The 72,089-nt window shown below is 37.9% G+C and overlaps 1 protein-coding gene across 1 annotated transcript; it reads right to left on the reverse strand.

Moving 5' to 3' along the window:
• Nucleotides 1-31,155: 31,155 nt before the first annotated feature.
• On the reverse strand, nt 31,156-53,820 carry LOC127091437 (ATP-dependent DNA helicase SRS2-like protein At4g25120). Its single transcript, XM_051030074.1, has 29 exons — nt 53,584-53,820; nt 52,380-53,400; nt 52,242-52,283; nt 51,923-52,086; nt 48,720-48,918; nt 46,154-46,210; nt 45,947-46,052; nt 45,713-45,846; nt 45,517-45,591; nt 45,269-45,394; nt 45,042-45,173; nt 44,864-44,947; nt 43,659-43,772; nt 43,428-43,528; nt 42,347-42,413; nt 40,154-40,204; nt 39,686-39,763; nt 38,502-38,708; nt 38,352-38,390; nt 36,518-36,589; nt 36,330-36,416; nt 36,205-36,261; nt 35,188-35,399; nt 34,986-35,079; nt 34,191-34,241; nt 32,711-32,773; nt 32,546-32,605; nt 31,468-31,530; nt 31,156-31,370 (listed from the first exon to the last, which is right to left on the reverse strand). The coding sequence occupies exons 1-29, from the start codon at nt 53,685-53,687 to the stop codon at nt 31,281-31,283; spliced, it is 3,750 nt and encodes a 1,249-aa protein (XP_050886031.1). The 5' UTR covers nt 53,688-53,820; the 3' UTR covers nt 31,156-31,280.
• Nucleotides 53,821-72,089: the final 18,269 nt, after the last annotated feature.

The raw sequence follows: 72,089 nt of genomic DNA on the forward strand, positions 1-72,089 counted from the left end.
GCTGTAGAGACATCTTCCCGAGGCCAGCGAAGAAATGAGCGCCGACCCGCCACCATGGAAGACATCTACGCTGAGATGTTGCGACACAACCAGAGGATGGAGGAACGCCAGACAGAAATGATGCAAACGATCCAGCAGATATAGAGGGATCAACATGACTATGCGAACTGGCACGACCAGGGGATGGCGTAACTTTCCGAAGAGATGAGTGTCTTGACGCATCGTGTTGATGCCATCCAGGAGTACACTCAGCATGTGGGGTTGGATCCTACCCAGCGTGGTAGAAGTGAGTGTGCACGAGCAAGAGTTAGAGCGTGCAGAGCCCAACGTCGTGACGAGGAGTAGTGATCTTCATGTTTCTTCCCTTTTCATTCTTTATATTGTCGCATTGAGGACAATGCTTTGTTTAATTGTGGGAGGAAATCCTTGTCTTTCCTTTACTTTTTTCTATTTTTAGCCATAACAAAAAATTTTGTCTTTATCTAATCGTTCATTCATTTATATCTAATTTTCCATAACAATTTTTTTTTAAAGTTAAATGCATACCCTACGAGTATATAGGTTGTCTTACAGAAGTTCTGTCAGGAAACTGAGACAAATCTAACAAGATTGATATCGTCCTGACACCTTAGGTCTCTCACTTTTGCGAGATCAGTTTGAATACCCATTATGTCGATACCTTAAGTCTCCGTTCTAAATTAACCCCTAGTAGTTTATACTAGCAGTCAGCACCGTCTTAAACACAAACCATGTGAAGAGCCGATGAATATAAGTGATTGACGCCTACGAACTAAGAAGATCCTTCATACTTTTGCTATCGAGAAATTGAAAAATGCACCATACAAACGGTTGCAAGATGTACAAAAGGAAGGAACAGAAAAACCCAGCTGGTTGGTTCAGAGGTACCTGGTACTGGACTCGGTAGGGCGAACTAAGATTCGATCCCTCACAACCTTCAAATGGGATATATAAAGGGTTACCCCACTAGTGTACCAGACCCCGTGTTAAAAAAGGATCAAAGTCACTAACCGGTTACTTCACTAAGTGCGTGTAAAGGCAAAGGGCTTAATGTGATTGTGCTAGAATGAAATCGGGTGAAATAGGAATGAGAAGCATTAGGTTGAGCTATAATAGCATGATTCGAACTGGTTTGTACAAAGGAGAGTCTACGTTAATGCTTATTACTTGTGTCGTCACTATATCTTTAGTGTTTTACTTGAGTATTTGTCATCTTAACGAAGTACCTAACAACCACGTATGAATTGGAAATGTTTTATGTATTCGCGTTTAGCTAGTGTTTTCAAATTTTATTTTCTTGAGAACAAGCAAAGATTCAAGTTCAGGGGAGTTTGATAACGTGAAAATACATCGTATATTTGCCTTGATTTACACTCAAAAATCATACCACTTTCAATTATATTCCGATTATTCCGCAAGTGTTCGAGTTATTTTTGTCGGTATTTCAATTCCCATGCTTAAATGAGCAAAGTATAGAAAAGGAAGGAAAAGAAGAAGAAACAGAAGAGAAAACAGCAGAAAAGCAGAGAATACAAATCATGTGCATGTGATGACCGTCACAAAGTTTGTCACGACCGTCACGCCCTGTGTGTCATGACCGTCACAAGCCCATCACGACCGTCACAAGGCCAAAATTAGTGCATTGAATCTGTCAATAGAAGTGATCCACACGCCCTTATTTCTCATTCCTCGGCCACTTTCCCGTGGATTTCTCACTCAACCAAGTCACCCTTATTTCTCTCAACTGCCAAGACCAAATGGAGAATATAAAAGGATGGAAGTTGGAAACCTACGGGCACGCTTAATTTTCCTCTATGAAGCCAGCTTTCAAGACCTTTCTCTGCATTTTATTTTTCCACAGCAATTCTGTTTTTATTTTATTTTTCTTCAGCAACATTGTTTTCTTTTACCGTAATTTGTTTATCGTTCCGTTCAGAGCTTTGATTTTCCCTTTCCCTTTCTGTTTTCATTTAGCCAAAGTAGTAGTTTCCTACACTGGGGAACTACTGCAATTTATTTAATTTAGTTTAAGCAATTATTTTGAACAAGCAGAATCCTACCGACCTGTGGAGGACTGCTCAAGTACTTCAAGATTCGGCATATTCTATTAATCCAATTTCCAGGTTTCTATTCAATTATTATTGTTATTGCTTTATTATTATTATAATCATGTTTGCTTTAGTGTTGATCTGTTTATGTTCGTCTATGTTTGCGTTATTTAACATGTCTGGTTAAACTACCGGTATCGGTATGTAAACAATTTAATTAGATGGGATTTAATAATAATCGGTGTAAAACTTCTTTTCTTAAATAATCTTTTTGGCTGTGATTTTTAATTTAAATTTAATTAACTTTGTCACAAGAGTGAGAAGCTATTTAATACGATTTTGCCACGAGAGTGGGAAATTAACTAAGGTGAGAATCGAAAATCGCAAGAGCATGAGGGTCGAACTGGATAGTAAAAACTAGGCATTGATTTTAAAAACAGCGAGAGCACTTTAAAAGCAACTAGAACTTATTTATTTTCAAAAAAGTATTTTTAACTTCAAATGGGACAGCGAGAGCGTACATTCTGACTTAAAGGTATAGTCCGAATCAACAATCACGAGAGTGTGAGATAAAGCCTTTTAAATAAGTATTTTCTACTGAAAGATATTTGGTACTTAAAATATACACCGGTGACTTATGACGCGTTAATGAGTGTCACCCTAGAGTAAACCAAAATTTTATTTGGGAGATGCATCTCCGGCTATTTTCAACAAATATATTGATATTTTAGCAACCAAGTGGATATTCCGAAGATGCGTCTTTGGAGGTTTGGGGCGGGATTTTGAAATATTTGTCACCTTTGCATATCAGGTATTTATAAAGATGCATATCCGAAATAATGAAACTTGATTTTGATAAAATAGTCACCTGCTTGATCACAGACTCATACTTCTTTTTCACTCCAAACCCTTTCCAAAAACCCTTCCATTCTCAATCAACATTTTCACTCAAAATTTTCATTCTTGTGTTTCATCACATCAAAAGATGCAAAAGAAGTTAGAATTCTAGGTAAAGATCATTCATTTCAAACCACATTGATCACATTAAGTTTTTTTTTAGTCTGAAAAAATGTGCGTTGAATCCGGAGATGCATCTGTGTAGCCTGTCTTTTCTCATTTTTCCAGCTTTGTTTACAATTTTAGCAGTTTTTGAGTTTTTTATTGTAATTATTTTCATTAGATATGGTTCACCCTGATGTTTTCCCCAAACATGTTGTGTCTTTGGATGCTAGAGGTGTTGTTGTGAATGAGGTAGATGTTGGCAACCAATTTAAAAATAAGCAAGAGTTTGAATTTCATGATCACATGCTTCAATGGCTCCAAACTGGGATTTGGTGTGGTAATCGGAAGATCGAATAATGGTTCAGATAGAAGAGGTGTATTTGTGACAATAACATGTGAAAGAAATGGGAAATATATATCTCCTCTCCAAAATGTTAAACGAGATGACATCGGTTTAGCAAAATGTGAGTTTCCCTTTAAGTTGTGTGGTTATAAGTTGGCAAATAAGAAACGGATATTTAATGTCATATGTAGTTTACATATCCATGACTTGTGTGAAAAGTTAGTCAGTCATCTAATTGCGTGTCGCCTCATGTCTGAAGAGAAGGAATGCATTTTAGACATGACATTGAATTTGGTTCAACTGAAAAACATACTTGCAACTTTGAAACGTAAAAGACCCAAAAATATCTCAAATATCAAGCAAGTGTATAATATTTGGTACCAATGTAGCTAGGCGCTAAAGGGGGATAGAAGTGAAATGCAACAACTATTGAAACTTTTGGATGATAATAGGTCATAGCATATCATGGTCCACTGCATAGCATTGCATTGTCCCTGTTGCCTCAAGTGCAAGCCAATCAAGAAATTAGGTCAAACTGATCAGGAGATCAGTCAACCAAGCAAGCAAGGGTGTTTCTCAAGGAGCCAAGGCCCTAGGGTTGGTCCATCATGTTCACATGACTTGGAGGTCCATTTGAAGTGTTCAAGTCAAGGGTTGGATGTTCAGAAGTCATCAGTTCATGCACAATCAGTCAGAAACCCTAGAAAAGTCAAACTTGGTCAACTGTGTTTGATTTTATGGTTTTGATGGATGGATTTGGTTTGAGAGAGTTTGTTCATGTCCCAATAGGCCTCATATATCATGGCAATCAATATCATTGAAGAATTTGAAGCCAATCAGAAAATTTCCCAAAATAGAAACTGGACCTGTAATTTTAATTGCCAAAAATGGAAACTTCTTGATCCCAAACTTACATCATGATACAAGCTTCAAATGAATTTTTGCCCAACATGAAAGTTGAATATCTTGTTCTCCCATTTCCAAAAAGTCCAAGAACTCTCAATTCCCATGCATGGTTGTCAAGATATGATCAAATCATTTTCACAAAATCTTGAACTTCAAAAGGCCATATCTCATGAACCACTTGGCCAAATTTGATGGGGTTTTTTCCTACAAGTCCTATTTGTTCCCCTCTTTCCAAAAATGCATTCATCCTTTACCAAAACCTCACCATGCAAAATGCCATTTTTGGACTTGACTTTATTAATTTCAAGTGGTGCAAAAAGTTGACTTTTTGATTTAGCATTTTTTAACACTTGTGACCAATTGGGAATTGTTTGGAATGGTATTTGCAACTTGTCCAAGGCCCAAACTCGGCCAGACTTCACACCTCCATATGCATATGTTCAAAGTTAGCAAAATGGCAATTTCACTTCATTTGTGATAATCATGTTTAAGAATCCATTAGCTAATGCTAAACAGCAAATATAAGTCACATTTTCTGTCATTCTAAACCTAGCAGCAGCCTCTAACACGACAGAAATCCTCATTCTCTCTCAATTTGCATTTTCACCAAATTGCAATTTCTGTTCAAAACCTTCAAAGCACTCAAGCAAATCTTCATTGTTCCATCACTTGGCCAACATTTGAGAGCCTTTTGCAGCAGCAAACATCAACTGTATAGCAGCCTCGAGTTCTGTTCTCTCAAAGGACCATCCATGGCAGATTGGATTTCAAGCACGAGCAAGCATCCATGAATCAAGCTTTCTTCACCATTCAACTTGTGGAAGTATAATCTCCATCTGTTTCAAGCATTAAGGGCCAGAAAACACTTGAATCTTCATCTGCTCTTCAGAACTGGTAAGAAATCGACCTCTCAATTTCTCAAATCCATGCCATGCTTAGTGTAGGTCTTAGTACCCTGATCATTATGAGCTTTGCATCATGTAAAATGGTTGAGTATTTTGCAAGAAATCTGGAAATAAAGATTGTTGTTCATATGCTTTTTTTGCTCGATTCTCTCTCCATAGTTTGTTTCCATGAAAATGAAGCTTGGATTTGTCATGTGTGTGGTCTAATGGTCCTATTGGTATGCTCATTCATCATTTCTGGAATTTTTTATGCTTGAGCAAGTTTTGATGTTGAGGTTTCTTTGGCTCGATTCATGATATACGTGATGTTTCAATGGAAATCAATGCTGGATTCTTGTTGTTGGTTGTTAGATGAACATTTTTGTGTATTTGATTTTGGTTTCTGGAAATTTTCATGAAAACACGATTTGGAAGGGATGAATCTTCATGCTGCCCAGAAAACCCTAATTTCACATGTGCACTGCCCAGATTTCCTTGAATTCACACGTTGCGTGCTACTATTCACACATGCACCAATCACATTATTTCCTCGGCTGCCCCAAAACGCCACCGTTTGGTTAAGTGAAGGCCATATTTACGCTTTTGCCACTCGGTCCATTAATAATTCAAAACAATTCATTTTAATTTTAATAATTATTTCATTTTGATCATCAATCTTTGAAAATTCATAACTTGTTCATTTCAATTCCAAATCCAGTGGGAATTTTTGCATCATACTCATGTGAATGTCTAGTATTTTATCATGATTTTTAATGATTTTTTGGATGGCTGGATGTTAAATGGCCTTAGGGTTTGTATAATGTGACCAATTTTTACACCTTTTGCCAATTCTTTTGTGAAATGATGAGGATGTATCCAATGATTCTGAAAATTTTTGTGGTTATTCTACACTCATTCATGTTTATTTTGGTGTAAAGATCATGATTTTATCCTATGAGGTTTGAGAGTTGTGATTTTTTGAAGTAGGGTGTGACAACTTGTGTCACACCATGGATGTGCAATTTCATGAATTTTGATGACATGCTTCCTGACCTCCAATTGACCCCAATTTTTGCATGAACCTTCTCCCATATGTCTAGTTGACTTGTGATTTTTCTTGGAATTAATTGTGCTATTTTCCATTTGTTTGAGATTTTTCCTCCCTGTCTAGTCAAATGTTGACTTTTTGTGATGCACTTTGCCATTTGTTTTGTGAAATGCTCATATTGTACTAGATGGACATGAAATTTTGCATAAGATAACTAGACATCCTCATCTTTGCCATGGTTTTAGTCCCATTCATTTATCATACACCATCTCTGATTTATGATTTTTCTAAGTTGATGCTTGTTTGGTTGACTTCATTGAGCATGTTCAAATTTGCTTTGACTTTATGATTTTCATTGACTGCCTTCCACTTGTCCAAATGTGATGAAATTTTATATGCTTACCATGCTATGTGTTAGGATTGGTCTTGAATTATTTGATAATTTTGGAAATGTTTGAGTTGACTTTTGATGCAAGTCATTCTGTTGATTTCTTTGAGCTATCCCTTACCATGCTTTGACTTCCTTTGCTTGTGAATTGATGATGATGCATGATATGAATGTGAACCCAATTGGAATTGCTTCTTGATTGATTGAATTTGATTTTGATTGAATATGGTTTGCTGTTTTGACTTTTTCATTCTCTTTTGACCCTAGGTTTGCCCTAGTGGTCCTGGTACTCACTTTTGAGCTTGTGTTTTCAGGTTGAACACCAAATGACCAATGAGATCAATTTCTTTTGATTGAGCTTACTTGAATAGCATTGTTTAACCTTGTTTGTTTTGTAGGTGACTTGGCTCACATGCCTAAGTCTTGTGCCTTGCACATTCCTTTGCTTCTGATTACCTATTGATGTCTGTTTCTTTTTGTTTTGTTTGTGAACTGTGAACTGATTGGTTTGACTATTTCAGGTACCATTAGTTGCTTAAGTTCTTTGAACTTGCTTTGCTTTGCTATTTAGCAACTTGCTTGAGGTATAATTCCTTTTTCTTCATGTAGTCTGGAAGACCTGGCCTGTTACTTGGCCAGGCAACTGTCTGAAGTCCTCCTTAAGAGGCAATGTTTGTGTATGTTTAAATCTTGTCCTTGTACATAGTCAAAGACCTCCTAAGTGAAGAGGCAATTGGCAGAACCAAGGGATAAGCAACTTATCCCCTGCTATTCAGTGTGTCTTCTGTTTTGCTCACACCACTGTGTTGATGCATTACAGATAAAAACCCAAGATCTTGTGCAATTGCACAGTTGAGTCAGTATCAAATGTGTAGAAGGGTTCCCACTTTCTGACCCACACATTCTTGTCAGATGCTCTCCCTGGCCAGGGATAAGAGCAATGAGGCACACCCCTCATCTCCTTTCATCTGCTTCACCTTGGCTCTCAATGTCAAGGTTAAGAGCACCATCACCCATTTCCAGAGGTTTGTTTGTTGAGGTTGATATGACCCCTCGACTAAAACCTAACCCTTGTGTGAGCCCCTCGTGTGTATATAGTGTGTGCTACCTGTGCTTGTATGTTTGTTTGACTTGCTTCCTGTGCAAGTTAGGTTTAGTTTAGACTAATCCTTGTTTGCTTTCGCCCTCGTTGCGATCGAGCCTTATCCTTTCTCTCGCCCTCGTTGCGATCGAGCCTTATCCTTTCTCTCGCCCTCGTTGCGATCGAGCCTTTTCCTTTCTTTCGCCCTCGTTGCGATCCTTTCTCTCGCCCTCGTTGCGATCGAGCCTTTTCCTTTCTCTCGCCCTCGTTGCGATCGAGACTTTCCCTTTCTCTTGCCCTAGTTGCAATCGAGACCTTTGTCCCTCCCAGCCGAACTACGGCAACTCTGATTCTCATGTCCAGATGAGATACGTAGGCACGAGATGCGATGTCTTGTCGAGTTTGACTAACAACTAACACTAATTCTTTTCTCTCGCCCTCGTTGCGATTGAGACCTCCCCTTTCTCTTGCCCTAGTTGCAATCGAGACCCCTCTTGCTTCCTGTGCAAGTTAGGTTAGGTGTGGCTTGCTTCCTGTGCGAGTCATGTCTAGGATAGGTTGGCCCTTGTGCCATTTAGCTAGAAACCTTAACTTAGGGTTGACTTTGCATGACAACATCTAGGCTCGAGTCGTAGTCTCCCTAGAGTTGTGTCTCCCTCTGTTATCTGGTTAGGCTAGATCCTTTATCCCTGCGTAGGGGAACTACATCGCCCTGATCTTCATACCAGATGAAGTATGTAGGCAGGAGATTGAGCTGATCTCTCCGGGCGCCTTTTCTTTTCTTTTGTGTGTGTTGTTTGACAGTTATAGGCTCGAGTCCCCGACTCCCTATTAACTTGTTGTGTTGTTGTGTGCTTGGACGCTGATGTAAGTCCGTCGAGTGGCATTCGGGTTCCAGTGTGTGTGTGTTTTGGTTCGGATGCTGATGTAAGTCCAGTGATTGGCATTCAGGCTCCACGTTTGCCTTTGCCTGTGTTTGTTTGTGTGCGTGTCAGCCGAGCTACGAATGCTCTGATTCTTCTCTCGTCCGAGAAGATACGTATGCATAGGATGCGATATCCTAGCGAGCATGTGTCGCTTTCCCAGTCCGAACTACTTCGACTCTGATGTCTATGCCTGATAGACTAAGTAGGCCCAGGATGCGGTATCCTGCCGAGTCAGTTTCAGTCAGTCTCTTTTGTCTCTTTCAGCCAGTGTGTGTGTTTGAGCAGTGTTTTAGCAACCAATTTTCCTTTCTATTGTGCGTGGATCCCGTAGAGTACTACGGATGCGTAGGGGTGCTAATACCTTCCCTTCGCATAACCGACTCCCGAACCCATCCTCTTTGGTCGCGAGACCATGTTCTTTCCTAGGTTTACTTCGAGCGTTTCCTTTCCCTCTTTTTGGGATAAATAACGCACGGTGGCGGCTCTGTTGTTCTTTCTTTTCCCGCCGGTTTTTCGCGTGATGCGACAGCTGGCGACTCTGCTGGGGATGTAGAGAAGTTGACCTATGTTGGTCCATCTTCCCTGAGCGAGTCTCTCCTAGCGCTCTCTAGGTTAGGGTTTGGTTGCTTTGTGCTGCTTTATTTATTGCATTTATTTGTATATATTTGCATTTGCTGTTTGCATTTATTGTGTGCATTACTGTTTGCATTCATTCCTATTCATTTGCTGGCTGGCTGTGTTTCTCTGTTCGGGGTGGGAGTTACTCGAGGTAAAAGGCCCAATACCCAGGCTATGAGTGAAATCTAGGAAACCTAGGAATAGAGTGATTCATGGGAAGCGGGTGGTGTACGCCACTTAGCGGAACATTGATATCACGAGCAGTTCAGACCCTGGTAGGGTATTATCGGTGCATACATCGGGTGTGCACAGGATGATATTCTGCGAAAGGTTATTTATGCTGCGTTTCTCTCGACCTTACCCTGGCCTAGATAACACCCGTGAGTGGGGGGGATTGATCATTTTAACAGGTACAGTTGGTGACTCTCGGTACTGATGGTGACTGTGAATTGTGGACATTTATTTCTGGGACGCCGGAGTTCTGTCCGTGGTTTATCAGCGGGTTCCGTTTATTTCGGATCCCCGGGTTGAATTCGAGAGTACCTGTTCATAGGATCTGGCTGTCATCCATTCAATGGATGATCCTGTGATGATAGTAATGTAATCTCCAGTTCCGTTTATTTCGGAACTCCACAAGTCGGATTTATGGTGACTCGGTTCTCCAGATATGGGTTCAGATGCCAGTTGATCAGATTGATTTTGGGTTTCAGATGTTTGTGATCAGAATTCAAGCCGAAGCTTTGACCCTGTGCCTTGAGACGCACAGCCTGACCAGTCATGTTCACATCATTTGCATCATAGCATATTTATTTTCAAAAAAAAAAATAATAATAATGCATGAAAAAAGTTAACTCGCATACGCATATCCTTTTCAGGATCATTCATGATAAAATAGCATCCACATCCGCATCATGCATATCATGCACATCCTTGCATTGCGGACATGCTTGGGAGAGACTTGTCACTTTGGTTCCTGACTGAGACAGGATTGCTGATCGTCGTCCGCACCGCTACTCAACCAGACTCAATCATCAGAGGATTATGGATCAAGTACAAGCCGAGTTGGCTGAGATGAGGGCAAACATGGCCCAGTTCATGAACATGATGCAAGGGGTCGTTCAGGGACAAGAGGAGCTGCGTGCCTTAGCCCAGAGACTGGAAGCCATGATTCCACCAGTCCACCGTGCTCCGCCAGTGGGCATACCCGTTCATGAGAATGCTGCTGTCACTATTCTTGTCGATGATTATGCCGTGGGTGATGAATTGAAGGGGATCAGAATCAGTGAACAGCCTCTTGCTGCAGAGACTGTTAATATCAGAGCAACCCGCGCTCCGGTTCGCCATCCTGGTTCTTCAAGTTCTTCCAGTTCTAAGAAGACATACTCTGGGGCACCCAAAAGGGGAGAAAGTGAAACAAATGCTGTGCACCGTCGGAGGAGTGCAAACAGAGGACAGTATCGTCAGGCTGCTGTGACTATTCCAGCTACTCAACCTCAACAGCAACAGAGAAGACCAGCTCAACAGCATCAGCGTCCACAACGTCATCCTCAGCAGCAGGCTTACCAGCCTCCCATTGATAATCAAGCTGGTACAAGTAATGAGAGGAAGAAGATCATTTTTGATCCAATCCCCACGTCCTACGTCGAACTGTATCCCTCTCTGTTAGAGCGGAACTTGATTACTCCCAGAGACCCGCCGGCTATACCCGTCAACCCTCGGTGGTGGTATAGGCCTGAACAGCATTGTGTGTATCATTCGGGTGCTCCTGGTCATGACGTGGATAGTTGTTTCCAGCTGAAAGGTAAGGTGCAGGACCTTGTCAGATCAGGTATTCTGAGCTTTGAGGACTTGGGTCCCCGTGATAATCAAGCTTGAAGATAACAAGTCCCGGGTTGGCGTCGACTTGTCTTCTGAGATCTTCAACAAAGAGGGTTGTTTGCTGCTGATGCAAAGGATACTGACGGTTGTCATCCCCGGTGGGATCTATCACAATTGGGTCACTGTGGGCGTTCCTACAGTTGTTCATAAGTCTTTGTAATAATCACTTTGTTTAAAACCCCTTCTCCCATGCCAAAAGGAGAAGTGATGACATTGTTGGCAACATTTTGTGCAATGATATTTTCATTCAAATAAATTCATGTTAAACATTTGTTTTTCCATTTGTTTTCCTTTTGCTTTTTGCATGAAATTGGTGATCACAAAAAACCTTTAAAAACAAGAATAAAAGCAATCTTTTCATCTGCATAACGATTGTCTTGTTTGATTTTCAAAAAGTTTTTCATATCAAAATCATTATGCAGGTTGTTTCTTAAACCCATTGAACATAGTGATCGGACGTCATCTCCCAATTTTGAATTCCCTGTATTCGAAGCGGACGAAGATGATGTTGAAGGGATTCCTGACGAGATTTCCCGACTTCTTGAGCGAGAAAAGAAGATCACACTCAGCTGCATCTCGAGAATCAGCAGAACAGCCAACTGGGGCATTATCAAAAAAAAAAAAAAGAAAAAAAAAAGAAAAAAAAAAAAGAAAAAGAAAGAGGAGGGTGCAAAATCAAAAGAAATCAAAAGAAAGCAAAATCAAAAGCAAAATCAAAAGAAAAAAAAACAAAGGAAAAATAGCACCCTCAAAGTCCCAAGTTGACTAATGCTGAATTCGATCGAAAGGGAGAGATCAACTGCCATGTGTCATGGTCAGTCATATCAGCAGAGAGTAAAAAAGCATTCAACAAGAAGGTCAAGCCTCGTGTGTTCCGAGGGACCTTGTGCTCAGGAAAGTCTTGCCTTTCGTGCCCAATTCCAGGGGCAAGTGAACCCCCAAGCTATGAATGTCCATATGTTGTCAAGAGAGCCTTTTCAGGCAGTGTTCTGACACTTACAACAATGGATGGAGAAGTTCACTCGTCCTGTGAATTCTGATGCAGTCAAGAAATACTTCGCCTAAAAGAAAAAAAAAAGAGCAAAACAGCTCGCTAAGTCGAACACCCCAAAGGGCGACTTAGGCAAAAAGGAGCGTCTCGGTGGATTGAAAACCCGAAAGGGCGATCCAGGCAAAAGTTAGAGACATTGAAAAAAGAATTTGCATCCCGCTAGATTGATCACCTCACACTAGGGCAATCTAGGCAAATTAGGGATTTGGCAAGTAACTGCATCTTGACAAGACTGTGCTCTATATCTGTCATCCGTCAGGGATTCTCGATCCGTCGTCGACTGAAGCTTTGAATACATCGAAAATTCAGAATGGTAGAGGAAAGGTCATTATGTTCAATGTAGCCCTCTCCAATATATATCATCGATTTCAAACTTGTACAGATCCATGGAGTCTCGCCCTTTGCAGACTACCATTCCATTACATCTATTTGAGCTTTTACCCAATTATTTGCACTCTTATTTGTTTTCAACTCAACAAATGTTTTGCATGTTTTCATTGATAAGGTATCATTGTTTTCAAAATAAACAAATTTTTCAAAAAAATTGTTCTTAAACAAAGTGGACATTCACAATGATGGAAGGATACTTAGGAGATCTGCAGTGCTCTCCCAAGGGTGGTATGATTACCAACAGGTAAGACATTTGTTTGTATCTCGAGCATCGAGCATAATTGTATCTTTTCCCGTAGAACCTCTTACGTTTTCTCCTCAGTGAGGTCTCTCAGTGCAGTGTCGGTTGAAGTTGTTCATCTTCATGTCCCCGGCAGTACAACATTCTTCCTCCAGGTCCCTGTGAGCCCTATCGTGGGGCATCTCCAGTAGGTTTGTTTGAGCCCTACCGTGGGGCATTCCCAGCAAGGTTGCTGTTGAAATACTTTTGTGGGGCAGCTCCCCTAGCAGAGTGTTTACTGAAGACGTTAGTGTTCCTCTCTCCAGCAGAGCAGTCTTCTCCTCTCCCCACAGGATGGTGTTGTTCCCTGATATCCCGGTTTCCAGCAGATCGCGTTTTCTCTCTGGTGTTTTTGGCCTTCCCTATGGAAGAAGAGTAGTACCGGGTGGTTGATTCCTGGGCCTGCGTGTTGAGCATGTCTGTTTGTCAACATTCATCATACATTTTAGGTAGAATGCATACATGCATAATCATAGCATTTGGATACTAATGTTGCAGCTGTTGCCGTGTATCTGTTGATTGTTGTCTCTTGCTGTTTGGTGATAAGAATCTCTCCAGTAGATTTTCCCCTAGCAGATGTGGGTGTGTCTGATCTCTCCATGTAGAGCCAACCCTTAAGCAGAAAGTGTCTATCCTTTCCTGCCATTTCCCCACTGAGATACATCCTCGTGGATGACGGTTGCTTCCGTTCCCTCCCTACACGGGATGGGTTGTCCCTATTGAGTTCTTTCCTCATTAGTATGAGTCTTGTTTTCAGTCTGCCTTTTTGAATCGATCCTAAATTGGCTCCCCGTTGACTGTTTCTTGTGATTCCCTGGGGCATAAATGAATAGTTGCTTACTAACCGGCACTCATTCATCTTATCCTCAGCGGAATTTGTTGGCCTCTGCCTACAAACCGGTAGCTGTAAGTCCTATCTTTGTGGTTTTCTACCCACTAGCTGGTAGTTGTAAAATCCCACTTTCATCCCCTGGCGGATATGGTTTGTTGGCCTCTACCTACGAACCGGTAGTTGTAAGTCCTTTCTTTACGGTCTTCTACCCACTACCCGGTAGTTGTAAATCCTTTTTTCTCACTCTGTCTCTCAGCAGACCGTTTGTTGGCCTCTACCTACAAACCGGTAGCTGTAAGTCCTATCTTTGTGGTTTTCTACCTACTAGCTGGTAGTTGTAAAATCCCACTTTCATCCCCTTGTTGGAATTAACCCTTTGTGCTCATCCCGATGATGACTGGTTACTTTTCCGTGGTTTTCTGCCTACAAACCGGTAGATGTAATCCCCTCTTTATGGTATTAATGGTCTTGTCCCCTTTGGATACTTGCCTTGATCAAGCAGTATTGTCCCCATTGGGCCTTCCCTTTCCTTTTGGATATTTGCTCCGAGTTGGCAACTTCATCCTCTTTTGATTGGTCATCTTTGCATACCTAGTCCTGGTACCGATGCCTTTCTTTTCGGTCGTTTATCCATTTAACAACCTATAACCGGTTATGGATAATCTTCCATGCGAGGTTATTATCTACGTTTTGACGGCTATAGATAATATATCTCATGCACTCTTTGGTCAATCATTCGATTGTTATCTCCAGCAGAGTAAGATTCGTATTCCTTGTGGAATCGAATGTCCATCCTTTAACAAGACTGCTTTTCTAGCCCTCTTCAGGATGTTGAGTGTTTTGGAACACAAACCAATTCACGCTTTGGCACTCAAGCCATTTTTCCGGTTTTCAGACCGAAGAAGTTTCCGACGATCAGGTCGATGTACTTATGTTTTTTCCGGTATTCAGACCGAAGGAGTTTCCGACGATCAGGTCGATGTACTCATGGCACTCAGGCCAATTTTCCGGTATTCAGACCGAAGGAGTTTCCGACGATCAGGTCGATGTACTCATGGCACTCAGGCCAATTTTCCGGTATTCAGACCGAAGGAGTCTCCGACGATCAGGTCGATGTACTCATGGCACTCAGGCCAATTTTCCGGTATTCAGACCGAAGGAGTTTCCGACGATCAGGTCGATGTACTCATGGCACTCAGGCCAATTCTCCGGTATTCAGACCGAAGGAGTTTCCGACGATCAGGTCGATGTACTCATGGCACTCAGGCCAATTTTCCGGTATTCAGACCGAAGGAGTTTCCGACGATCAGGTCGATGTACTCATGGCACTCAGGCCAATTTTCCGGTTTTCAGACCGAAGGAGTTTCCGACGATCAGGTCGATGTACTCATGGCACTCAGGCCAATTTTCCGGTATTCAGACCGAAGTGGCGTTCAGGCCAATTTCCGATTTTCAAATCGAAGAAGTATTCCTCCTCTCCGTTGGTGTCGGTAAACGCCATTGTTTCGGTGTCGGTAAACATCGAGTCTCACCCAGTCACCGGTAAATGTCTGGTCATTTTTTGGTGTCGGTAAACGCCATTGCTTCGGTGTCGGTAAACATCGAGTCTCACCCAGTCATCGGTAAATGCCTGGTCATTTTTGGTGTCGGTAAACACCATTGCTTCGGTGTCGGTAAACATCGAGTCTCACCCAGTCATCGGTAAATGCCTGGTCATTTTTGGTGTCGGTAAACACCATTGCTTCGGTGTCGGTAAACATCGAGTCTCACCCAGTCATCGGTAAATGTCTGGTCTTGCTTTTGATGTCGGTAAACATCATCTTTCGATGTCGGTAAACATCGAGTCTTTCCCTCAGTCATCGGTAAATGTCTGATAATCCCCAACAAAAATCCCCAGTAGAGTCATCGGTAAATGTCCTACCTGGTTTCCAGTTGCAAATATTTGTTTGTCTCTCCCCAATAAATTTCTCATCCCCAGTCATCGGTAAATGTCTGGTCATTCCTTTTGATGTCGGTAAACATCATCTTTCGATGTCGGTAAACATCGAGTCTCACCCCAGTCATCGGTAAATGTCTGGTCATTCTTTGTTCTCTTGTTAATAAAATCGAAATCCCCAGAAGTCGTCGGTAAACGTCTTGTCTGGTATCATCACCAAGATTTTGTTCCTCCCCAAGCGGAGATGCCATTGGTAAATGGCCCAGTTTTCTTCGATATCGGTAAATATCGAATTCCCAGTTGCAGCAGCCATCGGTAAATGGCCTTGTTAAAGTTGACATCGGTAAATGTCAAGTTTCTTTGAAGCCACCATCGGTAAATGGTCTTGCTTCATTTCTACATCAAATTATTTCCCAGCAGTCATCGGTAAATGGTCTGGCTGAAGTTGATATCGGTAAATATCAAGTTTTAACCATCGGTAAATGGTTTTGTTTTTCATTAATCTGTTTCCCAGCAGCCATCGGTAAATGGTCTTGCTGAAGTTGATATCGGTAAATATCAAGTTTTAACCATCGGTAAATGGTTTCTCTTTTCAGAAGTTTGTTTTCCCAGCAACCATCGGTAAATGGTCTTGCTGAAGTTGATATCGGTAAATATCAAGTTTCCAGTTTTCCAACCATCGGTAAATGGTTTTGTTTTTCTGAATTTGTCATGCGTTTGTCATCGGTAAATGACGTGGTTCTTTTGTATTATGGCCAGTCGGTGCAAATTTCTACGGTTCTTTGGTATTCAATCCCTGTTTACCCTGAAAGTCTGACAGCCACTGCTATCATCCGTTCGGGTTCCCAGCTGATTGAATAGGGGCAGCTGTAGCACCTCAAATTTGCACCTATCATTGTACATACATTCTCATATTAGGTCATAGCATATCATGGTCCACTGCATAGCATTGCATTGTCCCTGTTGCCTCAAGTGCAAGCCAATCAAGAAATTAGGTCAAACTGATCAGGAGATCAGTCAACCAAGCAAGCAAGGGTGTTTCTCAAGGAGCCAAGGCCCTAGGGTTGGTCCATCATGTTCACATGACTTGGAGGTCCATTTGAAGTGTTCAAGTCAAGGGTTGGATGTTCAGAAGTCATCAGTTCATGCACAATCAGTCAGAAACCCTAGAAAAGTCAAACTTGGTCAACTGTGTTTGATTTTATGGTTTTGATGGATGGATTTGGTTTGAGAGAGTTTGTTCATGTCCCAATAGGCCTCATATATCATGGCAATCAATATCATTGAAGAATTTGAAGCCAATCAGAAAATTTCCCAAAATAGAAACTGGACCTGTAATTTTAATTGCCAAAAATGGAAACTTCTTGATCCCAAACTTACATCATGATACAAGCTTCAAATGAATTTTTGCCCAACATGAAAGTTGAATATCTTGTTCTCCCATTTCCAAAAAGTCCAAGAACTCTCAATTCCCATGCATGGTTGTCAAGATATGATCAAATCATTTTCACAAAATCTTGAACTTCAAAAGGCCATATCTCATGAACCACTTGGCCAAATTTGATGGGGTTTTTTCCTACAAGTCCTATTTGTTCCCCTCTTTCCAAAAATGCATTCATCCTTTACCAAAACACCTCACCATGCAAAATGCCATTTTTGGACTTGACTTTATTAATTTCAAGTGGTGCAAAAAGTTGACTTTTTGATTTAGCATTTTTTAACACTTGTGACCAATTGGAATTGTTTGGAATGGTATTTGCAACTTGTCCAAGGCCCAAACTCGGCCAGACTTCACACCTCCATATGCATATGTTCAAAGTTAGCAAAATGGCAATTTCACTTCATTTGTGATAATCATGTTTAAGAATCCATTAGCTAATGCTAAACAGCAAATATAAGTCACATTTTCTGTCATTCTAAACCTAGCAGCAGCCTCTAACACGACAGAAATCCTCATTCTCTCTCAATTTGCATTTTCACCAAATTGCAATTTCTGTTCAAAACCTTCAAAGCACTCAAGCAAATCTTCATTGTTCCATCACTTGGCCAACATTTGAGAGCCTTTTGCAGCAGCAAACATCAACTGTATAGCAGCCTCGAGTTCTGTTCTCTCAAAGGACCATCCATGGCAGATTGGATTTCAAGCACGAGCAAGCATCCATGAATCAAGCTTTCTTCACCATTCAACTTGTGGAAGTATAATCTCCATCTGTTTCAAGCATTAAGGGCCAGAAAACACTTGAATCTTCATCTGCTCTTCAGAACTGGTAAGAAATCGACCTCTCAATTTCTCAAATCCATGCCATGCTTAGTGTAGGTCTTAGTACCCTGATCATTATGAGCTTTGCATCATGTAAAATGGTTGAGTATTTTGCAAGAAATCTGGAAATAAAGATTGTTGTTCATATGCTTTTTTTGCTCGATTCTCTCTCCATAGTTTGTTTCCATGAAAATGAAGCTTGGATTTGTCATGTGTGTGGTCTAATGGTCCTATTGGTATGCTCATTCATCATTTCTGGAATTTTTTATGCTTGAGCAAGTTTTGATGTTGAGGTTTCTTTGGCTCGATTCATGATATACGTGATGTTTCAATGGAAATCAATGCTGGATTCTTGTTGTTGGTTGTTAGATGAACATTTTTGTGTATTTGATTTTGGTTTCTGGAAATTTTCATGAAAACACGATTTGGAAGGGATGAATCTTCATGCTGCCCAGAAAACCCTAATTTCACATGTGCACTGCCCAGATTTCCTTGAATTCACACGTTGCGTGCTACTATTCACACATGCACCAATCACATTATTTCCTCGGCTGCCCCAAAACGCCACCGTTTGGTTAAGTGAAGGCCATATTTACGCTTTTGCCACTCGGTCCATTAATAATTCAAAACAATTCATTTTAATTTTAATAATTATTTCATTTTGATCATCAATCTTTGAAAATTCATAACTTGTTCATTTCAATTCCAAATCCAGTGGGATTTTTGCATCATACTCATGTGAATGTCTAGTATTTTATCATGATTTTTAATGATTTTTTGGATGGCTGGATGTTAAATGGCCTTAGGGTTTGTATAATGTGACCAATTTTTACACCTTTTGCCAATTCTTTTGTGAAATGATGAGGATGTATCCAATGATTCTGAAAATTTTTGTGGTTATTCTACACTCATTCATGTTTATTTTGGTGTAAAGATCATGATTTTATCCTATGAGGTTTGAGAGTTGTGATTTTTTGAAGTAGGGTGTGACAACTTGTGTCACACCATGGATGTGCAATTTCATGAATTTTGATGACATGCTTCCTGACCTCCAATTGACCCCAATTTTTGCATGAACCTTCTCCCATATGTCTAGTTGACTTGTGATTTTTCTTGGAATTAATTGTGCTATTTTCCATTTGTTTGAGATTTTTCCTCCCTGTCTAGTCAAATGTTGACTTTTTGTGATGCACTTTGCCATTTGTTTTGTGAAATGCTCATATTGTACTAGATGGACATGAAATTTTGCATAAGATAACTAGACATCCTCATCTTTGCCATGGTTTTAGTCCCATTCATTTATCATACACCATCTCTGATTTATGATTTTTCTAAGTTGATGCTTGTTTGGTTGACTTCATTGAGCATGTTCAAATTTGCTTTGACTTTATGATTTTCATTGACTGCCTTCCACTTGTCCAAATGTGATGAAATTTTATATGCTTACCATGCTATGTGTTAGGATTGGTCTTGAATTATTTGATAATTTTTGGAAATGTTTGAGTTGACTTTTGATGCAAGTCATTCTGTTGATTTCTTTGAGCTATCCCTTACCATGCTTTGACTTCCTTTGCTTGTGAATTGATGATGATGCATGATATGAATGTGAACCCAATTGGAATTGCTTCTTGATTGATTGAATTTGATTTTGATTGAATATGGTTTGCTGTTTTGACTTTTTCATTCTCTTTTGACCCTAGGCTTGCCCTAGTGGTCCTGGTACTCACTTTTGAGCTTGTGTTTTCAGGTTGAACACCAAATGACCAATGAGATCAATTTCTTTTGATTGAGCTTACTTGAATAGCATTGTTTAACCTTGTTTGTTTTGTAGGTGACTTGGCTCACATGCCTAAGTCTTGTGCCTTGCACATTCCTTTGCTTCTGATTACCTATTGATGTCTGTTTCTTTTTGTTTTGTTTGTGAACTGTGAACTGATTGTTTGACTATTTCAGGTACCATTAGTTGCTTAAGTTCTTTGAACTTGCTTTGCTTTGCTATTTAGCAACTTGCTTGAGGTATAATTCCTTTTTCTTCATGTAGTCTGGAAGACCTGGCCTGTTACTTGGCCAGGCAACTGTCTGAAGTCCTCCTTAAGAGGCAATGTTTGTGTATGTTTAAATCTTGTCCTTGTACATAGTCAAAGACCTCCTAAGTGAAGAGGCAATTGGCAGAACCAAGGGATAAGCAACTTATCCCCTGCTATTCAGTGTGTCTTCTGTTTTGCTCACACCACTGTGTTGATGCATTACAGATAAAAACCCAAGATCTTGTGCAATTGCACAGTTGAGTCAGTATCAAATGTGTAGAAGGGTTCCCACTTTCTGACCCACACATTCTTGTCAGATGCTCTCCCTGGCCAGGGATAAGAGCAATGAGGCACACCCCTCATCTCCTTTCATCTGCTTCACCTTGGCTCTCAATGTCAAGGTTAAGAGCACCATCACCCATTTCCAGAGGTTTGTTTGTTGAGGTTGATATGACCCCTCGACTAAAACCTAACCCTTGTGTGAGCCCTCGTGTGTATATAGTGTGTGCTACCTGTGCTTGTATGTTTGTTTGACTTGCTTCCTGTGCAAGTTAGGTTTAGTTTAGACTAATCCTTGTTTGCTTTCGCCCTCGTTGCGATCGAGCCTTATCCTTTCTCTCGCCCTCGTTGCGATCGAGCCTTATCCTTTCTCTCGCCCTCGTTGCGATCGAGCCTTTTCCTTTCTTTCGCCCTCGTTGCGATCCTTTCTCTCGCCCTCGTTGCGATCGAGCCTTTTCCTTTCTCTCGCCCTCGTTGCGATCGAGACTTTCCCTTTCTCTTGCCCTAGTTGCAATCGAGACCTTTGTCCCTCCCAGCCGAACTACGGCAACTCTGATTCTCATGTCCAGATGAGATACGTAGGCACGAGATGCGATGTCTTGTCGAGTTTGACTAACAACTAACACTAATTCTTTTCTCTCGCCCTCGTTGCGATTGAGACCTCCCCTTTCTCTTGCCCTAGTTGCAATCGAGACCCCTCTTGCTTCCTGTGCAAGTTAGGTTAGGTGTGGCTTGCTTCCTGTGCGAGTCATGTCTAGGATAGGTTGGCCCTTGTGCCATTTAGCTAGAAACCTTAACTTAGGGTTGACTTTGCATGACAACATCTAGGCTCGAGTCGTAGTCTCCCTAGAGTTGTGTCTCCCTCTGTTATCTGGTTAGGCTAGATCCTTTATCCCTGCGTAGGGGAACTACATCGCCCTGATCTTCATACCAGATGAAGTATGTAGGCAGGAGATTGAGCTGATCTCTCCGGGCGCCTTTTCTTTTCTTTGTGTGTGTTGTTTGACAGTTATAGGCTCGAGTCCCCGACTCCCTATTAACTTGTTGTGTTGTTGTGTGCTTGGACGCTGATGTAAGTCCGTCGAGTGGCATTCGGGTTCCAGTGTGTGTGTGTTTTGGTTCGGATGCTGATGTAAGTCCAGTGATTGGCATTCAGGCTCCACGTTTGCCTTTGCCTGTGTTTGTTTGTGTGCGTGTCAGCCGAGCTACGAATGCTCTGATTCTTCTCTCGTCCGAGAAGATACGTATGCATAGGATGCGATATCCTAGCGAGCATGTGTCGCTTTCCCAGTCCGAACTACTTCGACTCTGATGTCTATGCCTGATAGACTAAGTAGGCCCAGGATGCGGTATCCTGCCGAGTCAGTTTCAGTCAGTCTCTTTTGTCTCTTTCAGCCAGTGTGTGTGTGTTTGAGCAGTGTTTTAGCAACCAATTTTCCTTTCTATTGTGCGTGGATCCCGTAGAGTACTACGGATGCGTAGGGGTGCTAATACCTTCCCTTCGCATAACCGACTCCCGAACCCATCCTCTTTGGTCGCGAGACCATGTTCTTTCCTAGGTTTACTTCGAGCGTTTCCTTTCCCTCTTTTTGGGATAAATAACGCACGGTGGCGGCTCTGTTGTTCTTTCTTTTCCCGCCGGTTTTTCGCGTGATGCGACAGCTGGCGACTCTGCTGGGGATGTAGAGAAGTTGACCTATGCTGGTCCATCTTCCCTGAGCGAGTCTCTCCTAGCGCTCTCTAGGTTAGGGTTTTGGTTGCTTTGTGCTGCTTTATTTATTGCATTTATTTGTATATATTTGCATTTGCTGTTTGCATTTATTGTGTGCATTACTGTTTGCATTCATTCCTATTCATTTGCTGGCTGGCTGTGTTTCTCTGTTCGGGGTGGGAGTTACTCGAGGTAAAAGGCCCAATACCCAGGCTATGAGTGAAATCTAGGAAACCTAGGAATAGAGTGATTCATGGGAAGCGGGTGGTGTACGCCACTTAGCGGAACATTGATATCACGAGCAGTTCAGACCCTGGTAGGGTATTATCGGTGCATACATCGGGTGTGCACAGGATGATATTCTGCGAAAGGTTATTTATGCTGCGTTTCTCTCGACCTTACCCTGGCCTAGATAACACCCGTGAGTGGGGGGGATTGATCATTTTAACAGGTACAGTTGGTGACTCTCGGTACTGATGGTGACTGTGAATTGTGGACATTTATTTCTGGGACGCCGGAGTTCTGTCCGTGGTTTATCAGCGGGTTCCGTTTATTTCGGATCCCCGGGTTGAATTCGAGAGTACCTGTTCAGAGGATCTGGCTGTCATCCATTCAATGGATGATCCTGTGATGATAGTAATGTAATCTCCAGTTCCGTTTATTTCGGAACTCCACAAGTCGGATTTATGGTGACTCGGTTCTCCAGATATGGGTTCAGATGCCAGTTGATCAGATTGACTTTGGGTTTCAGATGTTTGTGATCAGAATTCAAGCCGAAGCTTTGACCCTGTGCCTTGAGACGCACAGCCTGACCAGTCATGTTCACATCATTTGCATCATAGCATATTTATTTTCAAAAAAAATAATAATAATAATGCATGAAAAAAGTTAACTCGCATACGCATATCCTTTTCAGGATCATTCATGATAAAATAGCATCCACATCCGCATCATGCATATCATGCACATCCTTGCATTGCGGACATGCTTGGGAGAGACTTGTCACTTTGGTTCCTGACTGAGACAGGATTGCTGATCGTCGTCCGCACCGCTACTCAACCAGACTCAATCATCAGAGGATTATGGATCAAGTACAAGCCGAGTTGGCTGAGATGAGGGCAAACATGGCCCAGTTCATGAACATGATGCAAGGGGTCGTTCAGGGACAAGAGGAGCTGCGTGCCTTAGCCCAGAGACTGGAAGCCATGATTCCACCAGTCCACCGTGCTCCGCCAGTGGGCATACCCGTTCATGAGAATGCTGCTGTCACTATTCTTGTCGATGATTATGCCGTGGGTGATGAATTGAAGGGGATCAGAATCAGTGAACAGCCTCTTGCTGCAGAGACTGTTAATATCAGAGCAACCCGCGCTCCGGTTCGCCATCCTGGTTCTTCAAGTTCTTCCAGTTCTAAGAAGACATACTCTGGGGCACCCAAAAGGGGAGAAAGTGAAACAAATGCTGTGCACCGTCGGAGGAGTGCAAACAGAGGACAGTATCGTCAGGCTGCTGTGACTATTCCAGCTACTCAACCTCAACAGCAACAGAGAAGACCAGCTCAACAGCATCAGCGTCCACAACGTCATCCTCAGCAGCAGGCTTACCAGCCTCCCATTGATAATCAAGCTGGTACAAGTAATGAGAGGAAGAAGATCATTTTTGATCCAATCCCCACGTCCTACGTCGAACTGTATCCCTCTCTGTTAGAGCGGAACTTGATTACTCCTAGAGACCCGCCGGCTATACCGGTCAACCCTCGGTGGTGGTATAGGCCTGAACAGCATTGTGTGTATCATTCGGGTGCTCCTGGTCATGACGTGGATAGTTGTTTCCAGCTGAAAGGTAAGGTGCAGGACCTTGTCAGATCAGGTATTCTGAGCTTTGAGGACTTGGGTCCCCGTGATAATCAAGCTTGAAGATAACAAGTCCCGGGCTGGCGTCGACTTGTCTTCTGAGATCTTCAACAAAGAGGGTTGTTTGCTGCTGATGCAAAGGATACTGACGGTTGTCATCCCCGGTGGGATCTATCACAATTGGGTCACTGTGGGCGTTCCTACAGTTGTTCATAAGTCTTTGTAATAATCACTTTGTTTAAAAACCCTTCTCCCATGCCAAAAGGAGAAGTGATGACATTGTTGGCAACATTTTGTGCAATGATATTTTCATTCAAATAAATTCATGTTAAACATTTGTTTTTCCATTTGTTTTTCCTTTTTGCTTTTTGCATGAAATTGGTGATCACAAAAAACCTTTAAAAACAAGAATAAAAGCAATCTTTTCATCTGCATAACGATTGTCTTGTTTGATTTTCAAAAAGTTTTTCATATCAAAATCATTATGCAGGTTGTTTCTTAAACCCATTGAACATAGTGATCGGACGTCATCTCCCAATTTTGAATTCCCTGTATTCGAAGCGGACGAAGATGATGTTGAAGGGATTCCTGACGAGATTTCCCGACTTCTTGAGCGAGAAAAGAAGATCACACTCAGCTGCATCTCGAGAATCAGCAGAACAGCCAACTGGGGCATTATCAAAAAAAAAAGAAAAAAAAAAGAAGAAAAAAAGAAAAAAGAAAGAGGAGGGTGCAAAATCAAAAGAAATCAAAAGAAAGCAAAATCAAAAGCAAAATCAAAAGAAAAAAAAACAAAGGAAAAATAGCACCCTCAAAGTCCCAAGTTGACTAATGCTGAATTCGATCGAAAGGGAGAGATCAACTGCCATGTGTCATGGTCAGTCATATCAGCAGAGAGTAAAAAAGCATTCAACAAGAAGGTCAAGCCTCGTGTGTTCCGAGGGACCTTGTGCTCAGGAAAGTCTTGCCTTTCGTGCCCAATTCCAGGGGCAAGTGAACCCCCCAAGCTATGAATGTCCATATGTTGTCAAGAGAGCCTTTTCAGGCAGTGTTCTGACACTTACAACAATGGATGGAGAAGTTCACTCGTCCTGTGAATTCTGATGCAGTCAAGAAATACTTCGCCTAAAAGAAAAAAAAAAGAGCAAAACAGCTCGCTAAGTCGAACACCCCAAAGGGCGACTTAGGCAAAAAGGAGCGTCTCGGTGGATTGAAAACCCGAAAGGGCGATCCAGGCAAAAGTTAGAGACATTGAAAAAAGAATTTGCATCCCGCTAGATTGATCACCTCACACTGGGGCAATCTAGGCAAATTAGGGATTTGGCAAGTAACTGCATCTTGACAAGACTGTGCTCTATATCTGTCATCCGTCAGGGATTCTCGATCCGTCGTCGACTGAAGCTTTGAATACATCGAAAATTCAGAATGGTAGAGGAAAGGTCATTATGTTCAATGTAGCCCTCTCCAATATATATCATCGATTTCAAACTTGTACAGATCCATGGAGTCTCGCCCTTTGCAGACTACCATTCCATTACATCTATTTGAGCTTTTACCCAATTATTTGCACTCTTATTTGTTTTCAACTCAACAAATGTTTTGCATGTTTTCATTGATAAGGTATCATTGTTTTCAAAATAAACAAATTTTTCAAAAAAATTGTTCTTAAACAAAGTGGACATTCACAATGATGGAAGGATACTTAGGAGATCTGCAGTGCTCTCCCAAGGGTGGTATGATTACCAACAGGTAAGACATTTGTTTGTATCTCGAGCATCGAGCATAATTGTATCTTTTCCCGTAGAACCTCTTACGTTTTCTCCTCAGTGAGGTCTCTCAGTGCAGTGTCGGTTGAAGTTGTTCATCTTCATGTCCCCGGCAGTACAACATTCTTCCTCCAGGTCCCTGTGAGCCCTATCGTGGGGCATCTCCAGTAGGTTTGTTTGAGCCCTACCGTGGGGCATTCCCAGCAAGGTTGCTGTTGAAATACTTTTGTGGGGCAGCTCCCCTAGCAGAGTGTTTACTGAAGACGTTAGTGTTCCTCTCTCCAGCAGAGCAGTCTTCTCCTCTCCCCACAGGATGGTGTTGTTCCCTGATATCCCGGTTTCCAGCAGATCGCGTTTTCTCTCTGGTGTTTTTGGCCTTCCCTATGGAAGAAGAGTAGTACCGGGTGGTTGATTCCTGGGCCTGCGTGTTGAGCATGTCTGTTTGTCAACATTCATCATACATTTTAGGTAGAATGCATACATGCATAATCATAGCATTTGGATACTAATGTTGCAGCTGTTGCCGTGTATCTGTTGATTGTTGTCTCTTGCTGTTTGGTGATAAGAATCTCTCCAGTAGATTTTCCCCTAGCAGATGTGGGTGTGTCTGATCTCTCCATGTAGAGCCAACCCCTTAAGCAGAAAGTGTCTATCCTTTCCTGCCATTTCCCCACTGAGATACATCCTCGTGGATGACGGTTGCTTCCGTTCCCTCCCTACACGGGATGGGTTGTCCCTATTGAGTTCTTTCCTCATTAGTATGAGTCTTGTTTTCAGTCTGCCTTTTTGAATCGATCCTAAATTGGCTCCCCGTTGACTGTTTCTTGTGATTCCCTGGGGCATAAATGAATAGTTGCTTACTAACCGGCACTCATTCATCTTATCCTCAGCGGAATTTGTTGGCCTCTGCCTACAAACCGGTAGCTGTAAGTCCTATCTTTGTGGTTTTCTACCCACTAGCTGGTAGTTGTAAAATCCCACTTTCATCCCCTGGCGGATATGGTTTGTTGGCCTCTACCTACGAACCGGTAGCTGTAAGTCCTTTCTTTACGGTCTTCTACCCACTACCCGGTAGTTGTAAATCCTTTTTTCTCACTCTGTCTCTCAGCAGACCGTTTGTTGGCCTCTACCTACAAACCGGTAGCTGTAAGTCCTATCTTTGTGGTTTTCTACCTACTAGCTGGTAGTTGTAAAATCCCACTTTCATCCCCTTGTTGGAATTAACCCTTTGTGCTCATCCCGATGATGACTGGTTACTTTTCCGTGGTTTTCTGCCTACAAACCGGTAGATGTAATCCCCTCTTTATGGTATTAATGGTCTTGTCCCCTTTGGATACTTGCCTTGATCAAGCAGTATTGTCCCCATTGGGCCTTCCCTTTCCTTTTGGATATTTGCTCCGAGTTGGCAACTTCATCCTCTTTTGATTGGTCATCTTTGCATACCTAGTCCTGGTACCGATGCCTTTCTTTTCGGTCGTTTATCCATTTAACAACCTATAACCCGGTTATGGATAATCTTCCATGCGAGGTTATTATCTACGTTTTGACGGCTATAGATAATATATCTCATGCACTCTTTGGTCAATCATTCGATTGTTATCTCCAGCAGAGTAAGATTCGTATTCCTTGTGGAATCGAATGTCCATCCTTTAACAAGACTGCTTTTCTAGCCCTCTTCAGGATGTTGAGTGTTTTGGAACACAAACCAATTCACGCTTTGGCACTCAAGCCATTTTTCCGGTTTTCAGACCGAAGAAGTTTCCGACGATCAGGTCGATGTACTTATGTTTTTTCCGGTATTCAGACCGAAGGAGTTTCCGACGATCAGGTCGATGTACTCATGGCACTCAGGCCAATTTTCCGGTATTCAGACCGAAGGAGTTTCCGACGATCAGGTCGATGTACTCATGGCACTCAGGCCAATTTTCCGGTATTCAGACCGAAGGAGTCTCCGACGATCAGGTCGATGTACTCATGGCACTCAGGCCAATTTTCCGGTATTCAGACCGAAGGAGTTTCCGACGATCAGGTCGATGTACTCATGGCACTCAGGCCAATTCTCCGGTATTCAGACCGAAGGAGTTTCCGACGATCAGGTCGATGTACTCATGGCACTCAGGCCAATTTTCCGGTATTCAGACCGAAGGAGTTTCCGACGATCAGGTCGATGTACTCATGGCACTCAGGCCAATTTTCCGGTTTTCAGACCGAAGGAGTTTCCGACGATCAGGTCGATGTACTCATGGCACTCAGGCCAATTTTCCGGTATTCAGACCGAAGTGGCGTTCAGGCCAATTTCCGATTTTCAAATCGAAGAAGTATTCCTCCTCTCCGTTGGTGTCGGTAAACGCCATTGTTTCGGTGTCGGTAAACATCGAGTCTCACCCAGTCACCGGTAAATGTCTGGTCATTTTTTGGTGTCGGTAAACGCCATTGCTTCGGTGTCGGTAAACATCGAGTCTCACCCAGTCATCGGTAAATGCCTGGTCATTTTTGGTGTCGGTAAACACCATTGCTTCGGTGTCGGTAAACATCGAGTCTCACCCAGTCATCGGTAAATGCCTGGTCATTTTTGGTGTCGGTAAACACCATTGCTTCGGTGTCGGTAAACATCGAGTCTCACCCAGTCATCGGTAAATGTCTGGTCTTGCTTTTGATGTCGGTAAACATCATCTTTCGATGTCGGTAAACATCGAGTCTTTCCCTCAGTCATCGGTAAATGTCTGATAATCCCCAACAAAAATCCCCAGTAGAGTCATCGGTAAACCGACTCCCGAACCCATCCTCTTTGGTCGCGAGACCATGTTCTTTCCTAGGTTTACTTCGAGCGTTTCCTTTCCCTCTTTTTGGGATAAATAACGCACGGTGGCGGCTCTGTTGTTCTTTCTTTTCCCGCCGGTTTTTCGCGTGATGCGACAAAAGGAAAACGAGATGATAATGTAGGCTCTGATAGCGCAAAGTATGGTTGCACAATTGTGAAAATCTATGGTCTCCCGTGTGTTTGTCTTATAACAAAGAAGGTGAAACTTGGTAGCCCATTAAGAATGGATGAAGTTTGCAGTCACTGGAAAAGGCTTAGATTTGATGATGATGGTGTCATGAAAGACAGTAAATCGAATATCTCTATCTTGACTGAATGGGAAGTGATACAAGAGAGATTTTTTTAAGCTGATAACAATATGAAACTCCACATCAATGGTGCGGTCTCCTTTGTATTTTGAACATGTTGACAAAGTTTTTCCAAACTCACCAACTCCAAAATCTCAACAAAAAAAAAGTGTTTTTAAAGGAGCTCGCATTAGCAAATCACCTCCTTCACCGCCTCCACCAAAATTTCTATTCATTAACAAGATGTCGGTTTTTATGTACAAATACATCGAATGGATCATCAATATTGAGGGTGACAGTAATTACCGTTTTTTATTTGTTTCGGCTTTACTCAGTAAAGGAGAAGATGATCACACACTTGTCTGCCATCAACTTATTCATTAGATGGGGACTCATAAAGAATCATACACATGGCTTTACGGAAAGAAAGAAAATTTTGATGCAATTTATAAGTCACTTGTTCCTTGCATTAGTGGACCGAGATCAGAGGAAAATGGATGTACTTCCCTGACATAGGCCATGTCATAGCAAATGTGTATGATATAGTGGGTATTGATTGTAAAAGATACAATTTTCGAGAGAAAAAATCCCACTGCGCACCGTCCCACCTCAAAATCCAAATGATTGTATTATGTATATTGGGTGGAGACTCATTTAGTGGAGTGGGCGGCTCATTCAACAAAAAAAGTCGAGACTTTATCAGACCGGTTTATGGAAATGATGTAACAGTTCACCAAATTGAGCGACATTGAAAGAGAATCAAATGCACAAAAGTCAAAAGGGGAATCACCCATACTTATAGTATTAGTCGGCGACAAATATTTCGATTCATTTTATTTTTTCGTCATCAATTAAATGTATGTAATTGTGCATTAATATTAATGAAGTGTAATATATACAATTTCAAATATTTTAATACATTTTGATGTTTTCCAAAAAAATTGTCCATTTGTCAAACAAAACACACAGGTTCTATTTTCTGTCTGGATCAAGAGAAGTTCCGGAGATGCATCTCCGGAATAAGAGAATAGGGTGGTACTGGAGATGTATCTCTGAAACCTCTGCTGATACAAGATAGAATTTTTAGGTCTATATTTGTCTACAACTACTATAAATATAGGCTCTTGTATCATGTCTCATACAAACAGAAAAATGTCTCAAATGAAAACCATCTGGTATGTCGCAAATGTCTCTTTTTTCAGCAAGACACCCGGGCAAGAATTTAAGATCGATGAGTACATCCCTTTTGTAGATCTGCATTATGAAGTGCAGAATCTCCTGCCTTACGCAAATAACCAAAAATATATGAAGCTCGAGCATTGTTCAGCGTCAATTAACGATGAATGCAAGATTGAATTCAACAATTATGAGCTAAAGACGGATGCAAATGTAAGGGTTGTGTGGAAAATATTTCTCCGTTTCGAAACAAAAGTTCTGATTAAGGTGGAAGCAATAATTTCAAGATCGATCGAAGATACTGTAAAAATGTTGAAGTGTCCACATGGATATTGAAATGTAATGTTTGATTTTATATTAACATCACTTATGTATTGTTGATTTTATGTTATGAATGATACTTTTATTTTATCAAAAAACAACTTTCTGATTTTCTACTTCTGTTTCAGTATGCTACAAAGACGCATCTACTGACAGGTTATAGAGATGCATCTCCGGATTTAAAAAAACCACACTCTTAGAATGTAACACAGAATTGACCTAGAAAGTATGTGTTTGAAATGCGTCCGAAAATGCATCTTCAAAATCTTGAGGCATTTTTTGTATTTTCACGTGATGTTCTAATAAATTTATAGGATACATTGAAAAATACTCTTATTTAAAGCATACAAAGGTGTATGATGTGTAATTTACATATTAATTTAAAAGATAAAATTATAGAGTTAAATTTAGTTTAAATGATTCATTTAAAAAATCTAATTTAATTTAATTATTTTTAATTATTGATTTATAAATATTAGTAATTTAATTTTAACCAAAAAAAATATCAACAACGTGTTAACGTTAATATATAAATATATATAAATGCTAAGAAATCGAACGCTGAAGTAGGTGCTTCCACTCACTTAATATTGACCTAAATAAAAATCATAACAAAAATCTATCAATATACAAAGACAGAATGATAGTTTATGTCCAAAATAATAAAATTTTATTATGATTAAATTAAAAACTATTATTTTAAAAAATTAAAATCAATAATAATAATAATAATAATAATAATAATAATAATAATAATAATAATAATAATAATAATAATAATAATAAATTAGTGTAGTATATCATATTAATATTTACATAAATAAGCAGTTCGCTTTGATTTTAAATTGATTAAAAAAAGTTATCAAGATGTGCTTAGATAATCCAATATCACAGTTTTAAAATAAAATCGGTGATATAGAACTTTTATAACCGGTTAATAATAACAATTTCATTCAAAAACGAATAAAAGTATTTGAAATTACAGCCAAAGCTAAACTACTGGATAAAAAAATGAGCATACAAAATAAGTTTAAATGGAGTACATTTACAAAATATAAGTAAAAACAAATTGATAACTTACGTAGATAATTGTTCCAGGACAGAAGTTGGCAAAATTTAACTTTAGTTGATTATTAAATATCAGAATTTGTTACAAAGATTTGTATTGCTCAATAAGATGAGATGCATGGAGGCGAGATGTAGGGGTCGTGGTGCACCCCAATTTCTTCAAATACGAGATCTGCAATAAGTCAAAAAAACAATTCATTGGTTTACCAAAATGCCACAAGAAAAGAATGAACCATAGCCTAATATGTCCTTTCACTGTGGAATTTTACCTGCTTGTCAGTTGGTGTTGCCGAACCCATTGCATTCTCAATCTTTAATTTCAAGAAATGTTCCTAAAAAATGCAAAACATATTTTCAAGTCTCAACTGGATTATCAGAATAAAAGAAACTCATGGGGTAGAATTACAAATAAACCCACAAACCAAATTTGTGTAAACACCTTAGAGCTGGAAATACTGTACAAATGTTTTGTAGATTTATTATGATCGGTTAAAATAATTTCATCAGTTCAATAGAGGGGTCAGAAGTACTGTGTTACAATCCCCACTATCACCTATTTATTTATATTGTTGAAATTATGGGGTTTAGATAAGAAAGGAGAAGAAAAACTGCCTAGATCTTTAAGATATGTATTATGATTATATGATCAATAATGACTTGATACTAACATCATATTAATTTGATACAAAAGACTGAACACTGCCCCTTATTTATAGTAGGAAAATAAGACTCCTAATCCTAAATAAATAGTAGGAAAATCATGAAACAAATCATGAAAATTATATGGAAACTAATATTAGGAGATAAACTAGGATACTCTAAGATTAGAAATTGATCCTACAAGATAAACTAAGATACTCTAAAACAGTGTAAATATATCACTCCTGTCCCATAATGAGTTACACATTTGTAATAAAAATGTTTCAAAATGAGCATTACTTTCAATTTTCAATGTAACACTAACTACTTTTTATTCAATGGTACCCTTTAATTGATTAATACAACGTGCATCACTTTCAAGTCAATATCTTTCACTATGCATTTATAATACTGGTAAATACACCAATACTTGATAAGATTAGATTAACTTTGTAAAACAAATTGCTTCATTTATAATCTTTCCTTTCATGTTTGAAATAAACGTGTCACTCATTGTGAGAGGGAGTATAACATTAGAAAAGATTTCTTACAGTTATTTTGTTAATATCGGATATGTCCTAGTTTAGTATTACTAGTACAAGATTACTAACGCTCCATTAGATAAATAAATCAGTAATAATGCTAATATTCTAACAGATCCCATAAAATTCTAAATGATAACTACTAAACAGAGAAAACACAGCTAACCTGTTTTTCCCTCATAAGATGAGCACGTTTATCAGCTGGAATTTGTTCCCATCTCAAAACCTACAAGGAGAAATTTCAACAGGATGTGGCAGAAGTTCCATTTCCTCTAAAACCGTATCTCAAACGAAACAGCATTTGGGTTTAGCAACAAGTAAAGGCACTTACATATTGAGCATACTGCATTGCTTCATCACAGCTTAAGCGGGACTTTAGAGAATTCAACAAATCCTGAAATTGCAATTACAAATAAGTCATTTGAAAGGATTAATGATCAATTACCATAAATTCACAACAAAGGTTAAGTTATAAGAGGTTGCATAACATATATCAAGAGAAGCAATGGGTGTTAGAGAAAAAAACAAGTGTGAGTTGGAAGTGTTGAGAAATAAGTGTGAGTTGGAAGTGTTGAGAAATAAGTGTGGACCCGTGGGAATCTCCCACATTTATTAGAAAAGTGGAGACTTGAGCATTTATAAGTGAGAGAACCCACACACTTATCACCTTAAGGTTTGGGGTGAATATGTGATGTATCTCTCACGAGGTGTGTTGCTCTTAAAGAAAGGCCCCAAAGAAAAAATGCTCCCTCATGTTGACCCACAAAGAATTGATGACCTCACAATAGTATCAGAGTCTGGTTTGAGTGAAGGACCGGCTCACTTGTATCAAAATCGAAAGTCTTCCCCACAAGTGTATGTGGATGAAAGAGTGTTGAGAAACAAGTGTGGGAAAATGCTCCCTCATCTTGACTCCTAATTGATGACCTAATGACCTAACAATGTGGAAGAAAACTTAGAAAATAGAAAATGAATATGCTTCTGGAACCTTGTAAATACAGAGGCCTGAGCCCTTTAATCTATATGAAATAACAACCGACATCATTTCAAGTCAAATGCATTTTCTTAGAACTTTGATCTCACTCAACCTAACAGAAATGGCTTGTAAGGTGATAACTGTCAAGTCTATAATACACTACCAAGCCTGGCTAGTCGATGTGATTCTCAACACACTATCACGTCCAGACAAAACATCTGAAGTCTAGAAATGTGACTGTAATAACATAGAATACAGCCCAACAAAAATTCGAGGATAGGTTCAACAAGTCCTCACACTCAGGACTACACATCTAAAGAGTGGACTAGTGCTGGCAAAATAACAGGGATCTCAATTCTCAACACCCTCCTCAGGTCTAGGACTAGATATATTTTGCCTCATAATAAAGTCTAGGATAAACTGTGATACAATCCTAAAATTTGGACTTAGGGTTTAGCCCATCCCTACAAAATTGATTTGTAAGGTGATGAGTAGTCAAGCCTTATAAGCACTACATAGGCAATATCTCTAGTCAATGTGGGAAACGCAACATATCCATCACGCTTAGGATTGCAATCTAAAGCATAGTCCAATGTGGGTGAAAGAAAAAGGAATTTTCTCAACACTGTTAATATTGGAAATACTCAACACAACTAAACAATAATATGCACATTCACTTCACTATAAATAATGACATAGAATACATGAATGTATCCATTAGAACCATTCCACATAACTGAGAATTTGTTAATGTGAAATAAATATAAATATTCAAGATCAAGAGAATGATGTGTAATAAAAAACAAGCAGTACAGAGTGATATGATACTGCAGACCTTGTGTTTGTTCTTCTTCTGTCTAAGGCGCTCATCAATTACAAAACCAACCTGAACATCCAATAGGAAAAAAATTAGTTTCAAACAAGCAAATTTAATAATATTCCTGCACAATATCTGTGAAATGCCTCATTAACATTCCCCACAACTTCTACTCAAGATAGACCGAACTATTTATACTTTACAATTATAACTTTGAGAGCTGAACAGAACTTCAAGCACTATTTATTTCCAGAGTCAATTATAAGGGACTTGATCAATTCAATTAGTTTGTTTTTTATAGCAATTCAATTAGTTTGTATTTCCCAATAATAAGAAAATCCACATGAGTCTCACTGTCTCAGTTAGTTATTGAGTTCCAGCATTTCTATTTGGAGGATTTACCATGTACGAACAGGATACTTGAGCACAAAAATTGCTTTATTTCCATATGCATTTCGTAACAGATGCTTTGTCAGATATTTAAAGGAACTGATGACCCTCTTTGATCCAAACTTTTCATCTTTTGCTACTTTTTTCACTTTTTTCTCTCAACATTTTAGAAGGATTCCCAATCCATGTAATGGAGATTTCACAACTTTACATAGACGTTGACAACCTTGTCTAAAAGAAGTGCATCTGCTAAGAAGTTTGAATAATTTTTTAATAAAATACATTTCACCAGAACAAATTTGCATCATATTTTTCATTTTAATAACAACTCATAATCCTAAGAATCCATTACTTTGCTATGAATTATCAAGATAAATATGTCAGACACGGACACAAGTAAACCCAGTACAACTATAGAGTCACCTTATCTAGCAACCTCTTTGGATCTTGAAATGCTTTCTTTTTGGCCCATTTATGGAATATATGGGAAACAACAGATCTCTCTTCTACATTGAATCTGCAAAATAACAAATATGTTATGATTAAAAACAATGTTTCACAATTAATCATGGCTGAGATCATTAATGAATAATAGTAATGTAATTGTCAAAATAAAAAGCTAAACCTTCTTATGAAATCATTGCCATTGTTCGCCTCTGCAAATTCTGCAAGCTCATCGGAAGCCTCGCTAAAATGATAGTTGAGCATGTCATTTGGCACAGGGATCAGATCAGCCTCAGATTGTTGTTTTTTAATCAGCAAATCAGTGGTACAATTGGTAGTTTCCTTTTGATGACCATCTCGCTTTATTTGTACTTCTTGCATATTTATTTCACTCTACACAACAACAATTCACTGACTCACCACTTGTAAACATTGATGTCAAAGTTATGGGTCTTAGATCAAATAACAAGAAATATTATTTGTAATATGGTAACTTGATAAATATAACTAAACACCATCACCTGTTTGTAAGGAATACAAGACTCTTAATCCTAAATAAATAGAAAAAATAGGAATCAAATCAAAATAATGACTAGGTAATATGTAAGCTAATCCTATGAGTAACTTACGATTCTCAATTTTCTCATCTCTTTTGCATCAAAAAAAAAAAGCTTAAGATTCTCAAAGGTTGGAAACTGACCCTACGAGATAAACTAAGATATTCAAAAATAATGCTCCCTCCATCTCTAATTATAAGCACCATTTGAGAAAGAAATGTGTCACTAAATATAAGCCCTTTTTCAAATTACTAGGTGCATTTATTATTTTTTCCAAATATAACCTTAATTAATGCTCTCCCTCTGTCCCAAAATATAAGCAAAAAAAACATGTTTTTCTTGTCCCAAATTATAAGAAAAAAAATTAACTTTTATCTTTTTCAAAGTGAAATCAATTGCAAACTGCTTTAAATCCTTTCCTGCATAATCAATAGGCAATTAAAATTGTTTTTATATCTTCCTATGAAAGAAACAAGTCTTAATATTTCATAATGTTGATAAATGTAAAAGCCATGTAAATATAATATTAAGAGATGATTGAAGAGACCAAATATTCCAACAGAAAGGGTAAGGAATTCAAAATGACTTCTATTCAATAATGTGATAGCCACAGTTGTTTATGAAAAAGCAGTGTGGCATACCTGAAACTCTAGAAGATGATGAGGGATTTCTTTCAAAAATCGGGAAGGTTGAAGCATCTAGAGACACACAAAGTTAGCAAAATCCAACAACTATAAAAAAGAGCTGAAAGTTATGCTGGACAAACCTGCCAATTTGAGTCCACCGTGACATAGAGAACAAAAAGCTTCTGCCGAGCACGAGTCATTGCAACATATAGTAAACGTCTTTCTTCCTTATAATCATATATGAAAGAAACACAACCAATAACCAATCTATAACAAACTACAAGACAAAAAATGAACTCATGAATAAAATTATAGAAGAATAATGTACCTCAACTATGGCCGCAGTGTCCTTCACAACACCTTTGTATTCATGTAATAGAGGAATCTCAGATTCATTTGCCTATTTAATATACCAAAATAGCAGTCAAGAATTCAAGGCAATATTTGTTTTCATAATAACTTTGAACAAACCAAGAAATGATGACCCTCGAACAAGGTAGTCAAATTGCAATTAGACAAATTCCTCCCTCTTCTGAACGGTAACACTTGGTTAACCAGGTGTAAATGCCAGCCATAAAATAATAAAATACCACATAAGTAAATATTAACATTGGAACAACTTCTTTGAATAACATTATAAAACATGTTAAAGAGGCAAGAAATTACCATTCATGAACAAAGTAATCATATAGAAGATTCAGATCATAATAAAGATATATCCTACTGCTATGTGAAATGCAACATTTGGTAATTGCACAACTGAATCTTCAATTAGTTTCTGAAAATATAATTTCACAGAAGTTTATGCATTTTTTCACTAATATTATGCTGTGACTTCCAATAAGAAACTGCATGGTCATGTTGCAGCTTAATGAGGCCTAAGGGTGTGTTTGTTATAAAAGAATTAGAGTGTCAATGGAGATAATTAAAGAGAAAGGCTGACTTTCTCTAGTTTGGTTTGAAAAGAGGTTGAGAGGAGAGAGATAATGGGTCCCACTGCTTTTCATAATCTTCTCTCTTATATAAGGAAGGAGAGTGCTATTATTTTCTACTTTCAATTTACACCCTGGATTGGCTAATTCTGTTTTTTGTGTCATTCGATCCCGGTCTTGTTTATCTTCCTTGGGTTTACATTTTTTCTCCCTATACAGTGACCAAATTCTTATTAATAAATGAGGTAGTGTATATCATTCACTAACAATGATGTGTTGCACTGAGTTATGAAAAAATTATAGTAATTGGCTCAACTCAACAAAGAAAAAAGTAAATTTCAATTGGAGATAAGCATGAATTGAACAACTATCTACCATTCTATAATAATATAATTAAACTATTTTGATTATCAATAGAATACAAAAATAAAAAAGTTAATTATATTAAACTGATGTAATAAATTAATTCAATAAACTTATCAGTTGAAATTATATAATCATTTGAATTTCTTATTAGTCATGTAAATTAAAATAAACTAGTCAAGTAATTTAATTTCTAAATTAAATAAAAAAAATATTAGTTAATTTTGATAAGGTATAAAATTCAAGTTTTACCTAGACCAAAAAAAATCAAATTTTACCTGCAGTCCTATTTATAAGAAGAAAAAAAACGGGTGATTTTATTGGTCCTAATTATAATAAAAAAGCACAACCTTAAGATGCATTAATTGCTAAAGTTCCTTTTTATATTCTTATTAAGTACATTTCCATAGTTGGTGGGTGTATAACATTTATATCGAGGTTATATTTGGAATAACCTTAATTAAACCATTAAATAGCTTACATTGGTATTGATGCTTTTTTTTCTTTTTATATATAGAGGACGAAAGGGAGTAGCTCGATTTTTTAGCCCAAGGATATTGTTGTCTTCTCAAAATTGAACATGCAACTTTCTCTTCTATTGCTTTTATTTTTCTTATTTACCAAACAATCTCTCAAATCTAGTTTATTTTTCACTTTTTCCCTTTTTTTCTCCCTCTCATTTCACTTCTTCTCTTTATAACCAAACATACCGAAATTGTTGGCCATATAATTGTCCAAGGATAATATGAATAAATAGGTAGGTATAGACATCTGAGCATCTGTGTTTTAAAAACATCATAAATCACATATCCACCAACTTGTTTTTGAGCTAGACAAAAAAGAAATGCTCTAAGTATTAAGGCATACCTTAACTATGAAGACAATATCCCATTCTAAACCTTTTGCCTACAAGTCAAATGAGTTTGAACTTGCATTACTGTTGAGCTTAACTCTATTAAATATTTATCAAGCTGTTGAGCTTAACTCCATTAAATACTAATCAAGTGGGATACTTACCTGATGAATGGTAGTCAATGTCACAGAATTATCATTGTCCTTCCTCCGAGCACGGAAATTTTCTTTCTCACGCTCAAATAAATAATCAATGAATGATTTTAGCACAAAAATGCAGCCTTTATCTTCTGACATTTCCTTTTCCCCTCTTATCTCAATGAATTTGGTAGACAAAAACTCAGATACATCATCTAATAGGTATTGAAGAACCTAAATAAAAAGGTATATTCAATCTTAGATGAAGAAAGCCTAGGTAAAAATGAACTAATATGAAAATCAAAAGATATACACTTAAAATTATAATCATAATTTTGGAACAACATCTTTCAAACATCAAATGCTATTTATTAAATTTTTAAATTGAGCTTAACTCATCCTTACAAAACCGACTTGTAAGGTGAGGAGTGTCATTCTTTATAAACTCTAATCAGACATTTATTCATTGTGAAGCTTGGGCTTTTCCCAATACACCCTAGCATGTCCAACACTGTTCAGGTTGGCGTGTGGATATAAGTGGTGGATGGGTCGATTAATAGATTTGATATCATATTAAGTTTTTATATTGTGCCTAACTTATCTTTACAAACCAGTCTTGTGAAGTGAAAGAGTGTCACTCTTTACTCTTGATGCATATTGCTCATAATATATTCCAAAAGATGGTAGTCTATGATGCATAGGTATTGATAGGGTATCTGGTAGGAGTACGGATATTGATAGGGAATACGGCATTTAAAAAAAACTTGGTTGTTTTTTAGTGTTTTTGTTAAGTTTTGTGTTTTGATTTATGAATATTTTATGGGGTTTGAGTTATTTGTTTAATTTTACATTAAATATATGTTTATAATTATTATATGCAATTTCTTCAAAATATGATTAAGGAGCGGTCATCCCACTATACGCTATTCCGTTATCCCACTTTTGAAGTCAGCCGCTATGTGCCGCTCTCTGGAATTTACTACTCTGGTTCAATCTATATTCATATACATTTGTTTGCTAATATTTGGTACTCCTTGTGCTAAATATTGGGGTTTTATTAAACTTTCGACTTATATAAAGAGCTGGGTATTACAAAAGCACATATATGTAGACACAAATAAAAATTACTATTGTAATATAAAGTCCATTTTTTTGCGACATAAAACAATAGCTAATAGTAACTATGGTTTTATCTTGCATCAAAAACTTACAGATCTGATGTCATAGTCTTCATTCAACAATGTCCCTCCATCAACATCAACAGTTGCCCGTTGCTCAAGAAGGTACTTCTAAAATTCAAAGTTCACATAACAGTAAATATATCATGACATTATATGGAACAATTTTAGAAAATAATATAACTTTATTTTACAATGTATAAATGTGTATTTCAAAACTTTAATTTGTTTATCTCCAAATTTATCTAAACACAATATTGCTGGATCATGCAATAAAAAAATTATATGTTTGATGGGTACATACATTATCAGGAGTGTTTCTTAGAGCTATGAAATCTACACATATAGTTAAAAACTAAACAAAAGAAATGCTCAACCAACACAATTTTGTATAACAAAAAATAGGGAAGGGAAAAATTATTAATAACTGTGACAGTAATGATCATTTTACAACTGTTTTTTGGTGGGATGTCCCTTGAAGTTAGAAAGTCAAGATCTTACCTCTGGTATCATGTTTGCCACAGAAGTTATGATAGTTGAAATTGAATTTTCCTGTCATAAATAAATATGGCATGCATTTCAAGTGAGAAAAGTATTTATTCGAAGATGTGAAAGAAGTCCATCATAAGCCTTGAATATGCAGAAATGGTTAGGACTAAAAAAGCAAGTCATGTTGCATTTCATTTAGAGCATAGACTATTAAAGAAGAGGAATATAAGAATAAATAAAAAAATTAAAGGATGTACACCAGATTATAAAAGTTTTACAGTCATAAAACCATATTTCAGCGTAGTGTCGCTTTGGTATATTACTTTTTCTTAAAATTTGGGTTGGGTCTAACTCAACTCTACAAAACCGGTTTGTAAGGTAAGGATTACCTCCCCTTATAAACACAACACAGGTTATATCTCTAAGCAATATGGGACTAAATCTACCCCTTCAAAACCAACAAAGTGTTAGGGGCTGCAATGAGATAAGTTAAAGTGCCGCAATTAAGACAACTAGGCACGGACCACAATTAAGACGGAAAGTCCAACACACCCTCTCACGCTTGGGGTACAATGGACCCAAAGCGTGGACGATGCAGGAAGCCCAACAATGGATCTAGGATAGGCTCTGATACCATCTCAGAATTTGGGTTGAGCCTAACTCAACCCTACAAAATCGACTTTAAAAGCGGCTTGTAGGGTGAGGATTGCCCTCACTTATAAACACAAACAACACAGGCCAACACAATGAAGGTGTTAGGGGCTGCAATGAGACAAGTCAAAGTGTCGCAATTAAGGCGACTAGGGGCGGACCGCAATTACGGCGGAAAGTCCAACACACACCCTCACGCTTGGGCCTCAATGAGCCTGAAGCGTGGACGATGCGGAAAGCCCAACAATGTATCTAGGATAGGCTCTGATACCATCTCAAAATTTAGGTTGGGCCTAACTCAACCCTACAAAAACCGGCTTGTAAGGTGAGGATTGCTCCCACTTATAAACACAACATAGGCCATATCTCTAAGCAATGTCGGACTAAATCCACCCCTTCAAAGCCAACACAATGAAGGTGTTAGGGACTGCAATAAGGTAAGCCAAAGTGCCGCAATTAAAGCGACTAGGCGCGGACCGCAATTAAGGCGGAAAATCCAACACTTTCAATTATATATTTCAACAAATATTTACATGTTGTGATATGATTGTTTGATTTTTTTTTGAATGGCAAATATAATATATTAATAAGATAAAAAAAAGTCAGGATACAGCAATAACACAGGACAAAGCATGAGGAGTGCCCGAAAAAAGGAAAAAACAACAAGACAGATAAAGCAGGGAGGCAAAGAAAGAAGGAATCACACCGAAGCACTTTAAATAAAGCGGTATGACTATGACCAATGGTGGTTGGGCGGAATGGGCTAGATTCACACAACATGGCGAACCAAGGTACGTATCCCAAATGAGAGAGTGCACCCAAATTTAGTTCCCAACGCTGCTCGAATAGGATTACCTCCGGTGAAGGGAAAATATGGGGGAAAACAACATGACTGTTTTTTTGGGTAAAGTCTATACAACTATTTGAGAGGCAAAATGAAATAATCATTTAAAATATAAATAGTGGACCCTAGAATCATTTAAAACGAGTAATTGTATGATAAAAAGTGATTTCTTCTATCTCATAGGATCGGGGTTTATTGTTCAAAAATCAAAGGTGATCCAATTCCAAGGATAAAGCATCTTCTCTTGTGAAGTTCAAAATAAAACCAACAGCTACGAGAAAAGGAAGGTAGAAAAACAGTAGTCTGACTAGTAAGTTAGCTATACGAACGGATAAATACCATTAAGATTAATTAGAAACCAACTGTTTAGTAAAACCATAAATTTTCTTTTTATGTTTTCAACTTACGTTTCCTTTACCACCTCTCTATTTCCCCAAAATCCCACTAAAAGGTCAGGTGACTTTCTATTTTTAAAGTAGCCGGACTCGTGTTAGCCATGAAAGCTTTAATGGGGTCTTTTGATTAAAAAATCATTAATGTAAGATCCAATGGTAAATATTACCTACCATCTCTCATCATATTGAACACTCCTCTCATTCAATGTTTCCCACATATATCAAAAATTGAAAGGTCAGATGTCACCTCACCATGGTATACTTTTTCACCAATACACACAAATAACAGTAGTCAAAGTGTAAGAAAGCATTTACCCTGTGAACAAGTTTTGATATGATATCTAGTGTAATTAAAGTCTTCCTTCCGTGGGTAAGTTCACTCCTATGATCCATGAGAGTAATGAAAAGTCAGTATATTAATTAATTTATAATACTACAAAAAAAAAACAGTACAAGAATAAAGAGAAGATATGCATATAAAATGGCTTCACACGCATTCTTCACATGATAACATAATAAGCCAATGAAGCCACAGGTTTTAAAAAAAAGCAGGAAGTACTACAAAATAAATCAAAATGTAACACTTGATACATCCAAACTCCAAGCACAAATTGTTAGGAACCCAAAATTCCGAAACAGAAAATAAATAATCAATTGAGTAAAACTTTGTGAAATATAATGAATTTGATTAATGAAGAGATATAAAATGCAGAAAGGGATGAATCCCAATCTACCCCAGAGCCAAGCTCCTACAGAGAACAATCTCTGTCCATAACTAAAAACAAATCATCCCCCCTTACTCTATACCTCGTAACCATATATAACCCACTCCCCTGACTAACTATCCTTCCTAATTTTTCTCTTTCTATAACTCTAAATGGGCCTAAGATGATTGAGCCTATACATACATACAAGGTACCTAATACAAATACTGTGAATCTGAAGAATTAATAGCATTATAGATATCTTTCCAAGTAAACTGTGTACGACTGAGTCTGTTTTCCCCTATGTACCTCTTCAGTAAAGAAACTCAGAAATTGCAGGATTAACAACGAAATGGTGAAGCCCGTGACCTACAACATATCCAGAATATTTTTCCTATATTATAGAGACTGAATAAAAATCTATATTCTTACTATCATACTTAGATTACACATTAGAGGTATATAGTTACACCAAGGCTTTCTAAGCAAGCTTTACAACCATGAGAAAATCTTACAGAAACAGTAAATTAGGTTTGTTACACCAAGCTACTTGATTGAGAATCTTATACAACATATCCAAAATATTTTGCCTATATCATTGGTCGAAGTGGGGATTCAATACAAATAAAATATTACACAAACATTTCTATATAACATGATAAAACATTTTCAAGGACGGATGTGTTAACCACCTTTTAAAAGTACCAGAAATCTTCGCATTAAAGATGTCACGGGCAGCTGATAAGAAACTGCATTTTCTATTAGTTGAAATTTTGCTGATATGGTCAATTACCTGCAGATTTAAGCACTAATATGAAACACGGATGCCAAATGGATAACTTAAAATCGAAAAGATAGGAAGCCACCATGGCTATATGTTCCCTTGTGCATGTCCAAACTGAAAATCATTATAAAACTTGTACCCTCTTTTTCATATCCTTCTCGAAAGGAAGTAAAGCCTTGAAGACTCTACTATATGAGTCATCATCACAACCAGGCAGTGCTGTTCGAAGCATAGCAATGATAGTTTTGACTACCTATTATAAGAAGGGACAAGGTAAGAACTTATGGCATATATGCATAGGTAAAGATACAAGAATTTGCAGAGAAGACAGTTGTAAGATTATAAATGTTAAGAGTTCCGTATTGGATGAGAGATGGCTTGAAGATATATTAATAAGTGTGGGTAGTATTCACCTTACAAGTCGTTTTTGTAAGGTTGAGTTAGGCTCAACCCAAATTTTAAGATGGTATCAGAGCCTATCCAAAATCTGTTGGATCACCTGCTATCAGGTTTCCACTATCAGGTCACTCGGATCGCGCTCCAGATGTCATGTATTGAGCGTGAGGGGGAGGTGTTATGAGTCTCACATTGGATGAGAGATGGCTTGAGCATATATTTTTAAGTCGGAGCTATCCTCGCCTTACAAGGTTTTGTACGATGAGTTAGGTCCAACTCAAATTTGTTTAACCATATGTAAATATTTTATTTCCCCATTTTATTGTTTCCGTTTATTCTTTATTTTTCTTTATTCTCTATTAAGGAGAAAATTAATTGTAATTTATTATTCCCTCTATATTAATCAGCTTGGGGCTGAGGAATAAAACACAACAGCTCTTACCTATTATCTTCAATAATGAGTCTCAGATTGTGTGGTTGGGTCTAACTCATCCCTACAAAACCGACTTGTAAGATGAGGATTATCCCACTTATAAACACAACACAGTTCATATCTCTTAGTAATGTGGGACTAAATTCATCCCTTCAAATCCAACATAGTGAAGATGTTGGAGGGTGCAATGAAGGCAATCCAAATGCCATAATTAAGGCGTCTAGGGGTGGACCGCAATGAAGGCGGAAATTCTAACACATGCCCTCACGTTTTTGAGGTCGACCGCTCCGCTCCACTGTATGAGATTGATAACTCTGGTAGAAAACACAACTATAGTCTACGATTAAAGGAATTAAGTTGAAATGGAAGACCATTGTTTATAATAGTTAACGATCCACGTAGTACAATAAGCCGTAACTGTTAGCGGAAGGGCGTGAATGATTCGAAGTTCTACATTAGTCAATTAAAATTCCTAGAAATGAACAATTTTTTATCTTAATTACGAAAATCAATACCTTTTTTCTGTAAAATGCCACACCATGAATGTTAAACGGTATTTTCCTATCCCGAAAAGCCATTTGGAAGGCTTTCCCTGATACCTGTAATCGGGAGGAAGAAGCAAAGACCATTCAGTAGATATGGGGCAATTGATTTGTACATAGTCATAATAGTTATAGTATCAAGAAACATCACCCGCCTACGGTAGAGAATCGCAATGTTTCCATAGGATAAGTTATCAGTTGAATGATTAGATAAAATTTCTGAGATTTTGTCAACAATAAATGCACATTGTGCATCCTCATTGTGACACTCCTTCATAACTATCTGCATATTATTGCAAAAATCATTGTATATAAAAAGGAAAATCACAATAGAGTTTGGCATACTTCTCAAAACAGCATACTGCAAGATGTATGTACCTTCGATCCAGAAGAGTTATCAGTAAGAACATTCTTCAACTGACATCGCTTGGCATTATTTTGAATAAGTGCAGATGCAGCCTCGACAATGTAACGTGTGGACCTATAGTTTTTGTTAAGCCTGATCTGAACCAAAAAAGTAGGTGATGTCCAAATGAAGACATTTAATATGGCTGTGAGTCAGGCACAACCAAAAAAGAATTAAGCATTTAGCATAAAAATCATAATCTGTGAAGGACAAGAGAAACCTCTTTGTAGTTTGGAAAATCATTACGAAAGGAAATAAATCCGGAAATGTCAGCTCCATTGAAACTGAAAATGGACTGTAAGGAAAATAAGCCATGAGACCAGTAATTAGGATGGTCTTTTAAATTCAGAGAGAAAACAATACAGATACCTAGCCAGTCATCTCATACATTAGGGATAAAGAAGAAATATTAAGACCTGATCATCGTCACCAATAATTGTTATTTTATGATGGGATGCGAGAATTTTTAGAAACTTGTATTGCATGGCACTAGTATCTTGGAACTCATCTATGACAACAGCTTTCCATGAATCCTGACTTTCTCTGAAAACTTCAAAATAGTTTGAACAAGCAAAAATTGGAACCACAAACTGTAACAAGATGAATAGATTGTAGTTAATTTTATATTTAATATTTTGGAAAATATTTACCATCAGGAAAATCAGTAAGTAGCTTCACAGAACAGCTGATCAAGTCATGATAATCCAGAGCATTACACGATTTTAATATGTTACTGTAATTCTCAAGAATTTCTGCCTGATTACAATCCAAAGCACAGAATCAGAGATACGAAAGCCGAACAAGGATGTGTGTGTGTGTGTGTGCACGCGCATATGGAAAACTCTTTAGCAGCTTACTCCTATTTCATTGCCCATTTCACGAAATTCTGCAGAAGTTCTTCCCGAGGCTTTGGCCTGAAACAGTATACAGTTATTGCATATGACCAAGTTTAAAATTTAACTACAGCAAAAAAAAAACACGAGGGATTGAACAAGCCATTTTTAACAAATATAAGCGACAAAGAGTGATATAGATTATTGGCATTAAGAAATGCACAATTCTATCAAGTTTCATAACATCAGAGACTTTTTGCATATTTTGAGGTGTTCTATAGAGTCGTATAGAGATATAAGATGGGTTGCATTATGTAAATACTGAACTGGTCAAAAATACAGTTTAGAGAAAATTCCTGCATGATAATTGATTATATATGATATTTTTAAGATAGGTTGTAAATTGTTTTTGATCAACTATCCATGAGAATAGCCTTACTAAAATAAACTGAAAATGGCTTATAAACATGTCATAAGCTATTTTTATAAGCTCTCTCAAATACTCTGACAAGTGTTTCCGCTAGTAGATAAGTCCAAATAAGTTGTTCATTAGTCAACACAAATGCCGCATATGTATAATTTAGTCATGGAAACATGCAGAAATGAAGTAGCTTTGGATTATTATTCAGGTCAGAAAACCATGGAAAGATCCAAGTGAGGAAAACTAAAAGTTCAACTCAATACCATCCCAATAAACCATCTTTTTTTTCTTGGTATATATAAAAAAAAGTGTTATTCATATGTTTACCTGCATTGTGCACACAAGAGATGATAATCACCAAGGCCTAAGCACATTCATTGCCTACAAAAATAATCAAACATTACCCCATTTGGTGGGGCCAATTATGAGCATCAAACTACATTATTGTTCTCATACAAAAACACTATTTAGTTTGGCTTAATTGAAGGGTTTCCTGAAGTTCTCTTCATTCATCCCCTTCCTCTACTAATCAAACTATCATCTAATCAACCTAAGCACCTTTGGCAACAATATGACATCTTCTAATTAGATGCTGCTTGAAGTTTCTCCTAAATATGGTTCTTCCTAATCTTATTTTGTTTTTTTAAGTCCACTCATAAACCACAATATTAGCATCTCTGCTAAGCATACTGTTTGTTCTTGCTGGCTCTTTTTTGGGAAAGAAACTCTTTGGCACTTTATTGTCGAACATTCAGTGATATATCCCTGCTGGTATTTACAAGTAAAGCACTTTTTCATTTCATCATCCTAGGCCTAGCCTCAACCCTATCACTTTGTAAGATGGATCCAAGATGCCTAAACCAAGCAACTTATGGTAGTCCCCAATTTTGACCTCCTACACATTGCAAACTCTAGGGGCGTTAAAAAATCTGGTTATCCCTAACCATGCCAGTAACTATACCATTCCTAATTATAAAAGCCCGGACCATTTTCCGAAAAATTGAACCAAAGCATTTAGGCCCAAAAATAAATATAAAAAAACTGGTTATCCAAATAGGCTCATTACCAGCTCACCAATTCTCATTTAGCAACTGAATTCTTCGTCGTCTTTCAAAAATCAAAACCCTAAGAGCAGCTTATCAACGCAGCTCTGCCACTGCCGTCCTTGTCTACCGCCACTATCTATTTCTCCAAATCACATCTCCGAAATTTCAGTTCCACCACCGAACTCTCAGCCCTGATTTTACTTTTGTAAGTTTCATCTTATTCTCTCTATTTTTCACCTTTCATGAACTCATTTCTCGTCTTTGATTTCCTTTGGGGTCTATTCGCTGTAACTCTACCTGAAATTTCTTTGTGGTTGATTTGCTTTGAAATGTTATTTGTTTTACTTTGGCCTCCATGAATATCTCAATTTTTATGATCTCAGTGAGCAAGGATCCCCTGCGTTTATCAAAACCTGTTTCATTCACATCTCCAACAACTACACGTGCATCAGGTACGTTGTGAACCCTTTGATTCCAAAATTTCTCTTCAAATTTCAAGTTTACATTTTTTTCTACACTTAGCTCATCAACCAGGAATATTCTCCACAAAATGTGTGCATTGGCACTACTGAGCAGTATGCCCAGAATGTGCTACAAGTTTAAGGTCAAATTCCCACTCTAGTACCAACTAAAAATAATAATAACAATAAAAAATAAAAATAAAATAAGGGGAAATTACTATTTGATAAAGTGACACTAACGGCTATTTTACCGTGTCTTTGAACTTTGTCCCTTGAAATTATAAAGCTAAGCTCTTATGGATATTCCATGGACAGAGTATCAACAAGAAAATAAAGGAGTGCACTGGAATTGTGTCCCTGAGACAAACCTCGCAGTGGTACATTTATTGTTCATAACCAAAGTATTAATTGCGGTCAAAAATCACAATAGTGATTCCTTAACTAGAACACAAAATGACCTGATACAGTGATACGAACTGTAGTTGCAAGATGTATTTCTAGTATAAGCCATCATTTCTATAAAAATCAAACATCTTTGTAAACATATTCAATAAATTACATAGCAATCGTGGTAGGCTAATGTAGATTTCCTAAATTAAGAGTCAGTTTATTGTTTGAAATGGAAGTTTAGAATGAGTTTCTCTTCATAAAGAATCACACACCTGAGTCACAAAATTTTGCCATTTCTTTGCCTTATCCTTGAACTGGTTAGGGGTCTTTAGACTATCGGACGCTTCTCCAATCAACAACTCACCATTTTTATGTTTACTTGTTTCATTTTCTAATAATCGGGTGGCCTCAATAATTGCATTCCGCTGTTGCCATTGTCCATATATTAAGAATTCAGATGTACGACCTAACCTGCAACATGTGTCAATAATAAAAAGAAGTTTTTCAAGCATCGTGAGTAACTTTTATGGGTGCAAGTGCAACAGATAGATCACTTAGATCCAGTCATGATATGTGTCTATTGTGGTCAATTTACTATGCAATAAATCTTAAAACCTGAACCGGCATATTATTGTTCATTACAGGTTTGGTTTATTGCTTTATCATATATATTGGTCGTGTATTTCTTTTCCTCCTTTCTCTAACAAAGTTTCCTTTCAGGTTCTAAGCACCTTCCCAATATTAACCTCCACTGCTCAAGCCAAAATTTTGTGGCAGCCTATGGTTTTTTTATCAAGAGCATATGGCTTATGCAAGTGCATTATGTGTTTGGTAGGAAAAGATTGGTGATATATCTTTAGACATGTCTCTTCCTCTTCCATGCCTCCACTTAGTTGACAACTACATTGTATCTTTGAAAGGATTGTTTATTTCCTCTCTTTTTCAGTCTTGGAAAAGATCTTGTCAACCCTTTCATAAAATTTCTCTTTCATTAGTATATCCAAAAGTTTGATTGACTTGGTTTTAAATTAAAATTTTAGATTTCTCATGACAGTAGTTTTTGTATGAAAACCAACTACATTTTTCCATATTCCAGCAAACCCTTAGTATCAATGGCAGATAGCATGGCAAAGCAGCTGACCCCCAAAACGCTAGTGGTATAGCGGTTAGTGGCAAAGCCGCTACGTCAAAGATTAGGGAAAGAGTATAGAAAACTCATACCATAAAAACTCTTAAGAAATGTGGTTGGGCTTAACTCAACCCTACAAAACCGGTTAGTAAGGTGAGGATTGTCCCCACTTATAAACACATGCTCAGGCCATATATTATCCGATGTGGGACTCTTAACACACCCCCTCACGTTCAAGACTAGACAACTGAAGCGTGGAAATAAATGGTGGGTGGCCCGATAGTTTTTGTATGAAAACCAACTACATTTTTCCATATTCCAGCAAACCCTTAGTATCAATGGCGGATAGCATGGCAAAGCAGCTGACCCCCAAATCGCTAGTGGTATAGCGGTTAGTGGCAAAGCCGCTGCGTCAAAGATTAGGGAAAGAGTATAGAAAACTCATACCATAAAAACTGTTAAGAAATGTGGTTGGGTCTAACTCAACCCTACAAAACCGGTTAGTAAGGTGAGGATTGTCCCCACTTATAAACACATGATCAGGCCATATATTATCCGATGTGGGACTTTTAACACACACCCTCACGTTCAGAACTAGACAACTGAAGCGTGGAAATAAATGGTGGGTGGTCCGATAGTTTTTGTATGGAAAACCAACTACATTTTTCCATATTCCAGCAAACCCTTAGTATCAATGGCGGATAGCATGGCAAAGCAGCTGACCCCCAAAACGCTAGTGGTATAGCGGTTGGTGGCAAAGTCGCTACGTCAAAGATTAGGGAAATAGTATAGAAAACTCATACCATAAAAACTCTTAAGAAATGTGGTTGGGTCTAACTCAACCCTACAAAACCAATTAGAAAGGTGAGGATTGTCCCCAACATTGAATTGGCCATATATTTATCCAATGTGGGACTCTTAACACACACCCTCACGCTCAGGACTAGACAACTGAAGCGTGGAAATAAATGGTGGGTGATCCACTGGATCTTAAACGAGACTCTGATACCATGTTAAGAAATGTGGTTGGGCCTAACTCAACCCTACAAAACCGGTTAGTAAGGTGAGGATTGTCCCCACTTATAAACACATGTTCAGGCCATATATTATCCGATGTGCGACTCTTAACAAAAACAAAGCTTAAAATAGAAGAATAAACAACATTAAAGACATTCATAGTTAATAATCAAAGTTCATTGCTGACAATATTCAAACCAAATATAAAGCAAGTAAGTTTTAGTCTCCAAAGCTTAAAATAACTCTTCTAAGCATTTATAATAAACACAAGCTATTTCTTTAATGAATTCACTATCTCCAAAGTAATGAATAAAGATGGTCACCAGAAATGGCTGCCAAAAGGCTACCGATATCCAAAAAGCTGTAGAAGGTGAGAGGGGAGATGAACTTGTTTTGGAGAAGGAAATGACGAGACAAGGAGGCCCTATTTTGATGTCATTCCAAAATTTTAAGATGAAATGACCAAATAGTCTTTAAAAACAGAGGGAATAGCTATAAATTTAGCGCAAAAACACGGTTGTTTTGCATGAAAAGACCCAAAAAGTTTTTTAAAAAATTAAATAATAAATTACAAGAGTTTCATTGTAGTGGCAGCTTCAGCCACTATTTGGGAAGTGTCTGGCCGCTATTGATGGTGATACAACCACAGAAGAATGGTTTTTCTATATTACATAAGGGTACGCTACAATCTGGGTTTTAAAAAATGGTGCGCGACCACGAAAACGGCCGCGACAAAATGGTTTTGGCAGATGCCGATACCGATACTGTTATCACCGTTTTCTATATTAAAGAACAAATTGTGGTTAATTCACACTGCAACGACCGCAATCAGTGTCGTGACACCTGTACCGACCAAAATCGCGAAAACCTTTACGCGACCGCAACCGTTTTTTAAAACCCTACGCTACACCACTATAAGCCACTATTGACAAAGAGAAAACCACTCTCAAAGATGAGAATATGAATACTTGAGCGATTACTAAAGTGTGGGAGTCAAAGATGAGAATGTGAATACTTGATTAATATCCACTTAACCATTTAACGAGATTACTAAAGTGTGGGAGTCTTACTTCAATCTCCGCTCACAACACCTCGGTCAGTCTAGAAGTAAACAAAATATATTTCCCAATAGCAAGAATTTAGACGAGTTATCAGTTTGAGGAATAGTAGATTATGAATCATGAAAATGCCACAATTAGCATTTAAATAGCAAGAAAGCTAACGAGAATAGTAGACACAACACAGAGAAGCTCACAAGTTGGAACTTATAAGCTGCAACTAATTGACAAAGTAAGAGAAAAAATCTCCAGCAAATTGAGAGTAACTAACTTTTCTGCATGTGAACGACAAAGTTGCAAGCAAAATGAATGAAAAGTGCTGATTGTAAGTTCTTTTGCTGTTTCCTTCCCAGTTATGGCTCCGACGCGTTTTCTCATTTCAGTAGCTGCTGCAGATGTAAATGTCATTGCAAGAATGTTTAACGGACTAATGCCCTGCACACATTTAGCAGACAGTGGAAATTATAAGCAAAAAGATTTAAACACGTAAGCTCAAAACAAATCAACTCGGAAACAGAGAAAAAGAGTGACAAGAATGAAAGATAAGTGCACAGTATTTATATCTTATAGTGCAAAAAGAAATGTGTCACCTCATTAAGCAGCATCAAAACTCGGCCAACCATTGTGGAGGTCTGGTATCATCAATAAATAGAAACAATTCAGTTCCAATATAAAAAGCAAATACTCAAAGGAAAAATAACATGTTGACGAAGCAGAGTTTATAAAACCTTTCCACTTCCTGGACCAGCTACAATCATTAAAGGAGTGGAAACATCAGTGCAAGCTGCTTCTCTTTGTCTATCATTTAGGGATTCCAAGTATTTAGAATATTCCTCCGGCATGGTTCCACTCAATAAACCTTGCCTAGTACTATCACTATGCACGTGTTCTTCTTTAGGATCCAAAGCAATCTTAGGACTAAACATGTTGTCATTTCCTATACCCTTAAAAACAGAACTAGTTCGTGAAACCTGATCAATGTTACCAACTACACCGCTCTCACTCCAAACTTTCTCATGACAACTATCATCTAACCCCTGCCAGAATGCTTTCACCGCGGATTTCTGCTCACAAAGAATATCAATTTGCTCCAAAATAGACTCATCAAAATCAAAATCTTCTACACCATTAGATAAAGCACTAGTTTCCAAACCTATATCAATATCACCAACTACACTGGTTTCGCTCAAAACTTTCTCCTGACAACTATGATCTAACCCATGCCCAGCTGCTTTCACCGCAGATTTCTCCTCACAAAGAATATCAATTTGTTCCAGAATGGAGTCATCAAAATCATCACTTCCAATACCCTTATAAACAGCACTAGTTCCCAAATTCAGATCAGCATTACCAACTACACCAATCTCGCTTAAAACTTTCTCTTGACAACTATGGTCTAACACCTGCCCAACTGCTTTCACCCCGGATTTCTCCTCACAAAGAACGTCAATCTGTTCCAAAATGGAGTCATCAAAATCATCATCGAATAGGCCACTTCCAGAAAAGTAATCAAGTGTTTCAGCTTTAACTCCTCCAGGTACTTTCCTTGGAGTTTCAAAATTCGATTGACACAGATTCTCCTTCCCAACCACTCTCCTTGCAATTGAACTGCAGTGAATTGCATCACAAGATGCTTCGCCTCCATTCCCTGTCGAATTGAGTCTGTTTAAAGGAACCTCCACAAGAGGAACTCTCTTCGCATATCGAACCCTACCCGCAGCACCATCAACATCACTTAAGCCTTTAATTCTAGAAACAAAAAGAAATCTCAGATTATGAGGGTTTCAATAACGAAATCGTGCTGACAATTGCAAGTGAATTAAATTGCTTAATTCCTTTCGTGATTTTGAATTTTAAAAACCTAATTAAACAGAAAATGGCGTTTGAGAAAATGAATCAATATAAAGGAACGAGAGGAGAAAGAGTAGTTACTGGTATGGGGAAGAGGTAGTGTAATCATATGGTCTTTTTTGAGGAACGAGGGGCTTTGAGGCACTGAAATACGCGCTGATTCGGCCACTTTGCTGGTCTGCCATTTTCAGTGTCACCGCGAGAACATGAAACTCGGAGAACTGAGGAGCATCGTCTATATGCGCGTGAAAAAACAAAATCAAAGGAAGCGCCAAACACTATAGTTTCCCAATCTTTTATTTGGAATTAAATTGTCAATTAGAATTAAGGTTTTTTTTTATTCAAATTCATAGATACTTATTGTATGGAAAATTTTAACTTGTACCCCTACAATTGTATCCACACCCCTACATTTAAATATTTTTGACCAAATTACCCTCATATAAATAGGGTATATTTTCCATTTCAAATTTTTTTTACCATTTTCGTTGAAGACTTCCGGAGAAGACAAATATTTGGCTTTTTTGCATTGTAAACCGGAACACTCAGAGTAAGTCTTCCGGTTCATTAATTGTATACCGGAACACTTCTCTAAAGAGTTCCAGTTTGTTGCATTTAAGGGGACTGAACCGGAAGTCTTTTAGAAACTCTTCCGGTTTGTATCGTTGTATACCGGAAGTCTTTCTTAAAGACTTCCGGTTTGGATGATGTATACCGGAACTCTTTAGGAAAGTTTTCCGGAAGGCTTTTTTATTTTTTACTAACCGGAACTCTTCTTTGAAGTGTTCCGGTACATTTTTTTTTAAAAAATTTTAAACTTTTTTTTAAACTTTTTTTTTGCAGTGGTTCGAAGACGAGGTGCAAATGGCCGGATTCCAGTCCGCACGTTAGATCGGGGTGCATCTTCATCTGCAGCTGAGTCGGTTGGATATCCAAGAGGGTCGTACGATACGTCTCTTTTGGTGAAGTTCGAGCATCATGTTGCTCGACATTTATGGTTCGGTGAGGTAAGTAAACGGACTATATTTGAAAATGAATAATAGTTGAATATTTTATAATTTGTTTTCTAATATGTGTTTTAATTGTTTTTAGGAAAGAGGTCCAAAGAAAGAGTTGAAGGTTGCTGGACATGGACTGAAGTTGACTTCTAGGGTTCCATTGGCTCTTCCACCACAAATGGAGAGTTGGGTATCTAGATCCGGTTTATCTTCACTGCAGAGAACCAGTCTGAACAAGATAGACACAAATCTTGTCTCTGCATTTGTGGAAAGATGGCATCTAGAGACATCTTCATTTCACATGCCATTTGGTGAAATGAGCATTACTTTAGATGATGTCGCATGTCTACTTCACTTGCCCATCAGGGGTATCTTCTGGAGTCCTCAGGATGTGACTGAAGAGCTAGCTGTTGAACTTGCTGTTGACTACCTAAGAGTGTCACAGGGTCAGGCACAATCACATGTTCGTAGCTGCAGGGGGTCGTATTACAAGTTGGAATGGTTATACAATTTATTCGTACATCATAAAGTTGCTTCCAGCTGGGCATATGCGACTAGAGCATATCTATTGATGTTGGTGGATTCCACCATATTTGCTGATAAGACCTTTACACTTGTAGAGGCATGATACCTCCTCCTGTTTAAGGACTTGGATGGATGTTCAGGATATAGTTGGGGAGCAGCTGCACTAGTTACCCTCTAACATCCAAGTAGTTGCTATATGAGAACAGAATTTCTTCCAATCTAATGTGACCGGTGGCAATGGAAACCCCTCTTTCATGTTAACCTGATAAAGTAAAATAATTAAAAGATTAAGTCATATAACATAAAATATTAACTGAAATAATTAAAATATTTAGGCATATAAATACGTACTTAAACCCAATGATTGTGGTTAACAAAACCAATGCAATAAATAGAGACATTTGGTGAATGTGAACTTGTCATCGGAAAGAAAGTGATGCACGGATTGCCTAAACAGACAAGTACAACATTATAGCGATTCGCTATCAAGTAACCCATATCTGGTAGACTCATCCATTTTTCAGGTGGTTGTGAACCAAAGGATTCTATCATCAAAGATTCTCTCACTGCTGACAACCGATTAGAAAATAACTTGTCATACAAAGTTGACCTATCCTTGTCTATTATTTCCAACCCCAACTCTCTGCGAACCATTGGCCAACCATCCTCACCATATCCATGCAATGATGCAATGACTCTAAATCCACAATTACCATCTGATTCAACATTAACTACATCTTCAATGTATGACCTAATATGATTAGGAAATTGAAGAATGAATTATGGTTGCTTTTTTGATAATTTGATCTTCTTCGAAGTCTGTGATGGTTGAGATTGCCTTTGTGAAGATTGAGATGCCTTGTCAACATACTCATGATACAAAGGGTCCCTATAAACATCATAATCTGCTGGTTTTTTCCCTTTCCTCTTCACTCCTCCTTTGGTTTTTATTTTCTCAGGTGGTGGACACAATGTTGTCATTGTTGGGTATGCTAGTTCACATACCCTATTTTTTAATGCCCTTTTCCCAATAACATCTAATGACCTAAATCGTCTCCACAACTCATCCATTGCAGAAGTCATATCCACCTCTGATCCATCATCTTCACCTACCTCTAACTCAACTTCCATAGTTAGTTTCCTCCAATGAACATGAACAGCATCAATGGGTATCGGTATACCACCTACTTTGTATCTTCCTAACTCACAAGCACAAGGTAACCCATAAGATGTTCTAAGAGTACAACCACATATTTTCCTGTTAGTTCCAACATAATCAACTCTCAATAACTCTTCAGCAATACGTCTCAAAGCAGCTCGAGATACGGAACCACGCAAATAACCATAAAAGGGACTTACGTGCGCGTGCTCAACTTCGTAAAAACTCTTTTGAAAAGAAGCTCTAATGTTTCCCAATTGTAACCTCAAGTTGTTATTCATGGCTTCTCAACAATTGACCATGTCACCTATATTGTTTCCTAACATCTGCTTTAACTTCCAATGAGCAGATTCAACCCTAAAAATATTGAAAATAACACATAAAAAATACATAAAAATAATATCAAATATAAAAATAACACATACAAAATTATAAGACGTACCGATTAGTCGTTGTGTTACCCAAATATAGCACTCGATTAATCCATGCTCCAACAAATCTATGCCTATGTGGAGTCAACCATGTGTCTTTCACATAATTAATAAATCCACTATAATCAACACATGCTTGCTCAAGTTGATGCAACCGCTGACCATACTCAACCTCATCACTAGCCCAGACAACTTCCATCCATAATGTGTCTATCGTCTTTTGCAGGTCATTCACCACATGTTGTTTGCATTTGGCACCAACGTTTTTGTTAATGTGAAATCTACATAGCAAATTAATCGAGCTGGGAAACACAACTTCAATTGCTTTCATCAAAGCAAGATCTCTATCTGTCAAAATCACTTGTGGACACATGTCTTTCTTCACAAACAACTCTTTTAATTTCTCCAATACCCAGCAAAAATTCTCTGTTTGCTCAGACTCCATATACGCAAATCCAACAGCAAAAGTCAACTCGGTCGATGTCATGCCAACAATTTCAAACAAAGGTTGTCTATATTTGTTTGTCTTGTAGGTGCTATCCATAACTAACACAATCGGAAATATATTCAACAACTTAACTGAATCAGGATGTGCCCAAAATATCTCTCTCACCACTTCTGAGTCATCCTTTTTTCTACTCCAATACACATATCCTGCATCCTCAATAAGCTTAAACAGATGTTGTATCTCACTCTTATGACCTTTTTATCTCTTTTTGTATCACACTCTTATGCTTGTATACTTGCGTAATCCGAGTGACATTCTCAGGATAATTGTCTTGCAAGGAAAGCAATATGTGTCTAGGTGCTACATGTCTCTTTGTCAAATCAGCGACATGTTGCTTCTCATATGTGGTCAACCTACCAATAAACGAATGACCTTCTAATCTATCAGGTAAACCATGATTATGTAACCCACATTTTACATCAATCTTCCAACCAGATCCATCTTTCGCCGGAGTTGACCTGATTTTAAATGGACATCCACATTTCTCGGACGCACTTTGGGTACCACTATCACTAATCTTGTGTTTCCCACCTTTATCACAACCAAATATTATTTTGTTACTTCTCCCTCTCTTCCCCGTTTCAGTATCTGAACGACTGATAATAACAGTTACTTTATTGTCGATTCCAACCTCTTTAATCCATCTGATAACCTCTTCTCGTGTACCAAATCTTTCCGTCGTCATAAACGCATCAGTAGTATCTACACATATTTGGGGAAGATTTTCCATTTCTGCAAAAAAAAAATTAAAAAAAAAAAAAAAAAAAAAGCGAACCGGAAGACTTCTTGAAAGACTTCCGGTACACACATAAACCAAACCGGAACACTTTTCCAAAGAGTTCCGGTATGTATAAATTTGTTCACCGGAACTCTTTAAAAAAAGTGTTCCGGTTTGAGAATTTTTTCTTAATTGAACCGGAACGCTTTTATGAAGTGTTCCGGTTCATTGATTTATGTCTTCCGGAACTCTTTCTTTAAGTCTTCCGGTTTGGGAAAAATACATACCGGAAGTCTTTTTGCAGGTGTTCCGGAACGAGGGATGTGAAAGTGTAATTTCTGAAATTTTCAACTGAATGGTAAAAATGAAATGGTAAATTGGTTAAAACCAATTAAGGGTAGAATGAGAATTTTTAAAATTTTGTAGGGGTATGGGGCTAACTGTAGGGGTACAAGGTAAAATTTTCTATTATAAGTAGTTTGGTATTGATATTTTAGTGAGAATTTATTTTAAATATTAATTTATTTTTAAATAAAATATATAAAAAAAGTGACATGGCATTTAATAGGATTGTTTTATTGGATAAGAATACCGATGTTTAACTAAATTCAAGGGTATTAGATTGTTTGATTTTTTTATAAAAGAATTTGTTAATAGTATAATAATTGATTGATTATAAAATCGAATGCTACTAAATCATAAATTTTGACAAAAATTTAAACATGGTTCATTTTTTTACGAAAACTAGTTAAATAGTTAAATTATTTTATATGTTATAAAATTTATTCAGATCCGCGTTTAAATTTAAAATGAATTATCTAATTATAAAATGAATAATAATTCTATAAATTTAATCGTATTAAATAATTATATAAAATAAAGAAGAAGAAAAAACCTATGAGATAGAGAAAGAAAAAAATTGACATTTGAAAATAAAAATTATGTTTCTAAAATAAATATAATTATTGATTAAGATAAAAATAGATATTGAGCTCATAGTTACCCGTAAGTTAAAATAGAACATGTTCTCTTCAATTATGGTTTGACAAATAATAATTGTATCCCTCCAAATAAAGATAATTGTTGGATTGTTAATAAAGATAAGTGTTGGATTGTTAACATTATTAATTGTTGAGAGGCATTGAGTATTTATTCTAACTTGTAAATCTATTATATAAAAAGAAAATATGTTCTAGATATTACTCAAATGTCATTCGGCTTCCTAAGTCCTCCACATCTTTGTCTTTTATCCAACTCATGCGATGTTTATAATTCAAAATGTCTCAACTTCCTTTCTATTTCCAATGTTTGCACGTCAATTTCTTTTCCCCCAAATCCATGTTGAAACTAATTTTAGTATTATTTACTGCCATTTAGGAAGATTTGGAATCTCATATGTCATATCAGATGAAATTTGTTGATCTCCCGTATAAAGGATTCACTACTTCCTTATGTTTCATCTCCCATATTCACCAATATGCTCTTACACATCCTTTTCTCCGTCTTTCTTGACTCTTCACTCTCTCTTTTATCATTTATGTCTCACACCCCCCTTTCACCACTCTCCCTTGTGGTCTTCTAAAGAACCAGAAAAATATCATTTCGATTGCTGTTGAAAAGTATATTTTTGGCAAATATTTTTTTATCGTATCCATAGAGATTGGTTGTTATTACCGTCATTCTATAATCCAAATTGTTATAAGTTTAAAATGTAACCAAATTGTTTTGTTTGAAAAGTTATCTTTTAAGTAAAATATCACTAAAACAATGAAATAGTTTTAATCAAATGTAAAAGGCTTGGCAAGATTGGAGTTCACTATTCAAATTGCTTATGATTCCTTATGTCTAAATCATATTGTGATAATCACTATATTAATCTTTAGACGATTTATCCACCTAACTATCAATATAGCAATCTTTAATGGTTGATACAAAAGAAGAGTAATGAATAAATCTATTTCTACAACTTATTCACTACTTGAAAATATATTTTATGTCAAAACTTAAATAATCTATTTCAACAACTACTCAAATCTAATATTCAACTTAGGGCAAAAATATCATTCAATACATTAATAACATTTTATCATATATAAGAGTCAAATGAAATACATAAACAAATAGGAATAGCCACTACCTCCAATCTTGACAAAATGGGGTTTAGCTCCCCATCATCATTTTGGAAAGCAAAAGGCAATGGTAGAATAAACTCTTTTTTTCTCTTACAAAATATCAAAACTATGAATGAATGAATGACTATTTTCCATTATGTTTTCTTAAAGGGTTGACGTTTCCTAAAATGTTCATTTTCATCTCAAACTGAAAAGCACCCTAAAACAGATACAAAAAAGTCATACACAGCTGGCTTGAAAACAGAACACTTGGCCAAAACAGCTTGCTGGATTCGCAAGGTTCGCGGCGCCATCCCTGGTCGCGGCGCGAATTGAAGCTACTTCAGCTTCCTTACTTTGCAAGCTTCATGCAATGATCCTCCAAATTGCATTCAACATTTCTTCCAAATTATGATTATGCATTCCGACACTCTCTTGTACAAAAAATTCTACAAAACTAACAAATATGTGAAATAACTACTCAAAACAACATCAATTAAACCTAATTGCATTTATACAAAATTATGAGAATAAAAGTGTGTAATTACATCAAAAATTGGTAAAAGGGACCAATAAAATTATATAAAAAGTAGTACTAATTGGTCCCTAACAACTCTCCCCAACTTAGCATTTTGTTTGTCCCTAAACAAAAGTTTCCACCAACACAACCAAAGCAATGACACAAAAGATTGAAATAAGGATTAACCAAGGACATTCAAATGGTTCAAAAGTGTATGACATTTTCTCAATCCACCTATCTCAATGCTAGACAAAACATGAATAAGAGCAATGGTTGGGTGCGAAAATCATACCAAGGAATTCAAAGCCATATATGCCAAAATTGAATCAAACTTACACACACATTATAATAATGATGAATAAACATGAAGGTTTACTTTCACTCATCCAAGCAATTAAATCAACAACAACTCAAATCATGCGGTCATCAAAACAAATACCAAATCATGTGAAAAATGAGAATCAAGAGGTCTTTCAAGGGTTGTATTGTGGCTTGGGTTACAAGAAAGGATATGATTAAGAGAATTCAACAAAGTTGTCTATCCTAAAGGAGCATTCCATACATTCAACTCTACACAATATCCATTTCTTTGATCCCCGTCTTTTTCCTTTTCTTATATTTATCCACATAATCATGAGCCTTTTCTTTGTTTTTTTTTCTTTGCTTTATGGTTTCAAGGGTGATTTCTTTTTCTTGTTTCTTTTCATATTTTCACCCTTTCATAAAAACTCACTTTTCCAAGTTTCTAATCAAATCTTTTTTCTTTACTCTCCCAAACTTTAGATTCCAAAACCAAATTTATTCAATAATGCTCCCTACTTAGACATAAGCAAAAGGCAAAATTTGCAAACAACTCGGTTTGAGGGTTCAATTGACACGAAAGAAATTAGGATTCATTTATTCACAAAATTTTCAATTGATTTTACACTTATTAATCAAATGAATCCTAAAGTAGGCTCAAAGGGGGTTAACTAAGGATCACTCCTTACAAGGTTAGTTGATTCAAAACTTTTTGGTCAAGTGGTTTTTCTCATAACAAACAATGCCTCTATCATTTTCAATATTTTCACAAAAAAATAGATTGATGCATGATTTAGCATGATAAGAATGAGTTGAAATAATGTTCGGTTTCCCGCATTTTAGTGTACAATGGAAAGCCTCCTCACAATTGGTTAAGTCCTATTTTGATTCAAAAATGACATGTATTTCAATGAATTTATGATATGGAATTTTCACACACCATCAAACTACTCATGTTAAGTCTAGAAAGCGATAAAGTGTACCTTGAAATACCGACACTAATTCTTATCATCACCACTCGAAGTGTCTTATGCTTCTTTCTTTGTGAACATTTCTTGGTTGCTTTAAGCTTGACTTAAGAGTAAGAACAATTAAACAAACAAATGTTGGTAAACCAAATTCATTGTAACACACTTAAATCTCACAGAGTATTCATGCAATTAACAAGACAAATTAATAAACCAAAGTTTTGGTGAACTAGAGCCACCCAAAAGTACAATCAAAATTCAACAAAAGCAATAATAATACAAAGAAAACTCAAAATAAAAATAAACTCTACAATTCAAACTCCTCAATCTTCCTCCTCTTGGCCACCACCAACGGATTCAAGGACGTTTTCCATCTCATCGTCATGGGTCGCACCACCCCCTGCACCCCCCATAAAAGTTGGTCTGCCCTCAGGCCAATTAGCATAAGCAACATATTCCGCCTGGGAAGGGAATGTGCGGGCTTCAGGTGCAAGGAAAGTGTTCTGAAATTGTTGCTGCATAGCATCAAAGATGAATGATTGAGACCTCCTAGAGGCCTCAAAGCTCTCACAGCAATAATTAGCAAACGCCATTTGATCAAATGTTTGAGTAGTGCGGGCTCGGGGTCTAGAGGATGAAGTCCCATCTCCTTTGGCTCTGTCCATCTGGCTCTGGCAGAACCTGTTCAGATAAGCATCATTAATAACACTAGTGATAGACAAATGTACCTCATCCGGAATGGGAACATTCGCCCTTCGGCAAAGTCCCATAATCAGCCTCGGATATGCAAGAACACCCGCTTTACCACCGAACTTCGTTCCGCTCATAGCCACTTTGTGCATTTCCCCCGCAATAATGGATGCCACATCAACAGATTTGCCAATCATGATGTAATACAATAAGCATCCTACATCCAAAGGAATAGTGGTGTTGTGGCTCCTTGGCCGGATATTATTCAAAAGCAGCACCAAAAATGCCCTTGCCTCCATATTCAAACTTTCTCTGTTCCATGACTTTGGGAATCCTTGATCATTTAAGTCATATGTCCTTCCTTCAAGGTATAAGGTAGAGCTCACCGTTGGAAGGTCCCAATCGTTGGCCAATTCTTTGGCACGATATTCGCACCGCTCATTCTCCGCCAAGGTGAGAGGATTACCTAGATACGTGTTAATTGCATCTCTACTGAAAGAACTAATCTTGCCTCTCACTCTTGTCTGATAATGGAATGCTACTCCCTCTTCAAGATGCAGAGCATTGGCATAAAACTCTCGCACAATGTCGTAATTTATTGCCGACTCTGGTTCACAAAGCTTGCTCCATCTTCTTATCTCAAAATTCGATACCAAATTCCGATAAGTTCCACCCGGCGACAAGCGGATGAATCTCTCCGGTTGAATGGTTCATTTGATTAATTTGTCAAATCTTTCTTCATGCTCATCGCTTGTGAACCGTCTCAAGGAACGAGAAGGATCAGAATACATGGTTTTTGTTCTTTTTGACATCTGCAATAAAAATCAGAACAACCACAAAACAAACCATAAGAGGAGTTAGCATTCAAAAGCATAAAACATGAGACTGGAATTTCCCAGTTCGCGGCGCGATGGCTCGTTCGCGGCGCGAACCCTGCGAACCAGGAAAATTCCAGGTGCCTTCTAGGGTTCCTAAGGCTTGCACCTATCAACAGTCATAATCACAATCACTAACCTAATCCTAATTTGAATCCACTTTAGACATGCAAGGTTATCTCTAATATCAAATTCCAATCTTTGCAAAACCCTATTCTTACCTAAGTGAGAAACCAAAAGGGAACGGGAAGAGAACACACATACCTTGTTGAAATTGACTTGGTTCTTTGTTAACAAGTTGGGATTTGGGAGATGGAGAGGAAATTTTTTTGAGTTTTGGAAGTGGGGCAGTGGGGTTGTTGAAGAAAAGTTTCAGTTTGTGAAAATAAGAGTGAACTGAAAATAACCTAAACAGAACTTAAGTGGTTCTGCCATGCTCAGTTCGCTGGGCGAACTTTGTTCGCGACGCGAATTGAAGTTTTCCATTCAGTTCGCAGGGCGAACTGAAGGAATTTCTGAAAAAATTTAATTGCAATGGACAGAACTCAAGTTTCACATAAAATAACACAACAGAATATCATAACAATCAGAATTGACAAAATTTAAAATGCAGACTTACAACGGTTGGTTGCCTCCCAACAAGCGCTTTGTTTAACGTCGTTTTGAGCTCGACGGTTCAATGATTAGCTCGGCCCAGTTAGGGAAATGACACAAACATCCCGATTCACTTTGCCGCTATGGTAGACTTTGATTCTTTGTCCATTTACAATCCAACTCTCTTGTGACTTTGGATCCTCAACCACAATGGCCCCATAGTTGCCCACCTCTTTGACAACAAACGGTCCTAACCACTTTGACTTCAGCTTACCAGGGAACAACTTCAACCTTGAGTTGAAAAGCAATACCATTTGTCCAACTTGAAACTCTTTATGACGAACCTTTCCATCGTGGTATGCTTTTACCTTTTCCTTGTAAAGTTTATTCGAATGGTAAGCGTTGTTCCTTGATTCCTTTAATTCATGGAGCTGTCCTTTTCTTCTTTCTCCAGCTAAAGTGGAGTCAAAGTTCAAGAATTTGAGAGCCCATAATGCTACATGCTCCATTTCCACCGGAAGATGACAAGTCTTCCCATACACCATTTGAAATGGAGTTAGTCCAATAGGTGCTTTGTAGGCGGTACGATACGCCCACAAAACTTCATCCAGTTTTAAAGACCAATCTTTTCTTGAATTCGAGACTGTTTTTTCAAGGATCCGCTTGACTTCCCGGTTAGAAACCTCCGTCTGACCATTCGCTTGTGGATGGTAGGGAGTGGTCACCTTGTGCTTTACACCATAATGTTGCAAAACTTTTTCTAAAGGTGTATTGTAAAAGTGTGATCCTCCATCACTTATCAACACCCTAGGCACACCAAAACGTGAGAATATGTTTTTCTTTAAAAATTTAATCATTATTTTGGCATCGGCCTTATGTGAAGCAATTGCTTCCACCCACTTCGAAACATAGTCAACGACCACTAGGATATACTCATTTGAGAAGGAAAAGGGGAATGGGCCAACGAAATCAATACCCCAACAATCAAAAACTTCTACTTCTAGCATGTTGGTTAGAGGCATTTCATCATGTTTGCCTATTCCTCCACTCCGTTGGCATGTATCACAACTCTTCGCGTGTTCATATGCATCTTTAAATAAAGATGGCCAATAAAAGCCCGATTGGAGCACTTTAGTGGCTGTTCTCAAACCGTTATAGTGACCTCCATACGGAGAGTTGTGACAATGCCAAAGGATGTCTTTTGACTCCTCAATTGTTACACACCTTCTCAAAATATTGTCTACACCCACTTTAAACAAATATGGATCATCCCACACATAATATTTTGCATCCGCCAAGAATTTCCTTCTTTGATTACTAGTGAGGTCTTCCGGTGTTAAACCGGTTGCCTTGTAATTAGCAAAATTGGTAAACCAAGGCCTCACTTGAATCGCATACAGTTTTTCATTCGAAAATTCTTCTCTTACTTCCTCTTCTTTGTTTATAATGTCCACATTAACCAAACGAGACAAATGATCCGCCACCAAGTTTTCGGAACCTTTTTTATCCCGAATTTCCAAATCAAACTCTTGCAATAAGAGAATCCAACGAATTAATCTTTGTTTGGAATCCGGCTTGGTTAACAAATATTTGATCGCCGAATGGTCGGTGTAGACTACAACTTTAGACCCTATCAAGTAAGCTCTAAACTTTTCCAATGTGTACACTATAGCTAGTAATTCTTTTTCAGTTGTCGCATAATTGATTTGCGCCTCATTTAACACTTTACTAGCATAGTGGATAGCATGAAATTTTTTATCTCTTCTTTGACCCAACACCGCACCAACCGCATAATCGCTTGCATCACACATAAGTTCAAAATCAAGTGTCCAATTTGGTGCAACGATTATGGGTGCGGTGACTAACTTTTCTTTCAAATCAAGGAAATCTTTTAGACACAACTCATCGAAAAGGAAGTGCGTACCTTTGTTGAGCAAATTACCTAATGGCTTTGCTATCTTTGAAAAATCTTTGATGAATCTCCGGTAGAAACCGGCATGTCCGAGAAAGCTCCTTATTCCTTTTATATTTGTTGGAGGTGGTAATTTATCAATGACTTCCACCTTTGCTTTGTCAACTTCTAACCCTTCGGAGGAGATCTTGTGACCTAGTACAACACCTTCGGTGACCATAAAGTTGCATTTTTCCCAATTGAGCACTAAGTTGGTCTCCACACATCTTCCCAAAACCACATCAAGATGTTTTAAACACACATCAAAAGACGGTCCATAAACGGAGAAATCATCTATGAACACCTCAATGCATTCTTCTATTAAATCCGAGAATATCTCTTGCATACACCGTTGAAATGTTGTCGGTGCATTACATAACCCAAAAGGCATTCTTCGGTAGGCAAAGATGCCAAAAGGACATGTAAAAGTTGTCTTCTCATGATCCGCCGGATTGACCGAAATTTGGTTGTACCCCGAATAACCATCCAAGAAACAATAGAAATTTTTGCCTGCTAACCTTTCCAACATTTGGTCCATGAAAGGTAGTGGGAAGTGATCTTTCCTTGTAGCTTGGTTTAGCCTTCTATAGTCAATACACATCCTCCACCCGGTTACCGTTCTTGTTGGAATCAACTCATTTTTATCATTTTTGATAACCGTCATGCCACCTTTTTTTGGAACTACTTGCACCGAACTCACCCATTCACTATCGGAGATAGGATAGATCATTCTGGCTTCCAAGAGTTTGACAACTTCTTTCCGAACTACTTCTTTCATTGATGGATTTAGACGCCTTTGAGGTTGTGCAACGGGTTTGAAATTTTCTTCCATCATGATCTTATGCATACAATAGGCCGGACTAATACCCTTCAAATCGGATAACACCCACCCTATTGCACCCTCATTCTTTTTCAGCACTTGTATCAATTTGTGTTCCTCTTTTATGGACAAGGCGTTGCTAATGATTACCGGTTTAGTACAATCATCACCAAGGAACACATACTTCAAGTGTGAAGGTAGCATTTTCAACTCCAGTTTTGGTTCTTCCATTTTCTTTGTCACCTCCAAGTCTTCATTTGTTTCTTTATGATAAGCAAGCTCCCCATAAGACTCTAATTCATGCAACATTGCTTCAATCTCGTTTTCTTCATTTTCGGTCAAAACATTGTAGGCTCCGATAAGAGATCTTTCTAAAGGATTAGAAATATGAACTTGGTTTGCGACCTCCACTATTTCCTCTTCAGTTGCATCGATTCGGAAAGAATCATGCTTGTCATTAGGATGCTTCATGGCTTCAAAAAGATTGAAGGTCACCTCTTAATCTTGCACTCTCACTTTCATCAGTCCATCATCAATGTCAATCATCATCTGGGCTGTTTTCATGAATGGTCTTCCAAGAATTAGAGGAACATCACGATCCTCATCCATCTCCACTATCACGAAATCTACCGGAAACAAGAATTTGTCCACCTTCACTAGCATGTCTTGAGCAACTCCATATGGGGAAGTGGTAGATTTATCGGCTAGTTGTAAAGTCATCCTTGTAGATTTGATCTCAACATTTCCCAATCTTTTAACAATGGATAGGGGGATTAAATTTATGCTAGATCCCAAGTCAATCAAACCATTACCAATGTAGGTGTCTCCAATGGTTACCGGTAAAACAACTCGGCCCAGATCGGATTCCTTCCTTGGGAGAGTTTTTTGGATGATGGCACTACAACGTGCATCAAGCAAGATTGTCTCGTCTTCCACATGTCTCATTTTCTTTGTGAGAATATCCTTCATGAACTTTGCATACTGTGGCATTTGCTCTAATGCATCGGTAAATGGAATATTGATTTGAAGTTGTTTGAATATGTCCATGAACCGTGTATAATGTCTAGCATTGTCCTTCTTTGATGGTGCATGCGGATAGGGTAGATGTTGAGTTGGAATGACGCTCACATCTTTGTCTCCTTTCTTCTTCTTTCTTGGCTCGAATTCCTTCTTCCTTTCTACCTCGCCCTGCTGTTCTGTTGTCATTTGCTGATCCAGCTCTTTTCGCAGCGCGAAGGGAGATCGCGGCGCGAACTGAAGAGTTTCTGCCACTTTCTCCTTTCCACAAACCACATCCTCATTTTCCAGTACAACATCCATATCATTCTCTACTGTAATTTCCTCACTTTTCCACTTGTCAACTCTTTACCGCTTCTCGTGACAATTGCTTTACAATGCTCCTTTGGATTGGTTTGAGTGTTAGCGTAAAACGAAGATCCCGCGTTTTGTTCCGACAATTGCTTCGCAAGTTGGCCTACTTGATTTTCCAAATTCTTAATTGGTGCCTCGTTGCTCTTCTGATTTGCCATGGAGGCTTGCATGAATTGTTGAAGAGTGTCCTCTAGCTTTGAATTTCCTCCTTGCGATTGTTGTCCTTGAGAGTTTGGGTGTTGATAAGGACTTTGTTGCTGAAAATTTTGGTTATTGAACCTTGATGGTTGATAACCTTGATTGTTTCTTGGATATGAGTTGTTTGGAGGTTGTCTTTGATAGCCTTGATTTTGATTGTTCACATAACTCACTTCTTCTAGTGGAGGGAAAAAACCGGTTGGATGATCTCCTTGACATAATTCACAACATGCTACTTGATGTCGAACTTGAGACCCTTGAATTTCCTTCATTTGTTGTGGAAGCTTGGCCATTTGTTGAGTGAGCAACTCCACTTATTGAGAAAGTAGCTTGTTTTGAGCAAGAATGGCATCATTGGTATTTAACTCAAGAACTCCTGGTTTACGTTGTGAAGGACTACGGTCATGTTGACTTTGACGATCATTGAGTGTCATCCGGTCAATAATGACTTTAGCTTCTTCCGCATTCTTTGACATAAGAGAGCCACCGGCAGTAGCATCCAAAAGTGTCTTGTGAGTTGATTGGAGCCTATTTAGAAAAATATGGATTTGAGTGAGCTCATCAAAACCATGGCCTTTGCATTTTCTCAACATTGACTTGAATCTTTCCCAAGCCTCATTTAGAGACTCGTTGCTTCCTTGAGTGAATACCGCAATAGCCGTTTTGGCTTCCATGAATCGGGATTGAGGGAAATATCTTTCTAAGAACTTTTCTTCTAGCAAATTCCAATCCGTCATCACTCTTGGTGCTTGATCAAGGTACCACTCTTTTGCCTTTCCCACTAAGGAGTGTGGGAACATCCTCTTGAATAATGCTTCTTCACCTGTTTCATCAATTCCCGTAGAACCTGCAATCTCATAGAATTTGATGAGATGGGTATACGAATCTTCATGGTCCATTCCGGTGAATGGATTTGCATAAAGAAGTTGGAGGATTCTGGTATTCATCTCCGTATTCCTTCCTCCACGAGCAAATTGAGCATTCCTTCTTGGACTATTAGCGGACATTTCGGTAGGAGTGTCATCCGCCATGTTTCCTTCACAAGCCTCTACAACCACTTCTTCGATTTGAACAAGTGAAGAAGTAAATGCTTCCTCTCTCCGGTTCCTCTCTTCGGCTAGTTTCCTTCTTCTTCGTGTTTTGCTATTGAGCTTTCGAAGTGTTCTTTCAATTTCGGGATCGAATTGAAATTTCTCCTCGGTAGCTTTTCCTCGCATGCACTAGAATCTACAAAAATAACAAACCAAGTGAAACACAAGAGTGATAGTAAGTACAAAACTTACAACAATGAATTATTGCAATGCTTGTAATATCGAACACCAATCCCCGGCAACAACACCAATTTGTTGAAAAGTATACTTTCGGAAAATATTTTTTTATCGTATCCACAGAGATTGGTTGTTATTACCGCCGTTCTAAAATCCAAATTGTTATAAGTTTAAAATGTAACCAAGCTGTTTTGTTTGAAAAGTTATCTTTTAAGTAAAATGTCACTAAAACAATGAAATAGTTTTAATCAAATGTAAAAGGCTTGGCAAGATTAGAGTTCACTATTCAAATTGCTTATGATTCCTTATGACAACTATATAGATTTAGATTATTGATGATGTTCAAGTATCCTCTCAATATCATTTATGTCTAAATGATATTGTGATAATCACTATATTAATCTTTAGACGATTTCTCCACCTAACTATCAATATAACAATCTTTAATGGTTGATACAAAAGAAGAGTAATGAATAAATCTATTTCTACAACTTATTCACTACTTGAAAATATATTTTATGTCAAGACTTAAATAATCTCTTTCAACAACTACTCAAATTTAATATTCAACTTAGGGCAAAAATATCATTCAATACATCAATAACCTTTTATCATATATAAGAGTCAAATGAAATACATAAACAAATAGGAATAGCTACTACCCCCAATCTTGACAAAATGAGGTTTAGATCCTCATCATCATTTTGGAAAGCAAAAGGCAATGGTAGAATAAACTCTCTTTTTCTCTTACGTAATATCAAAACTATGAATGAATGAATGACTATTTTTCATTATGTTTTCTTAAAGGGTTGACCTTTCCTAAAATGTTCATTTTCATCTCAAACTGAAAAGCACCCTAAAATAGATACAAAATTGTCATACACAGCTGGCTTGAAAACAGAACACTTGGCCAAAACAACTTGCTGGATTCGCAAGGTTCGCGGCGCCATCCCTGGTCGTGGCGCAAACTGAAGCTACTTCAGCTTCCTTGCCTTGCAAGCTTCATGCAATGATTCTTCAAAGTGTTAATCTTCCAAATTATGCCTCCAAATTGCATTCAACATTTCTTCCAAATTATGATTATGCATTCCGACGCTCTCTTGTACAAAAAAATCTACAAAACTAACAAATATGTGAAATAACTATTCAAAACAACATCAATTAAACCTAATTGCATTTATACAAAATTGTGAGAATAAAAGTGTGTAATTACATCAAAAATTGGTAAAAGGGAACAATAAAATTATATAAAAAGTAGTACTAATTGGTCCCTAACAATTGCATGTTAGGGTTTATCAAAAAATTTGTCTCTTTTTTTCTTACTAATTTTAATGCTTTTTTTTCCAGATTTTACTGTGATTTGAGACGGCTTTCGGCGGATCTGAAATTCAAACGATAAGATCAGAAAGTGATAGCTCAATAAGTGTCTTTTTTTTTGTGGGTGGGGGGGGGGTTGTAGCTAACGAAAGAAGGAAGCAGGGTTTTACAGTACCTACATTTTTCCTCTTTGCTACTCTTCAATCAAATTTAATACGAGGTACCAACTCCATATCCCGCATCTCCAATCCTCGTTCCTCATTTTTTCAATTTTTCTCTAAATATTGTTTTGATTTTATGACATAATTTTCAACCGCGTCTTCATTGATTAATTTTTTTTTCTTATCTGTTATATTCTTTGTTGAAAATGATTCAGAATAATTCGTTTTGATGTGTAGTTTATTTGTTAGGTTTCATTTTGTTTGATTTTATGTGACTATTTGGTCGATTCACATTCAATTCATTATTATTTTTCTTGTTGGATCTATTGATTATGATTTTTATTGATTGTATCTTCTCTTTGAGATACTTGCATTGCTGGATACATATGTTCGACTTCCCTTTGAGACATTCGCGTTGCTGCCTGTTGTGATTGAGCTTTTTAAGAAGTATTTGCTTGTTATATCGACTATGGAGAGACTAAGATTAACTGTAAGTTGAAATATCATTTTAATATGATATTATAATGACTTGTTGACATTTATATAAAGGCACAAACTCTGGAAGATCTTAAGTAGCTCTTCTTATTTTCATATCTTTTTATAGTTTTTAATTTTTTTATTCCTGTTAGTTTTCAATTTTTTTATTCATGTTAGTCTTCTTACTAGTTATTTTCACTTCAAAGCTAAATAAAGGAGAACAATTAATAAAATTAAACTCATATGCAAGACTAATTGAGATATCATTTGTAAGGAGGAGGATATTCAAGCTACTATGATAGATTTCTTTAAAATTCAATTCAAAAAAGGCAACAGTAGTGACAACAATAATTGTTCCAAGGCTCATAATAGTTTAATCAAGGATGATATGCATGTTCAACTGTCTAATCCTTATACTAGGGAAGAGGTGTATCAAACTATGGAGATTTTGAATAGTGGAGCTGTCATTGGCCCAGATGGCATTCCTGCCTTATTTTATCAAAGTTGGTGGGGTATTATTAGAGAGGATGTAACTAACTTTACTTTGGATTGAAGGAGAAGAGCAATCCAAAACGCAGCGGAATTTGAAATTTTCTCCTTTAGTGATCCTTACGAATGGACATGATC

Source organism: Lathyrus oleraceus, chromosome 6 (assembly GCF_024323335.1).
Source record: "Lathyrus oleraceus cultivar Zhongwan6 chromosome 6, CAAS_Psat_ZW6_1.0, whole genome shotgun sequence".
NCBI classification, from domain to species: Eukaryota; Viridiplantae; Streptophyta; class Magnoliopsida; order Fabales; family Fabaceae; genus Lathyrus; species Lathyrus oleraceus.

Coding starts and splice junctions, on each gene's coding strand:
- LOC127091437 (XM_051030074.1), bottom strand. CDS start 53,687: ATGGCAGACCAGCAAAGTGGCCGAATCAGCGCGTATTTCAGTGCCTCA. Junction 35,080..35,187: donor GGCAATGATTTCATAAGAAG/GTTTAGCTTTTT, acceptor GTTATTTTGCAG/ATTCAATGTAGAAGAGAGAT. Junction 32,606..32,710: donor CAATGCAGTATGCTCAATAT/GTAAGTGCCTTT, acceptor TTCTCCTTGTAG/GTTTTGAGATGGGAACAAAT.